The following is a 72,089-nucleotide window of genomic DNA, read 5'->3' as shown; positions in this document are numbered from 1 at the left end:
ATCGCAAAATGGATTCTTGATACATACAGTACCAGCTGAACTTCCTATCTGAGCCTCAGGACCATAATAAGCTTTCCACAGCTCCTTGACCTATCTTTAATGAGTTCTTGACCACCAAGAGGCATCTCTCAGGTTTTATAGCCTTGGAGTGGTTCCCAAGCTCTCTAATTCAGGCTATTGTGCTCTTCATGACCACTAACATGCCTGTTGGCACTGGAACAGTGCTGCCTACTCAAAGAATCAGAGTGTGCCACCACAGGTTCATCTCTTTATCCAGCAAGCATCCTCTGTGAGAATAGATCACCACTGCAAGGCTCCAGCCCACTCATCTGTGATGATGGGCCTCTTCTTTGTGCCCCCCATTGTCACCAGTGATACTCTCCTTGTTCCCAGCTAACTTTTCCCCTGTGAATAGGACTATTGGCACAAAACTTGAGATGGCAACCTTCAGCTCGATTAGTCTAGGACTGTATCCAATCTGACTCAAGCCACCTCAATCATATAGCCGCGGTTGGTGCTTCATGCTTTTAGGTAGTGTACTACAGTTTATTCTCTAAAAATTCTCTTGTTCTCTAGATTGGATTTTTGTTGTTTTGGTGGCATTTCAAAGATAAAAATATTTTCTATTTGTATAAAATAGTTTGGGATTTTTATTGTGTTCTGTATTTTACTTATTGTACTTACGTACTTATTTACTGTGTTGGTGTCATTTGCGGTTTTACACATTCCTGTCTCCTGAGCTAAGCAGTACAGCTCTTTTTGATGAACCTATGAAGGGTTGAGCAAGGATTATTTTTTTCAACTTGGCTGGACCTAATAGAGATTGTTGTATTATTACTAGCTGAAAGTGAACCCACATATCTACTAATAATCCACTTAACTACACTGGGTGACATGACTGGGCATGGGTGACAGTTGGGCTTTGTGTATTACTCCTAGACAGCCACACACAATAATGAGCATAGGTGAACCTGGATGGGCCATCACTGGCAGAATGGGAGGGAATAGCTGGACCCAGCCCCATTTACCATTGAATAGGAATGCCCAGCCTCCACACAAAGGGCTGCACAGCCCCTGTAATTAGTCTGGAGCCAAGGGTTGCAGGGCAAGGCACCTGTTTACTTCAAAGGAATGCCTCTAGAAGCTTCTCTCCATTTCAAAAGCACGATTGGGTATAAATACTTGACTTCAGACACTAACTTTTCAGTACATTTCTGGACCTATGGATACTCTGTCAGGAAAAAGGACTGTTGTCCTGCTGAAAGGAGTGCCATTCTGCCGGACTGCTGCTCTGGAGGACCGATGCCCAGTTGTGCTGACCTTCTTCCTGCTGCCCTCTTGCCTCAGTGAGAAAGTCTGGACCTGCTCGTCTTGACCCCACAGCTCAGAGTGAGTCCAAGGGCTAGTGCTGGCCTCCTGATCAGAAGCCTCAGGGACAAAACAGGCTTCGAACAACCTTGCACCTGCACCTAGACTCTGCCATCATTTAGTTTACCCTGCCAAGTGTTGTCATCCCAGTCCTGGGCCCTTAGAAGTGGAATTAAGGTGCTCTGTGGATGCAGCACAACAGATGTTTCTCCTCTATTGTGTGGCGCAAACTCAAGCAGAACCGCCGTATCACCACTGCTGTGTGGATTGGAACCATTACAAAGACCGATATCACAGCCTATCAGAACCGCCACTGGGAGATACATTCTCAAGTGCAAGCCCTTGCACACCTCCTTGACACCAACCTTGACAATGATTCCGCACTCCGCAATCCAACCTCTTGGAACTGATGCTTTCCTTTAGATGTGCAGCTCATCTTCTTTGGAAACTTTCATAAAGCAAACAAACAAACAAACAAACAAGGATTTAAGGTACTTTTGTTCAGCTGGTCTAACTTGCCTCTGTAGCTGGCCCATGCTCCACTGCAGTCGACCTGAATTTGTGACTGTGTCTCAGTCGAGTGTGACCAGACAGCCACAGTTGGCACTTTGAGCATTTTAGTCTCATTTCAATAAAATCTTTAAAATTGCATATCTCCAGTTCTACTGATTAGATTTTGTCATTTTGATCTTGATTTATTTATTAAAGAAGGTTCAATTTTTCTAACTTGGTGTGTGGTCCTTTATGTGTGGTGTTGCTTGTCGAATCTGCGTATTGCACATAGAGACATGATTTAGTGAATCTCTATCTGCGTAACGCAAATTCTGACCTAGATTTGCGATTTGCATAATGCGAATAGCATATTCATGTCACTATTTGCGATACACAGATTGTGACACGCAAATTACGTCTTGCAATGCTATGCAACAAAAATTCACAAATAGTGAATATTCACAGAATGGCCTTTTGCACATGCAATTTACCATGAATTGAAATCAGGCGGTAACCAGGTGCAACCTATATAAAGAAGCCAGGATAGACTCAGCCCCTTTTTCACAATGGCCGCACTCTACATCATGGCGAGGAGGATGAGGATCCTGGCAGGTTTGAGGAGATAGAAGGCGGAGACAGGAGGGAATTTTCAGAGTGCGCATAACCCTTTTTGACCAGACGGAGGAGGAGATATATGAGAAGTACAGGTTAAGCTCAGCCATGATACTTGACCTGATAGCTGATCTACAACCCATATTGCAGTGCACCACACACAAGACCAACACTATACCCACCCATGTGCAGCTATTATACTCCCTACAACTATTAGCTTCAGGGAGCTATCAAGGGGTCATAGCAGCTGGAGGGGTCTCACAGAGTGCCCTCTCATGATTTTTCAAATTGCTTTCTCAATGCAATGCTGAGCAAAATTCAACAGCACAGACGATTCCCCAACACCCCACAAGACTTACTACAGAGAAAATTTGATTTCTACCAGATTGCCCGATTCCCACAAATAATAGGCGCCATCGATGGGACACATGTAGCTATCTGTCCACCATCGGCCGCAGAATATGTTTATTGGAACCATAAAAATTAACATTCCATGAACATACATGTAATTAGCAATGCCTCCAACATCATGACCGTTCTCGTGGCCAGATATCCAGGTAGCACACATGACTCCTACATCTTTCACCACAGTGGAATTTACACAAGAATATCTGGGGAGTTTGGGACGGATAACTACTAGGTAATGTAATAGTTGACAATGTTGCATTGATATAAATGAGACGTAACATATAACAAGTACTCATTTTACTCTCATGTCATTCCAGGAGACAGTGCCTACGCCGTGCGGTCTTTCATACTAACACCCTACCTGAGTCCTGCAATGCCAGCCGAAAGGAGGTATAATGCTGCTCACAGGACAACCCACAGTGTTGTGGAGAGGACATTTGGACTGCTGAAGAGCCACTTCAGATGCATCCACAAGAGTGGTGGTCCACCACAATACAGCCCTGAAACAACCTGCAAAATCATGGCTAAATGTGCTGTGTTCCACAACATTGCTACAACAAGGGGCATACCTGTGGAACCCTCTGAGCCGGACTCAGATGAGGATGGTGATCCCTTGCCACCCATTCACCCAGTACACAGGAGCAGTGCAGCAGATGCCAGACAAAGACGTTCTTACATCGCGCGAAACCATTTCTGAAGTAAGTAATGACAATACTATGTCTATTATATGTATTGCTGTAGGTAGCATTTTTATTGCCTTGACTTCAGGTAACATATGTGTGATTAGGACATAGCTATGCACTATACACAAACAGGTGCGAGTAACAGTGTCACACTATAAGCATCATAGTATAACTGTTTTCCTACATGTTAAGCTAGTCCTCTAAACCACTCATCGTCACTTCCTATGTCCACGCACTCCACTTTTGTGCTCAATGGCCTCGGTGGCACCTCTTGTAGTGGGCTCAAAGACAGTACTGTGTCTACTGCAATGCCTAGGATCCATCACGGGGCTGTGGGACTGCTGAGGCTAGAGAGCTCCTCACTATCCCCACCACCCAATTCGCTGTTTGTACCACTCTGTGCTGTCAGCATTGTATCCAATACATTGGTGATTTGCACCAATCCCTGTGCAACTTCCTGACTGCAATGTGCCATCTCCACTTGTATGCCCACCGCACATCATGATATCAAGGCAGTTGAGGTAGACAGCCGATTGACAGATCTGCAAAACCCATCCAACCACTCAATTAGTGATGGCGCCTACGCTGGCTGACACGCTCCTGCTGAATCACAGTGCAGAGTTCCTTAATGGCATTTGTCATCTCCTTTGTGTTTTCTTCTGCTGTTTGCTGTCCCTCATGCAGCTTATACATGTTTTCATTAAGAGACTCCAACTGCTTGTGCAGTACTCCCATGTTGTCTTTGTGAGAAACAAACTGCCTGTGCATTGACCTTATGTGTTTATATTGCAGGCGCTGCACTTTCAGGATGGAAGCTTCAAGGCTGCCAAAGAGTGATGGGCCCTCTCCTTAATCAGTGCACTGTCTGCCTGCATCGTGACACCTCCTGAGGGGAGTGGACTGATGCTGGGGCAGGGATTGCTGTCTTACTGTGATTCTAGCCTCTGGGGGTGGTGTGGGTAATTCATCCATCATTTCATCTGAGTCCAGGTTATACTCAGGAAGAGGTAGCCCTCTTGCCCTGCATCTAGTTGATGCAATAATGAAGGACTCACTGGTGTTTGAGTCTGACTGTGGCTGTGTTTCGCTACCCCCCATATTTCCTCCTTCTGCTGTGTCAGGGCCCGGGACATCCACAACGACAATGTGCAGCATGTCATTTTTTAATATTTCACAAATAGTTGCATAATAGTATTAAATGTATACAAACATCGAATCACTTAGGGTCTTTTGTGTTGTTTCTCAATTTGACTGAACACTATCTTGCAGTGTATGTGGTAGTTGAATGATAGGGGTGTGGACTACCTCTCCCATAAGGCATTGTTGCATTGTATGTAAAATGAATCATGAACTACTGATCACACTGCATCTAGCTAATAGCTACTATTTAGGGGGCATTTGTACATGCACATATGGGGATACACATCATTACTGCCCTTACATTTGCTGGATCCTGGTGTCCCTAAGGTGTCAATGTCAGTAACACCACTGACAGCTCCAGGAAGCAGTGTGGACTCCACCATGTCTTCCATTGGTGTGGACGATGTCTGGGTGGGTGGTCCTCCTCTGGTGCTCCTTGCCTCCTTTAGCCTGCTGGCTACCCTCTCTTTGGCATGGGAACGCAAGTCGTACCATCGCTTGCATATCTCCTCTTTGGAGCGCTGCACAACACCCACTGCGCATAGTTTGGTCTGGATGTCTGACCACAGTTTCCCCTTCTCACTTTCCGGTACCTGGAGTGAGTTCTTCCCAAAAAGTTTGTTGTGGTTTCTGACCACCTCCTCAATGAGCACCTCCAATTCCTGCTCACTAAATTTGAGCTTGCGCTTCCTGTCACATTTCTCCTTCACATTCCCATCAGTGGCCATGTTCCTGTTTGGTCTTGGTTGGCTCACAAGGCTGCCTCCCTGGTGCTGGGCTGTGTCTCTCTGCTTGCTCCTGTGGGTGTGGCTCCTGGAAACAGCATGGGTTGACTCACTTCCTGGTTGTGATGTCATCAGCCTGTTCCGGTTTGCCGTTTTCACAATTTCAATTACTGACTCGCAATTTTTATGCATCCCATTTTGCATTTCTTAAATAGTGATTTCTTAAAATTCACTACTTAAGAAATGCAAACCGGGAGCTTGATACATCTGGCCCAATAAGTTTAATTATGTAAAAGAGCTGCTCTGTGTGGTATCACATTCAAATGAATCCCATTTTGTTTTGGATTTCATATTTACCCCAGTTTGATGGAGTTAAAGTGTTATCATTTTGTCCATATTTAACATTTTGCAGGCATGTTTTTACTTTTCCAAGCTTGTTCTGTAAAAGTTAATAAATATGCATGCACTGTAGCAAGGTTAACTATATTTGTCTATGTGAGTAATTACACTACCAATCATAATGTAGCACGTACTGATAAGTGATCATTATCCATCAAAGAAAACTTTGTTAGTGACCTCAGAATAAGGATAAAGATTGGCTGAGAAACAAAAACAGTAACATTCCTTGCATCTGGTTCATAACTCATTAAACTACATTACAATGATTGTAACATTTGAACTGGAAATAAAGCAACAGCCCCTTGACATTTCTGCGGAAAGTGCAAATCTGTGAACGGCATGCTACATGCAGCCTTTGCAGTAGGCACATGAACCCTTTATGCTTTGTGAGTCAAACTTTTAACTGGACTGCATGCTGCACACAAATAATTTGTGCATTACCAACCAGATTTATCTAACCCCTATTACACGTTTGGAACTTTCTGGGCACACAAATATCTCTGCAGCAGATACCTTGATCCTTTAAAACACAATGGCCCAGATTTATGGAGGCCTAGCGCCATTTCAATGCCAAATTAGCATCATTTTTTGACACTAATGTGGTGTTGGATGGGCAAAAACGCTGTGTCATATGCTGGCATTGCACCACTTTGTAACCCGTTGTGCCACTTTGTAAGTCCTTGCACCACATTATGCCTGTGCCAGGCATAATGTATGCAAGGAGGGCATTCTGGCACTGGGGGGACACAAAAAATTACAAACATCTATGAGATTCCTTTGCACCATTTATATCTGCATTTTTTAACGCCTGCTAAGTGCAGATGTTAAAAAGAGGCCTCTGGATGCTTTGCAGGACTAGCGTCAACATTTTGGATGCTAGTCCTGCAAAGCGCCAGACTAGCATCAAGAATTAGAACGCTGGTCCTGCTGACTACAGCCATGGTGGCCGTATTTTCAATACGGTGCACATATGGTGGCATTAGGTGGGTGCTAAGGGGCGCAAGAAAAGTGGCACTGCATTAGGTGCAGCACCACTTTTCATAAATCTGGGCTAATATGTTTGTAAACAATTATAGAACAGATTTGCTGTTAAAATTGTGCTTTCTGTCAATGCCTTTTGGTGCACAATTTTTTCATAAAAGGAAATGTATAACTTGAGAGTCTGCCCCTTGTGATTTCTCTCTTTCCAGCACTGCTTACAGGAGAGTATGCCCTGCAGGGCATTTAAATATTATTCATATAAACATTTTCCACACTTGTGATGATTTTGCACCTGAATGTGAAGTCAAATAATTGGGATGCCAAACTGATTCTCTTCCTATATATTAAATGTGACATATTGCTACCTTTCTGTATCTTACATGATTGTGCACCTAAATATGCTGTCATACATCGGCTGGATCAGCACAAAACATGATTTCACACATGAGAATGATTCAACACCAGCATCTGTTTTTGCATCTGAATGCCTTTTTGCAACTAACTGCCTTTCCACAGTCCTGCAGATATTGTACCAAGAGTGGTTTTGCATTTAAATTTGAATTTGCACCTAATTTGTTTTCCTCCTGAATATAACCTGTACATCTGAACCAGTGCTTAATTTGTAAAAACATTAAGTGCCATGGCCCAACATATTTCAAAGGAGTCCACTCCAGCTGGCACCAACCACAGCTCCCACCACTGCTGACAAATGCCAATGCCCGCATTACCTGCTAACAATCATACTCAAGCAAGTGTAATAATGCTGGACTATTCCAGTCCACCTCAAACTGTAAAGCTGTCCAGGAAGTGCTAGTTTTCCCATTTTATTTTGAAAGTGTATTAAATATTTAATAGGCTGCACTAAAAAAACCTGCTAGAAAATAGCCCCTCTGCACTACTGTGTGGTGGACTTTCCTTAATATAGTGTTTAGAAATAAGTCCTGGTGTTGAGCACCGACAAACACCAGCCCAAATTATGCTATGATCTGAATATTCTTACAGGTGCCATCTAATGGTGAAACAAAAATGATTTTGAACCTTAATATCATTTTGTGCATAAATGTAAATTTTCGAACTTCACACATCTCTCAATGTGATTTGGCACATGAATGATATTTTTCTTCCTAATTATTTGCCACATTTATGTTCATGTTGCACCAATGTTTTGTCAACCGAGTGTGATGTAACACAGATTCACACCTTTTGCACCTGATGTGACCTATTACTACCACATATTCGCTATGGGCTGACTGGTGTTGCGTTTAAATATGATCTGCCAATTTAGCACCAAGTATAATTTTGTTCTTAAATGTGATATTGCACCTAAATGTTATTTCAGATCATGTCTTCAACACCCAAAACATGGGACAATGGGTCAGCCTCATTCTTCAACTGCTTAAAGAAAGTGTGATTAGTTGAGATTAGACCACAATCTTCCAATGAAAAAACGATAAGCACACCAACATATTCCTCCTAAAATGCATTACATTGGACGGGATCCTACTTAAGTCTGGCAACTTCTCAGTCTACAATAACCCTTGACTCGATTTAAAAAAAAAAAAAACTATATTTAACGACCTTCTTAAATTGGATGTCAAATCACTTCTTCGTTCAGTTTAAAATCCTGACCTCAGTGCACTATCACCACGCTAAACTGAAGATACATCCCTAAAATATAGATCCCTCAATTTGACAAATTGGGAAAACAAACTGGCCCTGCCTGAGTGGTAAAACATGCAAAACCAAGTATGCCTAAACGTGCACAGATATTTCTCCTGTCGATACGCAACATGTTTCATAATGTTCCTTCTATGTCTGCACCGTGTTTCTTTCCCCTCAGGCTTACAATACTGCCTGTTTACTGCTGTTTTCTATTCTGTGAATTTGTTTTACTGCTGTCATGTAACGCAGCACATTAAATCAGACATACAGACTTTGGAAAATGAACACACGTATATGCCTTTCTAAGATGAAAGTAATGATACTAAACATAATTTTGCAAAATCAGTAATGACAATAAAAATTAACAGAACACGAATCCGATGAACAAGAAGACAAAATTACTGATGTGAAAGAATACAAAGCTAAGAAAGTAACATTAAAAGATGTTTAGTTTTGACAAAATCTTGAAAGAGCTTTCAAGGAAGGAATTAAGAATTCTGGACCTTTAGTAATTTTATTCATGGGACACACAATGACATATACAAAGAATTTTAAATACTTTTGTGTCGTAATGTATTATATGCATGTTGTATAGCGCAAGTATGTACATACGTATGTGGGTATTTAAGTACCCATCACACCTACAGAGTGGTAACAGAGGTCTGTCTGTGGCTAACAGGCAGATAGTACCAGTCATCATTTGCACGGTGGACGGAAGTTAATCTGCTGATTGTTTGGCGGAAGTGGACCTTTTAAGGTGATTTCCTCGAAGAGGTGTGTTTCAGCTCCTTCAACTCCTTCATGAATTGTAAGAGGGCAGGTAGCCCCATCTCAATGTAAATCTTTTTCTAGCTTTGCAACACATGACTCCTCTCATGAGCATGCGGCCGTCAAGATTTCCTCAGGTTTAATATGTGAAATATAGTACTGAATAGTGATCCATTATGAGTGTCATCTTTATTGGACTTGTAGCAGGTATGCTTGTGTTATTCCAGCATTCATCAATAATATAATCACAATATAAGAATTAGGCTTAAGGGAGAGGTGACCATGGTCTGCCAATGTGTAATGTGCACATGGCTTTTCCGTCTTGAAACATTGAAGACACCGCTCTCATCCGACTAAAATGATGTTGGCAGAAAAAGCAACATATTTTATCAGAAGAAAAAAAAAATGCTGTATTGAAGATTTATATGAGAAATTATTAGACAATTAAAGTTGATTTGTCAGCTACAAGTGACCCAATAATGATTATTTAGACTAATAATGTATGTGCAATACACAGATTGATTTATTTTTGGTGCGCAAGGATATGCACTTTACACTTCTGCGATTGGTTGTCAAAATGTTTATTTTACCCTGTTAAAATTTGGGTTGTTGGTTGACTAGGCTGTGAGCTCTGGTCAAGCAACAGCTACAATCCGTTGTAGGGAGAGCCATAAAAAGTAATTAAATTATTTGTGCTCAACCCTGGGTAGTTTGGCATAAAAAGTAGTAAGGCTTGCCTTAAATCCAAAGTGTAAAGTATTTAAGCAGCACACGAACAGTATTATAGCGATAACAGAACACAAGAAAAATCAAAAACCAGTTTAGGAAAATACAAAATATTTTAATCATTTAAATGGCATATGTTGGAAAGCGTGTTATTTGTAAGGGAAGGTAGCTACCTACAGTTAAAAATAGACCACAATCCCCGACTAGGACTAGTCGAGGTCTCACAAAATGAATCATTGCTCAACCCTTAGTACTTTGGCCCACGAGCAGTTAGGCTTACCTTAGGAGGCAGGTGTGTAAAGCATGTGTTGGACTTTTTTGCTTATGCAGGGTCATCCCCAATCTTTTTGCCTCCTGCCTCCGATTTGTTCTGAGCTGTTGCTGTTGGCTTTTGAACTCTGACCACTTTACCACTGCTAACCAGTGTTAAAGTGCATATGATCTCTGTGTAAATTGTATGGTTGATTGGTTAAGCCATGATTGGCATATTTGATTCACTAAGTAAGTCCCTGGTACAGTGCAGTAGAGGTGCCCAGAGCCTGTAAATCAAATGCTACTAGTGGGCCTGCAGCACTGGTTGTGCCACCCACATTATTAGCTCTGTAAACATTGCTCAGACCTGGCACTCCATTGTCTGTGTGTGCAGTTTTAAACTGTAAATTCGACTTGGCAAGTGTACCCACTTGCCAGGGCTACCCCTTCCCTTTTCTTACATGTCAGGCACCCTTAAGGTAGGCCTTACGTAGAAACAATGGCAGGGTGCAGTGTATGGTTAAGGTACGACATATAGTAATGGGTTTTAAATGTCCTAACAGTGAAATACTGCAAAATTAGTTTTTCACTGTTGCAAGGCCTGTCCCTCTCATAGGTTAACATGGGGGCTACCTTTAAATATGATTAAAGTGTAGATTCCCTGTGGGAGCGAATAGATATGTGGAGTTTGGGGTCTCTGAGCTCACAATTTAAAAATACATCTTTTAGTAAAGTTGATTTTAAGATTGTGTGATTGAAAATGCCACTTTTAGAAAGTGAGAATTTTCATGCTTAAACCATTTCTGTGACTCTGCCTGTTTGTGGATTCCCTGTCTGGGTCAGTTTGTCAGTTGGGATGGTTGCACCTCTCACTAGACAGTGACACAAAGGAGGCTGGGGTGTAGTCTGCATTTCCTGATGAGCCATCTGTGCTAGGAGGGAGGGGGGAATGGTCACTCACACCTGAAAGGGCTGTGCCTGCCCTCACACAATGCAGTCTCCAACCCCCTGGTGTGTGTCTGGGGCCAGGTCTGGGCAAGGCAGAATTTCACAAACAAGAGAGACTTTGGTTTGAAGTAGGCCTACTTCAAAGGGCAAAATGGGTATAAGAAGGGCACCCAAAACCACAGACTTTAGAACACTTCTGGAAACCAAGAGGAACCTCTGCCTGGAGAAAAGCTGAAGAGCTGAGGAAGAAGAGCTGCCCTGCCTGTGACTGTGCTTTGTGGAGACCTCCTGCAGTTGCTGCTTCTGCCTGTGCTAGTGGACAAAGACTGGACTTTGTGTTGCCTTCCTGCTTGTGAAGAACTCTCCAAGGGCTTGATTTAGAACTTGCCTCCTGTTGTTTGAAGTCTCATGGACAACAACTACTTCTCTCTGCCAGCACCTGGAGCCTCTGCTGAGACTCCTACTCTGCCAAGTGGTGCCTATCCAGTTCCTGGGACCCTGAAAGGAGAAGCTGGCAGCCCAAGAGTGAGAAATCCACGCACCGACCGCCGTGCGGGAAAAAGACCGACGCAACTCCGATCTGTGGCTGAAAAATCGACACGCCGCTGGCTTTGTGGCTGAAAATCGACGCTCGCCTGCAACACGACCGGAAGATCGACGCCCAGAACTGGGGAAACGTCGCGCAGCATCGCTGACGGTGGCTAGTGAGATCACAACCCACGCTGCATGGTTTTCGGATCATCGTGCGGCAGTATTTCCGACACAAGCATCGCTTGTCCGGGCTTGCCCAAACCCGAGAGTGCGGTTCGAATCAACGCATCGCTCTCCTGCGGAGAGAAGAAATGACGCACGCTGACTCGACTGAAGGAGAAACGACAGGTCTCGCTTGTGAGTGATAACGACGCATCGCAAGCCATTTTTGATGCACCTTCACCCATACAGGGTTATTTTTGATGCGCCCCAAGGATCATTTTCACGCTAACAGCGTTGTGGTTAAAATTACATGAAGACTCTTTTTGCATTTTTAGTAATAACTTGACTTCTGTATTGTGGATTCGTTTTGGTCTTGTTTTGTTTAGATAAATATTTTCTATTTTTCTAAACCTGTGTTGTGTCATTTTGTAATCTTTTCATTGAGTTACTGTGTGTTTTGGTACAAATACTTTACAACTAGCACTCTGAAATTAAGCCTACTGCTTGTGCCAAGCTACCAAGAGGGTAAACATGGGTTAGCTGAGGGTGATTCTCTTTAACCCTGACTAGAGTGAGGGTCCTTGCTTGGGCAGGGGGTAAACTAACTGCCAACCAAAGACCCGATTTCTAACAGCATGTAATATCAACAAAAGAGTAAATAAGTAAAACACAACACACAAATAAACTCTAACATCACTAGGAAGTATTTTTATCTTTAAAATGATACCAAAACAACAAAAATCCTATGTAGGGAACCAGAAATATGATTTTTTAAAGATTAAAAGTAAACCTAGCGAATAGAAGCAAATAGCGCTCAAAGGGTTAAAAAAGGTCACACTGGACAGGGACAACGTTTCTTGATTCAGGAAAGGGGTCCACAGAACCAGCCAATGGTTCAAAGGCTCTGGCTTGCCTCTTGGGTGTCTAGAACTACAACTCTAACAATCCACCTCTTCAAATAATTGAGCTTTTTACAACAGTTGCTCCAAACTTTTTCAAACTTACGGATCTTAGTTCAGAAGACCGTTGTGGTTTCTTGAAGTGTCCACAATGATGATCTAAGGTTCCTGAAACATGAGTTCCTCCTTGGAAGTTGGGAGTACAGTTCCCAGAATGCATCAGGTCAGAATCCTCAAATGGCCACTGGACGCTGGTCAACTTGGCTCTTCTTGAAGGTCTTGATACAGGGAACTCTGGTCACCTGCTTTGTACCTGTAGCTCACAGGGAATCTACTCTTGGAGTTGCAGATGCAAGCCAAAGTCCTTTTATTGGTGAAGCCCAAAGTGTGCAGCTGGTGCATTCCTTCTGAGCGCAGTTCATCAGGTGCAGGCCAGGGGTCCAACAGGGCAGTCCTTCTACTCCACTATTTACTTCCAGAAGGGATCTGCTTTCTGGGGTTGCTCTGCCATACTTATCCTTGCTCCTGGTTTGGGAATCAGGAGGGTGCTTCTGTCCAATGGGGTGCAGGCCGACACCCTCTAGGATGACCACTTCATGTGAAGTGTTGCAAAAATCAATCCCAGAAAGCAAGATTCTTCACAAATCCAACATGGAGAAAATTCATTCTTGGAGGTTAGATCTGACTGAGTCCACCCATGGGTGTGGCTAATTTTCCCTTAAAACACCCCTTCTAGACCATTTCCTAATCTAATCATTGGGGTCCCAATCTGTCTGGGAAGCAGGAAATGGTGGAGGTGCAGTTTCTGCCCCAAGTGGCTTTCCCTCCTTTGAAGACCAGTTTGGCTACTCTTCCCCCATCCTGCTCTGCCATCTGATGCAGCAGTTCCTTGCCCACCAGATGCTTCCTTTGTCTCAGCCCAAGCCACTTAACACCTCATTAAGGTTGCCTGGCTCAGGCTGCCGGAGGCTGACCAATCAGGAAAGGGCACTGCAGAGCTGAATATGTTAACTTTCAGAAAGAGTTCTAAAAGTCTTTCTCTGTGCTAGTTATATTCAATTCAATATTGTAAGAAGTTGGATTTATTATAGCATTTAATTTGGTACCAAACCTGATATATTTAGCTCATCTTGATTGGAAATAAGTCTTTATCATTTTAAAATAAACTCTCCCAATGTTATTCTATGGAACCAATTGACTACAATTGGAAAAATGAATTTGGCTGTTTTTTCTTCACCAGGGTTAATAAAACATCTTTCACAAATTCCCTGCTTATATTTGCACTGCACCCAACCCTTGGGGCACCTAGGGCAGACATTCGGAGTGACATATGCAAAACTAAGGTAGTTTGAAACTTTGGAAGAACTTTTAATTTCAAAGTCAATTTCCGTGTTAATTTTAACTTAAAAACAGCCTGCCTTCCAAGGGTGACCTATCTACCCTAGGGCCCCTAACCCCACATGTCCTACAATCTACTAGGGACTTATAAGTAGGTTGTCAGAGCCAAGTAACATTATGCCCAATCAGCTTATAGCATTTTAAACAAAGCACTGGCTCTGAGACTGATTAGCAGTGCCCAAGGCACAGTCAGAGTCAGAAAACACCATTATCAGCTAAAAATGGGGGCAAAATTGAGGGAGATTCTGCAATCAACCCAGTTTTCCCACAACATCAAAATCACAAAAATCAAATAAATAGAACTGGAGTCGGGAATTTACAAATGTTAAAGTTAAAAAGTGGCATAAAGCATAACGTTCCAACCATGGCTATCGGGTCATGCTAAAATGTTTAAAAATAAAATGTTACGGCCAACTCGTCAGATATATGGATCAGGTTCATCCTTGTAGAAAGTTTCCTTTAAGAAATAGTTTTTTTATGGAGAAAAGTGGTCATTGATGGGTTGTTAGTGGAACAAGCTGCAGGCTTGATGACAGTGCATTATTAAAGATACATTTACAAAAATAGAGTACATTTTAATAAAGTATTTGACACCAAAATGACCATATTCTAATCAGTAGAACCAGAGTTTTTAAAGTTTTTTTAAAAGAAAAAATGTGTGCCTAAAAGTTCAAAGTTCAAACCAAGGACATCTAGTCATGTGAGGATGGGTCAAACTAAACAAAATATAGCTGACCACGATGGAGCACTGTTCAGGTACAAAAAGTGGTTTGAGCCCAGCCAGAGCTTTCCTTCTGACTTAGAAAGATTTCTGAGAAAAATGCTATGAAAAGGTAAAGTTAAGTAGGGCAAAGTTGCCCAAATGGAAGTCGAAAATCTTCAGCAGGACAAGGCAGAGAGCTGTAGCTGAACACAAATCCTCAAGGTCAAATACCGCTTTGGTGAAGGACTGCTGAAAATGTTTTGCCTATTGGGAGAAGCTACAAAGTAAATCCAACAGGTGATAAACCTCAGGTGGATATGCCAGCAGTTTGGTCCCAGTGTCTAGTTCTCAAGCATTTTTTTGGGAAAGATTTTTGAAATCTCCAATGTTAGATTTTAACTCTGGGCATCTTTCACACAACTTTAAAGGTCCATAACTAAAGGGGCACCACTTGGAGTGCCAGGACACACTCAGGCTAGGTCCAGGTGTGGGTTAAAAATGGAGGAAGACCTTGGTAACCCAGTGTCTCTGAATGGGAGGCTAGCAAATTAGTCCTTGTGATTCACTTTGGAGATCCTGGGACAGTTGAAGATCCAGTCCTTGAACCCAGGCAGAAGGTGGCAGAGCAGCAGGACAGCAGGGCATCAGTCCAGTAGGGCAGCAGTATTTCAGAGCAGCCATCCAGCAGAGTGGCAGTCCTTCCGGCAGCATTGCGCTCCTTCTTCCGGACAGAGTATCCACAGGTCCAGAAGTGTATCAAAGAGTTGGTATCTCAGGTCTTTCATTTATACCCTGCTGTCCTGGTTCAGGAAGGTGTGGGAAGCTTATAGGCAGTGGCTTTGAGGTGCATGTAATTTCTTGTCTCCCCTGCCCTGGTTCGAAGCTGGCTGCATCCGTTAGTGTAAAGGCAAAGCTCAGGCTATTCAGTCGTCAGAGGAGATGTGCAGAGCTCTGCCACCACTGCATCCTGCTAGCACACGGCCCTTTCAGGCACAACTGATTGTGTGACTGTGAGAATTCACAGTCTGTCAGTTACACCTAGTTATGTGACTCAAGGCAGGCTACAGGCACATAAGGGCTAAGGGCTGATAAAGGCCAACTTTCTAAACTTGACATTTTACAAATAGTAATAAAAATGTTTGACTTTACCATTAAAGACAGTTTATCATTACAATTTCATAAAAACTGAACATGACTTAGCTACCTGCTTCCAATAGGAAACTACAAATTAGTATATTACAATGGAATCCCCAATGTCATCATATGGGAGTGGTGGGCCTCCAAGATTATATCCAATTTGCATATTTAATTGTGTTTTTCACTACCAGGACATATAAAACATAAAAGGAAATGCCTAACCTTTTAATTACACAGTGCCTGCCCTATGAGATACCTAGAGCCTACTATAGGGGTAACTTAATATAATAAAAGTGGAGTTTAAGGTTTGGCAAGGTGATTTTAATTCCAAATTGACATGACAGTTTAAAAGTGCATTCAGGCTGCAGTGGTGGACCTGGGACATATTTTGAAGAACACAAGAAGTGCTGCATGCCCACTAGTAGTATTTCATTTACAGGATGTGGTTAAATGGTATACCACTCTAAAGAGGACTTACAAGTAAATTAACTATGCAAATTGGATATCAGCCAATGGGCCATGTTTGAGGGGAGTGACCACAAATGCTTTAGCACTGGTTAGCAGTGGAAAATTGCATAGAGTTTTAAGATCAACAAAAATAAGCTCAGCAAAACATGGAGGTAGTGAGGCAAAAGATTTGGGGGACGACCACCCTTAGGCCAACAGGCCTAACATACCCTCTAATCACTTGTTGTGCATTTTGGTGCAAAAAGCACCTTAAGCAGCTTTTTATGAAATCAAATATTGAATAGCTCAAATAACAATCTATGTAGGTAAATTAATGCTTTGCTATTTAACATTTTCCAAGAATTATCTTGTTTGAAAATAGAAGTATCAATAACATGTAGTTGTCTTTCTGCACCTGTTACATTTGTGGACTGATGGATGTTTCCTCCTAAAATACACTATCAATCAATCACAATATTTATAGAGCACACTACGTACCTGTTAGGGTTTCAAGGCGCTGAGGGGGAGGGGGGGAGTGCTGAACTGGTCGAAGAGCCAGGTCTTGAGGAGTCTCCTGAAGGTGAGAAGGTCCTGGGTCTGCCGCAGGGGGGTCGGGAGGGTGTTCCAGGTCTTGGCGGCGAGGTAGAAGAAGGATCTGCTGCCGGAGCACTTGCGTTGGAAGCGGGGAACGATGGTGAGGGCGAGGTTGGCGGAGCGGAGCTGGCGGGAGGGGACGTAGAAGTTGAGTCTGTTGTTCAGGTAGGCTGGTCCGGCGTTGTAGAGTGCCTTGTGAGCGTGGGTGAGGAGCTTGAAGGTGATCCTCTTGTCCACGGGGAGCCAGTGGAGGTCTTTCAGGTGGTGGGAGATGTGGCATCGGCGGGGTACGTCGAGGACCAGTCGGGACGAGGCGTTTTGGATGCGTTGGAGGCGTTGGATGTCTTTTGCTGGGTTGCCTGTGTAGAGTGCGTTGCCGTAGTCTAGTCTACTGCTGACGAGGGCCTGGGTCACCGTTTTTCTGGTTTCCGTCAGGATCCATTTGTAGATTCTACGTAGCATCCGGAGGGTGTTGTAGCAGGAGGAGGAAACTGTGTTGACCTGTTTGGACATGGTGAGGGCGGAGTCGAGGACGAATCCCAGGTTGCGTGCGTGGTTGGCTGGCGTTGGAGGGGGTCCCAGCGTGGAGTGCCACCAGGAATCGTCCCAGGCTGAGGGGGGGCGTCCAAGGATGAGGACCTCCGTCTTGTCGGAGTTCAGCTTCAGGCGGCTATTTCTCATCCACTCGGCGATGGACTTCATTCCCTCGTGGAGGTTGGCTTTGGCAGTGAGTGGGTCTTTGGTGAGGGAGAGGATGAGCTGGGTGTCATCGGCGTAGGAGAGAATGTTGAGGTTGTGCTGACAGGCCAGTTGTGCGAGGGGGGCCATGTAGACGTTGAACAGCGTCGGGCTTAGAGAGGAGCCTTGGGGTATGCCACAGATGATGTTGGTGGCTTCGGAGCAGAAGGGTGGGAGTCGGACCCTCTGGGTTCTGCCGGAGAGAAAAGAGGAGATCCATTTGAGGGCTTTTTCTTGTATTCCGGCATCGTGGAGGTGTGTTAGTAGGGTGCGGTGGCAGACCGTGTCGAAGGCTGCGGAAAGGTCCAGGAGGATGAGGGCTGATGTTTCGCCGTTGTCCATTAGCTGTCTGATGTCATCTGTGGCGGCCAGGAGAGCGGTCTCGGTGCTGTGGTTGCGTCTGAAACTGGACTGGGAGGGGTCCAGGATAGAGTTGTCCTCGAGGTGGCCGGTGAGCTGAGCGTTGACGATCTTCTCGATGACCTTCGCCGGAAGGGGAGGAGGGAGATCGGGCGGAAGTTTTTGAGGTCGTTGGGGTCTGCCTTGGGTTTCTTGAGGAGGGCGTGGATTTTGGCGTGCTTCCAGCTGTCCGGGAAAGTCACGGTTTTGAAGGATGAGTTGATGATCTTTTGAAGTTGGGGGGCGATGGTAGAGTCGGCTTTGTTGTAGACGTGGTGGGGGCATGGGTTTGAAAGGGATCCTGAGTGGATGGAGTTCATCTTGCAAGTTTCAACGTCATCTACGTGGGTCCAGGCGGTGAGGCTGTTGGCGCAGGTGGAGTTGTCGGGGGTGGGGTCTGACGGTGGCGTGGTGTTGAGGCTGTCGTGGATGTCGGTGATCTTCTGATAGAAGAAGGTGGACAGGGCGTCGCAGGGTTCTTCGGATGGTGGGATGTCGTTGACGTTGGCGCTGGGGTTGGAGAGCTCTTTCACGATGCAGAAGAGTTCTTTGCTGTCGTGTGCGTTGTTGTTCAGGCGTTCTGTGAAGTGGGAACGTTTAGCGAGTAGGATTAGCTGGTGGTGCTTGCGGGTGGCCTCCTTGTGGGCTGCCAGGCTGTCGGGTGTGTGTTAGAGGAGCCATTTCTTCTTTAGTTTCTGACAGGTGCGTTTGGAGGTGAGGAGTTCCTCAGTGAGCCAGGCGGCTTTTTTCTTTTCTTGGTTGTCGGTGGACCTCTTGAGTGGTGCGAGGGTGTTGGCGCAGTCGTTGATCCACTGTCGTAGGTTGCGAGCGGCGGTGTCTGGGTCGGTGGAGTCGGTGGGCGGGTTCTGGGCGAGGGTGCTGGTCAGTTGGTCTTCGGTGACTTTGCTCCAGCGGCGGTGTGGTGGTAGTTGGGTGCAGTGGTGTTCGATGTGCTTCTTGAATGTGAAGTGGATGCAGTGGTGGTCGGTCCAGTGGAGTTCGGTGGTGTGGCTAAAGGTGACGTGGTTGCTTGCGGAGAAGATTGGATCAAGCGTGTGGCCGGCGATGTGGGTGGGTGTGTTGACCAGTTGTCTGAGGCCGAGGTTGGAGAGGTTGTCGATCAGAAATGTAGTGTTGGGGTTGTTGTTATTCTCCAAGTGGAAATTGAGGTCTCCAAGGAGGATGTAGTCCCATGAGGTGAGCGGGTGGGTGCTCGTGAGGTCGGCTATGGAGTCGCTGAAGGGTGCTTGCGGTCCTGGGGGTCGGTAGATGAGCGTGCCCCTGACAGTGGTGTTGGGGTCAATGTGGATCCGGAAGTGTAGGTGTTCGGCGGTCTTGAGGGTGTCGTCCGTCTGGGTGTGGATTTTGATGGTGGATTTGTGGGCGATGGCTATTCCTCCTCCGATTCCGTTGAGGCGATTTCTTCTGGTGATCTTGTAGCCGTCCAGGATGGCTATGGCGATGTCGGGTGCTGAGGAGTAGTTCCACCAGGTTTCGGTCAGGAAGGCTACGTCTGGGGCGGTGGTCTCAAGCAGGTCCCAGAGCTCGATGGCATGCTTGCGTGCGGAGCGTGTGTTGAGGAGTATGCAGTGGAGGTGGTTTGTTGAGGTTGTGGCAGGTTTCCTTGTTCTGTCGCAGGTGAAGTTGCAGGCGTGGCAGGAGAAAGGTCCCTTGGTGTTCTTTGGGGATGACTGGAAACAAGTTGTAGAGGGGCTGGGGTTGAGGGCGATGAGCTGGTTGGCCGAGTAGCGATGTCTGGTGGTGCGGGGGGCGTGCAGGCCAGGGGGGTGGCGCTGGGTGCGGTCCAGGCGCGGACGGGCGCAGACGGGCTTGCCTCTGGCGCACCTCCGGCGCGCAAGCGGTGCGGACGCGCAGCGCCAGCCATTAAGATTAAGAAGGGAGGGGGAGGGAGGAGCAGCTGGAAGGCGGGAGGGAGCGGCGAATGGGGGCGCGAGGGGGGCGGGGCCACAGGGAGGCAGCGGCAGGGAAAAGCGGAAAGGGGGAGCGCACAAGGGGCGAAAAGCGGAATGTAGCAAAAAAGGTGCAATTGGAAAAAAGCACAAAGGCACAAAAAAAGCAACGCACAGAATGCAGAATACAATCACAAATACGGCGGACATGGCACAATGCACAGGCGGATTACAACAGTCTAAAAAAGGCACAAAAGGGGGCAAAAGCGCAGAGAAGCAAGGCACAGAATACAATCACAAATAAGGCGGACACGGCACAATGCACACAAGTCTAGCGTCGCAAAAAAGGCAGAGTTGACCAGGGCACAGAATACAGTCACAAATACAGAAAATGGCACAAAGCTTACCAGAAGCCCTCTAGACGAGCCTCGAACACGCTAGCAGCAGCGTGGGTGGGGGTCAGGGACACGGGCACAGCGAGGTGGTGCTGCGGACGTGGGGGAGCGAGCTCTTGGCCAAAATCAGGTCAGAGGTCGCTCACCCTCGACGCGCAGCGCCAGCCATTAAGAAGGGAGGGGGGAGGGAGGAGCAGCTAGGAGGCGGGAGGCAGGAGGGAGCGGCAAATGGGGGCACGAGGGGGAGGGGCCGCAGGGAGGCAGCGGCAGGGAAAAGCGGCAAGGGGGCCGCACAAGGGGCAAAAAGCGGAATGCAGCAAAAAAGGTGCAATTGGAAAAAAGCACAAAGGCACAAAAAAGAAAGGCACAGAATGCAGAATACAAGCACAAATACGGCGGACACAGCCCAATGCACAGGCGGATTACGACAGTCTAAAAAAGGCACAAAAGGGGGCAAAAGCGCAGAGAAGCAAGGCACAGAATACAGAATACAATCACAAATACGGCGGACACGGCACAATGCACACGAGTCTAGCGACGCAAAAAAGGTAGAGTTGACCAGGGCACAGAATACAGTCACAAATACAGAAAACGGCACAAAGCTTACCAGAAGGCCTCTAGACGGGCCTTGAACATGCTAGCAGCAGCGTGGGTGGGAGTCAGGGACACGGGCACAGCGAGGTGGTGCTGCGGACGTGGGGGAGCGAGCTCGTGGCCAATTTACACTGGGGCAGATTTATGAAGAATTCATGCAACACAGTGCAGCAAGACAAGTTGCTGTGGTGCGTTGTGTGAATGACAGAGAGCTGAACCATGCAGTATTTACAAAGGTACGACTCACTTCCGATCTTTCCCAGCACTGGCACACTTTTGGATCTTACAGGCAGGATTGCTTTTGTGCAGAAAGGGATACCTTCTTGCACAAAACAATCCATAGAGGCAATGTCCTCTTTCTATGTGTGATGCAGAATATAGCACATGTAGAAGGAGGAAGTAACAATGAGAAATAAACATATTCCTCCTCAATACACCACTCTGTGTTACCTAAACCTATTTCATACAATGTATGCTTTACAAACCTTACTAAATTGGGAATAGCATAAAAGCCATGGGTGGATGCACTGGAATGCCCACGCTTCACCCATGGAATGGCTCCCACTGCAAAATATAACGTAATGCAGCACACGCCTGTACATTGTGTTACATTTCTTGACAAAGCCACGAAAGGCCATGCAAATCAAGGCATGTGTTGCTTTGTAAATCGCAATAGGCTTTTGAGTTGCCCTGACGTGCCTTGAGTGATGCAAGAGTTAAGCAAAAGCTTAATACACATGGGCCACATTGTTGGATACTGTGTAAATGTATGCCATTAAACACACTGCCCATCTTTTTTCTATCTTTTCCTAGGTTGCTCTTTAGATATTTACTCAAAAAGACTTTTGTTGAATAGGGATTTTGTGTAGATGTTGGAAATGGGCTTATTGGTAGTCGTAAGTATGAATCTACTGTTGGCAATGAGGCCACTAACCAAATAAAGGGTTCCGTAAAGGGCTCAGTAAATTAGCCCCATGCTCAACCCTTGTTAGCTGTAACTGAGCAGGCAGGCCTAGCTTAGAAGAAAAGAGTGTAAAGCATTAAAAAACACCAGTACAGTAAATAAGTGAGACACAACACACAATAAAAATCTGACACCAAATTATAAGAATGGATTATATTTTTATGAGTAAATAGAAACAAAAATGACAAAAATTTGATGTAGGGAACCAGAGACACAAAGCACCAACTTTTCCAAACTTTAGGAGGTGTTTCGAGAATTCCTTCTTGATGCTACAAAGGGTCAAAAACACAAATCCAAGGGTCTGGAATCTCTAAAATGGTCCTTGCAAAGTTGGACCACAAGTCCCACAATGCACTTGGTCAAATCCTTAAAAGTCCACTGGATGCACTTCAGGCTGCGGACTCTTGCTGCAGATGATGCAGGTGAAGCTCTGTTAGCCTGTAGCTGCAGGGAGTCCACACCTGAGTCCTTCTTGAAAGAAGGCACCATCCCTAGGGCTGTAGTATCAGATTGTGCAGCAGGTGCAGTTCACTTAGAAGTGCAGGCCAAGGGTGCAGATCCAGATTCCAGCAGGGCTGTCCTTCTTCCTCTTGTAGTTTCAGGCAGCAGATCTGAGAGGTTATGCACCTCTCACTTATTTATTCCCAGCTCCAGGGCATCAGGAAGGGGGGCACTCCTGACCAATGAAATGCAAGGTGACACCTAGATGCATGACCACTTCCTCCAAAGTGTAGCATATTCCTGTCCCAGATAACACCTTTTTCCCAAAATCCATAATGGCTGAAATTGTAGCAGAGCAGTCAAAGCTGACTATACCAACACTCGGTGTGGCTCATTAACATAGTTTTCCTCCTCCTAACAGTTGCAGATTCCTTCCTTAACTCTAGTATCAGACTGAGACGTCCTGAAGGTGATCTGGCATTCTCTGCCTGTCCTGCTTTCCTTTGAGGCTTGATGTTTTACTATTCCCCCCTCTGCTCTGTCATTCATGTATAGCTGCACAGCTGCCCTTCACGAGATAGCCTCTACTTTGTAAACCATTTATCACCTAATCAAATCAGCTCTGCTAATCCTGTTAGCACTGACCAATCAGAGGGGATCTTCAGAATGCTGGATTTTGGCTTAAGGAAGGAAAAGCCTTATGATAGAAATTAGTTCTTTGATTGGAAGTCAGGTTACCCACTGTCCAAGAAAGCACCCTCATTCTAGTCAGGGCAAAGGAGAAACATACCTGGTTACCCCCAACTCATCCCCTTGATAGCTTGGCACAAGCAGGCAGGCTTCACTCAGAATCAATGTGTAAAGTATTTGTACCAACACACACAGTAATACAGTGAAAACACTACAAAATGGACACCACGCCAGTTAAGAAAAATAGGCAACATTTTTTTCAATCAAACAAGACAAAAACAACAAAACGTCGAACATACATAAGTCAAGTTGTGAATTTTCAGAATAATAAGAGTCTTACTACATAAAAAACAAAGGAAAAAGTTAATTTTACACAAAGTAACTGGTTTGCGACAAAAAAAGCTGCACGGACGAGCGCGCATATGAAAACTTAACAATGCGTTGATTCCTTATGTGCAAGTGAGGCCTTGCTTCATTCTTCTCTGGTTAGGTCAGCGATGCATCATTTTTCTCCCATGCAAGAGAGCAATGTGTCGATTTCCGTACGGGGCACCTCAGATCTGCGCAGGTTGATGATGACTTTGATGCCCAGGGACGATGCGTGAGAAATCCGGTCTGCGTGTGGTTTGCATTATTATGAGCAGCTGCAAGCGGGTGTTGCATCATTTCTCCAGCTGTGATGCATTGATTTCCCAGCCCTGATGCAGGCAAAGCATCGATTTTAACCACAAAGTGGGTGGCGTGTTGTTTTTCTGTCACGTTGCCAGTTTTCTCTGCACTGTGTTCTGTGGTTGGATTTCAGTCCTTGTTCTGCCAACTTCACCTCTCAAAGGCACAGGGACTGGATAGGGCACCACATGGCAGGGCAGGAGTCTCAGCAGAGAGTCCAGGTGCTGGGAGAGGAAGTCATTGCTGGGCCTGATACTTCAACACAGGAGGCAAGCTCAGTTCAAGCCCTTGGAGATTCTTCTCAAGCAGGAATGCACAACAAAGTCCAGTCTTTGTCCCTTTTCGCAGGCAGAAGCAGCAACTGCAGGATAGCCCAAAAAAGCACAGGCAGGGGCTGCACTTCTACTCAGCTCTTCCACTTGGCAGAAGTTCGTATTGGTCCCAGAAGTAATATAAAAGTCTGGGGCTTTGGGTCCACTACTTATACCCTTTTCTGCTTTTGAAGTAGGCAAACTTCAAAGGAAAGTATCTGTCGTTCACAAGATCCTGCCTTGCCCAGGCCAGGCCCCCGACACACACCAGAGGGTTGGACACTGCATTGTGTGAGGCCAGGCACAGCCCATTCAGGTGTAAGTGAACACTCCTGCCTCCACTCTAGCTCAGATGGCCCATCAGGATATGGAGGCTACTTCCCAGTTCCCTTTGTCTCACTGTCTAGAGGGAATTCACAAACAGCCCAACTGTGAGTCTGACCGAGACAGGGAATCCACTAACAGGCAGAGTTACAGAATTGTTTAAGCAGGAAAATGACCACTTTCTAAAAGTGGCATTTTCAAGATGATTCAAAAACGAACCTTACCAAAAGATGTATTTTTAAATTGTGAGTTCAGAGACACCAAACTCCAAATTTCTATCTGCTCCCAAAGGGAATCTAAACTTAAAAGTTATTTGAAGGCAGCCTCATGTTAACCTATGGGAGAGATAGGTCTCGCAAGAATGAAAAACGAGTTGGCAGTATTTCACTGTTAAGACATGTAAAACACATCAGTACATGTCCCACATTTAAAATACACTGCAACCTGCTCATGGGGCTACCTAGGGCCTACCTTAGGTGGGCCTTGCAAGTATAAAAAGGGAAGGTTTGGGTTGACAGGTCGAAATGGCAGTTTAAAACTGCACACACAGACACTGCCATGGCATGTTTACAGGGCTACTCAGGTCGGTGGAACAACCAGTGCTGCAGGCTCACTAGTAGTATTTGATTTACTTGCCCTTGGCACCTTTAATGCACTTTACTAGGGATTTACTAGTAAATCAAATATGCCGATCATGGATAAACCAATCATACATACATTCTACATAGGGAACAATTGCACTTTAACACTGGTCAGCAGTGGTAAAGTGCCTAGAGTACCAAAAACAGAGTCCAGCGCACAGTCAAAACCTGGGAAGCAGAGGAAAAAAGACAGAGGAGAGCCCTCCAAGGATACTAGGTCTAACACCTTATAACTTTTTTTCTGTAGACGTTATGATACATTTACCAATGTCAAATTGCTGGATTTATCAAAACAAATCTTTTAAGTCCCTGAATACCTTCTCAATGCTTTTCCTTACTATATTTACAATAGAATACAGTATTGCAATGATAGCCTAGGAAAGCCAGTATCTACAATAGGGGAAAATGAAATGATCACTTTTTTCCTCACCATGGTTTATAAACAATCTTTATAAGGCCCCTTCTTATAGTTACAGGACCCCTCCACCACCCCAGGAACACCCAGGGGAGACCCTGGGGGTGCCTAACATGTGGAAATAAGGTAGATCATCACATTTCAAGTGCCCATAGTACCAAAGTCAAATTATGACACCATTTACATATAAATGCAGTCCACAGAGTCAGGCTGCATTTAAAAATGACATAAATCCTCCATCAGTGCCCACATGCAAAGGGCAGCAGTTTTGCTGGGCCTCTACTTCCATGCCCTATTGTGTACTAGGGTTGTATAGGTAGTAGGTACCCCCTTGCCATATTATTTACTAGGGACTTATAGGGGCTGTCATGCAAATGGTATGAATTTAACTTTTAAAGACAGGCTGCAAGGTAGGTCTTCATTTAAGAGGACAGAAAGGGCACAGCAGTGCACACAGGCAAGTGCAGAAATTCTTCTCAGCAGCTAATCTCCTTGCCCTATTATATACTAGGGGTTTCTAGGCAGATTATTCCCCCTTGCCCCACTATATACTAGTGAAATGCAGGGTCTGGCAGGCCAATTTGAAGCGTATCCTAAATACCTAGGGGCATATTTCTACTCTGTGCCGAATTTGCGTCTAAATTTTGGACGCATATTCCGTGTAAACCTAACACCATAAATATACTTTGACGCCCGAGCCCGCGAATGCTAAAATGCCTCAGTGTGCATCATTTTCTGGATGCGTGAAACCGCCTTGCATTAATGACATGAAAGGTAGGCATTCCCGTCCCAAAAATGACTTAAACACCTGTGCGCCATATTTATCCTACAGTGCAAAAATCACGCACGGCTGGGAGTCAGAGTCAGAAAATGACGCTCAGCCCGATGTGCCTCATAAATTAATGCGTGGGTCAGGGAAGACGTTAAAATGGGGCAAACACACCAGTACTTAAGGAAAACACTCAGAAGCAACATCAGCGCTCCAAAAGGAAGACATGGAGGTGCTATTTATCCAGCATGCATGAAGACGCAGAACACAGGAGCAACACCAGCAGCTTCCACCACACCAGCAGGGACCCCAAAGGCAATGCAGAAGGCAGAAGAGGATATTCCGGACCAGGACAACCCTTCTGGGCCTCAGGGAACATGACATCATTCCGAGGTACAGACTAAACTGGCAAGCCATACAGCAGCTGCTGCGCCACATTGAGCCACAGTTGGCACCCAGCTTGCAGACACCCCACATCATTCCACCAGAGACAAGGCTGCTAGCTGTCCTCCACATGTTGGCAAGTGGCTCTTTTCAAACCACTGGTGCCCTGGTTTCCAGTATCTCACAGCTCTCATTCTGTGCCTTCCTACCCAAGGTACTAGATGCCATCATCTCCCTCACACCCAGCCACATCAGCTTCCCCAACACACAGAAAAAGCAGCAGGAGACCAAACAGGGCTTCTACCAAATCAATGGCTTCCCACACATGCTTGGTGCCACTGACTACACACATGTATGGATTGTGCCACCTGCTGCAACCGAGCATCTATACCACAACAGGAAGCACACACACTCCATCAATGTGCAGGCCATTGTGGATCACCAGGATTTGATCACCAACATTGTGGCAAAGTACCTTGTGAGTGTACATGATTCATTCATCTTCCACCACTGCATTCAATCAACACTTCCAGGATGGATGATATGGAAATGGCCTACTTGTTGGTGAGTACAGAAACCCAGTTATATACACACAGCACAGCAACCCTGTAGGACACACAACACATACACCACTACATTGACATGTGGCCAGGAAGACATTGAGGTTGTGACACTGCTAGTCATGTTTGATATCCTGACCCAATGGGATACACACCTATGGACAAATGACAGATGCAAATAACAAAAGATGCCACTCCAGAGACACAAGGGAACAATTTAAAACCACACAGTGACAATGACATGGCCTTAACTGGCAGTACAACTTGGAAGATGAACCTTCCAACATCACATCAATAACACTCAATCACACAGCCTTCCAACCAATACGTACTGTGTAAGGTGTGTGCAATGTGTTTTGCTGCAGGTAAAACACCATGAGACACATAGCATGATGATAGTGACTCTAATGAATGGGACATGGAATCATTGAGGCTGTACCAACATCTCACATCACTCCTGGGCTGACATTGCCCACTACCAATAAGCAAGTGGACTGTGAACACATATTGATGTGACAATATTGCAAAGTGCACATTGCTACACATACAGATTGAGACAATTACACATATACACAACAGATGTGCAAGGATATGGACCTTCTTACAATTAAACCTTCACCCCCATAACCACGTTAGCCACATTACGTGGACCAGGTTCAGTAGTGTAGATACACGTTTGAACATGAGCCAACTCGGTGAGGGCAGAAAAATAGGTTTGCATTCAACTTGCCACACATGGGATATTTGTGCATTGTCAATTGTCAGCAATTCAGTGCTGCCAACTTATGGAGATGTGTTGTACGTTGTCACCTAGCCAAATCAAAGGGCCTCACTGATATTTAACAAATTCTATTGCATATGTTAAATTGGATGGGATGTTCAGGCTTTATAGATGCAACCGTGTTATCAACACTGTGGAATTGATTCTGTGCATGGAAGTATCATGTCACCCCCAGTTAAGACACATAGACACCTCTTTCACATGACATAATGCATGGGGGTACACAATGTACTACAAGTGTACAAAAATACCACTGACATCCGGTCCAGCTGCCAAACACCAGTTCAGATAATGAAACTACCCAATGCTGATGGTACATCCTAGAAGCCTAGGATTCGACACAATAACACAAACACAGATGAGTCACATACAACACAAGATAACAACTGCCATGCAAAGTGATAATCATGGTGCAACTCCATCAAAATGTTTCACTCATTTTCTCTTTCTGCTGATCAGGGTTATGGGATCCAGCCATGGATCATGACCCCATTTGCAAACCCAAGCACTGCAGCAGAGCATGCCTATAATGAGGCACATCGGAGGACACGCACCATAGTAGAGATGACCTTTGGCATCCTGAAGTCAAGATTAAGGTGCCTCGACATCACTGGAGGCAGCCTCTTATATTCACCGAAAATGGTCTGCAAGGTCATTCTGACCTGTGCCATCCTGAACAATATATGTGTAAGGGGGAACATTCCCCTCTAGGAACCCATAAATGCCTGAAGAGGAGGAAGAGGAGGATGCTGTCCATCAACATAAGGGGGACCATCCAAACACTGCTGCAGGATTGCGTCGGACACAACACATTGTACAAAACTTCTTTTAACTATAGTCACCATCACCACTTTCTTACCTTAGCTCATTAAACACCGAATCTAATCACTATGTCATGGTCTGGGTAATTATTTATGCAACACATGATCCCTAAAAATCACAATCAGAGTTTAGCCTCATTGAGCAGTGCAGTTATACAGATAAGGACACTCAAGAAGCCATATCACATTTGTGGGGTATAAATGTCCATCCTACTTCACACACAGTGTAAATGACATATATGGTGTTCATTTCACATTTGAAGGGCAGTGTCAGAGTAGCACAACTATGGGACACATCCATGTTGGCAACATGGTTCATTGCAGCATATGGCACAAAACTAAGTAACATTAGTAACCGGAATGTGTGACCACACCCTTGCCAGCAGTAAGTGTCACATCAACTATCTCTGCAAGGAGCATGTGTGACAAGAAGTCCATGTAAGCTGTAAATGGATAGCACGAGTGCCCCAAGTATGACAAGTGTTTCCCTGTGCATGCCCTCTCAGGTTATAAGTTCTGTCACAGGCATTTATTCATCTCTCCCCACCCTTCTCTAGGTGGCCGTGTAACAGGACTATTTGTACCCTGATAATCCATCATCTACACACACCCAGACTCACATTCTGACTCCAGTGGGCTTCCCTCTTTTGTATGCCATAGTCCTAGTTCATCTGACTGCATGGACTGCAGGTCCCAAAATGCACTGCCTGGTAATCTGTAGGACCTGTAATCACCTGTCCATTGCTTCCCATGTGAAATGTACTGTTGGTCCTTTGAACTGGATTCATAAGACTTCTGAGAGACTGAAGCTGCACACACCTATGAGCACTTCCATGCAGACCAGCCATTTGAACCTGCACCACCATTGCTGCTGCCTGGAACTGCTTAGAAGCTGCCATTTTCTGAATATCCTTGTTGTGCATTGCTTTATAAACCACTTGTGTAACATAGCCCTTGGGTTATTGTGTAACGTTGCAGTCAACAGCACAAATCCAGATTACATTTTCCACAGTGTTGTTCAGCCTTTTCCCAGTCTGAGTCTGCTAACTGTGCATTTGCCTTGTTCATGTTAGTGCCTGACAGAGCATGCATTAATGGACAAAACATGTTTGTGCCCTCACGGTCCACACACAGATTCACACTGGCTGCAACCCAATGCTGGTGGTTGCGTGGTGACTAGCTGTGAGATTAATCAGCACAGAGGCACTGATGTTCCCTGTTGGAGTGGGAATTTTCAACACCACCCTGTGTACAAATGTTGTAATGAAAGCTGCTGTGTTCTATTTACTGATTCATTACGTTTGTGAGCACACCAAGGTTGCCCTGTTGTCAGCCTCATAAAACCTCTGCAGTGCCATAGCTCAAATATCCCCATGTATGTTGTCGAGTCCCCTTTGGCTTTCGGTCAATTCTGCTTTGAAGGATACTCTGTTAATGCAGGGAATGGATCCATAGACTCATGAGTAGACATACATGTAACAGTGACAAAATGGAGGACAATAATGACATAGGGTACACATGGCCACACACTTGAACTGGACACCTTTGTGCAATTAACCACTGAAAATATGTGAACATGTACAGCTTGGTCTGCTGGTCCTCCACTGCCACATGTGAAACATAGGTCACATGTAGGACTCAAACTGTGGAGTGACATTACATTTTTGGATTGTTTTCCGACTCTGTGCCACAAACACTGTACCTACATAGCATTTACAAATGACTGACTCATGGCTAATATACAAACAAGTTATCAGGATGTGGTATCCAACATTCCTGTACATGTGATGGCTTACTCATTGCCATTATCAACTGTCCTCTATCTACCCGATGCATAGTTTGTCATGGGAGATGTATTGTCCCAAAAGTCAGTGCAGTTCACACAGCATTAGATGCTACGTGTATGAGAAACACATATCCTGAGTCATATGTACACTGAATAGTTTGTGATGGTTATCCACATTTACAACACCTGAATACAAGCACATTAATGAAAACACATATTGAGACGTTCACACAGAGGCCCAACAAAAATTGAATAGCCAATTCACAGACATTGACATTGACACATAGGCAATGAGTTAATGTATTAAGTTGCATAGCCTTGCTATCCTCTATTGATGCACAACTTGCTCAAACTGGGTAATACTAATTTGTATTCAAAAAGTTTGGGTATCTATTGAGTCAGTGAAGAGAGCTCATCCGGTACAACAACATGAGTTTCATGGTCCACAGTAGTGTGATCTGCCACATGTGCCCAAACACTGGAATACACAATGTAGGTGCAAACAGCCTATCTCTGTACAGTTACAGCTGTCATGTACTTTAAAAATGAGAGAAATGACACAGTAAAAGACATATATTTTGATGCAAACGCGTTTCATAATTTGGAGAGGGACATTTTTATGATTTAGTCAGCAAGTCATACACTGAATCACACAGACTAGGGATGCCAAAGTATTACCCACAGACTTGAGCCTTCCTGTTCACTAATGAACATGTTAGACTGTATGTTTGACTTCCTAGCAGCATCTAGCACCACATGTTGTGCATCGTTTATGTAGCACTTGAGTACAATGTCATAGGTGTACATGCAGCTCATGCCCAGATGGGAGCTTGCATCAATGTACTTGTTGTAGGACAGGTATTGGTGGTAGCAAATGATGTTGACAATTGTCAGCAATTACAAACATAAATGTGGATGGGCTTGTCCAATGTTTGTGTCTATCCTAGTTGGACACTCTCCTTACCTGTGGTGGACTGACTAAACCCATGTACAGCTGTCCAAAGCTTCCTGGCTGTCCTTGATGTTTGAAAGTATGTGTTACTTGTCCATCCTCCCCGAGGCACAGGCTTAGGGTTATGAAATATGTGTACCTAGGTGTGAAGATCCAAGTTTAGTATACAGACATGTAATTCTGTAATTCATTTGTTCCAACCTAGGATGCCCACTCTTGATTAGCAACTGCACACCATCCTGGCAATTCCATTTACAAATCACAGATTTTGTGGCCCTTGATTGTCATCCAGAAGATAGTCATTAGTTGGCCTGTAACATGTGGAGGTCTTGCAGCATTTGTTATTTGACTAATGGCAGAAAACTGATACTTAGAGCAATTGAATATGTACATATCTTTTTGAGCATTGCTGTGCTGTTAGATAGGACATGTGTAGGCTGCGTTGGCATATACTTCCTCAGGGAGAATCTGTGATCTGTACGGTGATACGGCCTGTTTCAGCTACATTAGATGTATTTTTTGATTATCATCAGTAGCTGTATCACACAATGATGTAACTAATGTTTGGCTTTATTTTTTTTAACAGCAGCCAATATGGATGCTAACCAGGTCCGCGAATTTCAGAGGAGGGCGTTGCGTTACCGCCACATTCTGGATGTAGAGTCTGGGTTCCGCCACATGGCACAGTGTTATCGCCATGAGAGTGCCTCATGGGTGTGGAGGGCATTTGCCCAAGGGGACCCATCTGTGTCCACAACAGCTGCCACCACCAGCATCACCACTTCAACACAAGTGGCAGTAAGGATGACAGCCGCCACTGCAGGTCCATCAACATCCTCCGCTCCTGGACCACTGACAGTAGCCCATGCACCTCCCCCTCCAAGCATGGCACCAGCAACTGTACAACCCTCCACAACTGGCACACAGACCACCCCTGGTGCAGTCATTGACATTGTGGAATTTCGTTCAATGCAATGTGACATGCAACGGATGTTGCGCAAACTGGGCAGGTTGCAGCAGGAGGTGTCCCAGATCAACAAGAGAGTGTGTGGGATTAAGAAGATGCTGCGGAGGGCAAATTTGTGACTTGCAGACCCTCAGCCATGATTCCCTCCCCTCCCTCCTCTTTCCTAGTTCTTATATTTAGTGGGTTTAGGGGGCTTAGTGTTAGGTTAGAATAGGCTGTTAGTTTAGTTATTATTAGTGGGTTGGGGGTGGAGGGTATGATATTTTTACATGTGTTTTTTTTGTAGGTGGGTGGGTGGGGGATAATGTTGGAGTTTTTGTATTTAAAAAAAAAATATATATAGATATTAATATATATATTTGTTTAGTATAAGATAGTATGTGTTTAGGTTAGTATTTGTTGTCCTCCATGTGTCCCGTCATATAAGGGGGTGGGGGGTTGATGTTTAGATTGTTTAGTTAAATGTGATAAGTAAGTTTAGCTTAGGGTACTTAGGGCCAGTTGTGGGTAATGTGTAGTTAGGATAGGTTAGGTTAGTTAAGGTGTTTCCCCTAGTTTTAGCATCCTATTTTCAGAGTTAAATAAATACATAGGTACTCCTTTACAGTATGTGTCATATGGTTGGGGATCAGGGCCTTGGCATGGGTGAACAGTGTCAATTTAGTATTTGCATTTGTCTCCCATCCTGCATCCAAGTCCCAATTGAGCTGTCACATTGGCAGCTACACCACTTCGCTAAGAATCTGCCATCCATTGCACCCACCACTCAAGGTTACTATGGTTCCCAATGTGTATTTATGTTTGGATATCTGTTTTCAGTCGGTCATACTTTGAGACCAGATTTGAGATTGAGGACACTGTGGTATGTCTGCCTGCAGCCTGATGTTCATGTGAACCTTGACAAGGTGAGTGATGGTATAATCTTATGTAGTGTAGTATGCATAACTCATATATAATCACTAAAGGTGTGGGGTAGTGGGAACTGAGGGTGGGACTAGGTCAGTCTTCCTTCAGTAACCGGTATTGGTTAAGTCGCTTAAGATCCTGAAGCAGCGAAATCATTGTTCGGAAAATGTCGAAGCAAGGGGGTGCTGTGTTGTCCTACAGGGGGAGGGGGGATTTCCCTTACGGACTAGGTGGTCTCACACACATAATAGTGTCTTGCTTCATCATTTGACCACCTAGCCCCACCCAAGTAAGATGATACTACTTGGGCGGACTCAACCTCTTGGTTAAAAGAACCAGAGGGAGTGCTGAGATTAGACTGACTGGATAATTACAGAGATCCAGAATGGGTGAAAAATAAAATTACCAAACATGTCACCAGTGGCTACTGTTAGTTTTAATGGGGGTGCATGCTGGTAAGGCTAAGAACAAGGGGGGAGAGGCTCATTAGAGAATAATGTCTCTTGGAGTCTAAAAAGAAATACGTGTGACCAACATGTTTCTGCCCTCACAAAGTGCTGGTAGGTCAGGGGCATTCATCAGGGTCGGAGCACACGCAGTAAGTGAGGTGCTCAAAGTGAATAGTGTATGTCCTACCTGAACAAGTAGTTCACGGTGGGGAAGGTCTATAATAGCTAGTGAATAAACCACAAATTATTCAGAGTGAAAAAGTGGCAAACCACTGCACACAACACAGCAATAGGTGATGATGTAAAAAAGCACTCACACACGCATGCAAATGTGACTTACCCCGGGGTTGGGGGCGGTTTGCCTCTGGTCTGGCTAGTGCCGGGGGGGGGGGTTCCCTTGTAGTCACACTCTGAGGAGATTAGAGATTTAGCAAGGAGGAACGAATGAAAGAAAAAGAATGAAGGCGCATAGCACGCTAGGGATGGTGGGAGGCAAGAGGAGAAAAGTAAAGAAAGAAAAAAGAGGGGACCAAGTTTGAGAGAAAGGAGGAAAGAAAAGGGGGAAAAAAACTAAAAAGGGGGGGGAAGTGAGGGGGAGAAGAGGAGAGAGAGGAATCAAGAAGGTGAAAGCCAAGGGAGAGCTAGAAGCTACCAGAGAAAGGGATAAAAAGTGACAGAGGGAAAGTTATCCAGGGGGCCTGGAAGGCCCAGACTTACCATTCCAAAGGGAATACCATGGGGGGTACCTACATGCCGGAGCCAGGCCGCTCTGGTACTGACTGGAAGGCTGGCCTGGTATTTATGTAAAGCAACAGCCAATCGGTATGAGGCTGGGGGCTGAAGCCGAACCCCATCAGAGATGCATATCAGGTGTGCCTGGCGTCATTGTACGGAGGCGTCCTGATTCGTAAGAGGTTTGCCGCCATGCCCAAAACCCGGACGTGCCCTCTCGAGGGTTGCGCCGGATTGGTAGCCAAGCCGGGCCCTAATAGGCCCAGAAAAGCGCGATCGCCCACGGGACCAATGGGGAAGGGGGTCCCGCGGTGTTGGTCGCGTTAGGAAATAGAATAATTATGCAGGGCGCTTGCTCCCCGGCGCGGCTGGCGTGCACGGGGGAGCGTCCTGCAATGACGCATCGCGGCTAGCGCGCCGCGTCACTAATGACCGCAGGACTCTGGGAAATCGAGTCCTGTGGGAGACGCCTGGTCATCCGAGAGGGATGACCAGGGGGGGGGAAAAAACAAGTGGAGGGAGGCGGTGGATAGGGGGCAAGAGAGGGGTGGAGGGAAACAGAAAAGTAGAGGAGGGAAAAGACAAAAAAAAGAGAAAAAAGAGGCAAAAAAAAACAGAGAAAAAAAGAATTGACCAAAACAGAGACAAGCAGACCAGAGGAGAGAAAAGGGAAAGGGCGAGAAAAACACTTGAAGTGAGCAAGGGGGGGGGAGGGAAGAAAAAAGGGGGAATCCATTGTCTTGGATGAAGACGATGAAAGCATCTCACAAGTACTGGAGCATGAACATCAGATGCGGAAACCCATGAGTTCCTTTCAGGACCATAACCTTTCCATGAGATTCAGTACCATAGATTACGCCCTCTCAGTTTAGAATCCAACACTTTCTTGACTTCGTATTCTTCTTCCCCTTGTATTAGAACAGGAGCTGGATGAGGGTGGACCTTTTGGACTGCCTTTTTCAAGAGGGAAGTGTGGAACACTGGATGAATTCGTAAGGATCTGGGCAATTGTAGTTTATAGGTCACCGGATTGATTTGCTGAAGGACAGTATAAGGACCTATGAATTTAGGGTTAAACATGTGCTTCTTCTTGAAGTCTATATGTTTTGTGGAAAGCCACACTTTGTTACCTGGCTGATATTGCGGTCCCTCACAATGTTTCTTGTCATAATGCCTTTTATATTTTTGTTTGGCTTTTTCTAAATGCTGTTGAATCAGTTTCCGGGTTTGATGTAAATGCTGAATGGTTTCTGACACAGCTGGAGTAAGAGAACTTTCTTGAGGAATTGTGATGGGCAAGGTGTCAGGATGATAGCCAAATAAACCAAAAAAGGGCGTAACACTAATAGAAGTGTGGAATGAGTTATTGTAAGCTAACTCAGCTAACCAGAGCATAGATGTCCAAGAATGTAGTGCCTTTTCAGCATAGGCACGTAGGTATTGTTTCAAAGTCTTATTTAGTCTCTCCGTTTGACCATATGTTTGAGGATGGAGACGAGTAGATAGTGTAGATGTCACTTGGAGTGTTTTACACCATGTCTTCCAGAAATTGGAGGAAAATTGTGACCCCCGATCAGAGAGGATAACCTTTGGCAGTCCATGATAACGAACCACTCTGTTCAGTAAAATATTTGCCAATTCACTAGAAGTGGGCAATTTTTCCAGGCGATGAAATGTCCATATTTCGTGAGACTATCTACTACCACCAGAATTACTGAATGCTGTTGAACCACTTGCAGACCGGTAACAATGTCTAAAGAAATGTGCTCCCATGGACGACTTGGGGTTGGAAGTGGATGTAACAACCCTTTTGGTTTTGAATTACTTGTTTTAATGTGAGCACAAACTTCACAGTTGTTTACCATTGCTTTTACATCTTTTATTAGGGTAGGCCACCAAAAATAGCATTGGATCAGTTTAAGAGTTTTAGGAGTACCTGGGTGACCTGCCGTAGGTATAGCATGCAACCAATGAAACACTATCTTGCGAAGTTTTGTAGTGGGTACGAAAAAACGGGTGTCATGAAAGTGTAAACCTTGCTTGATCGACCTTTTGGGATCTGCTTGGGCCCATGTTTGCCATTTTTCAACAGTGAAAGAGTTGCAAATTTCTTCAAAGAAATCTTCAGTTTTTATGATACATAGAACCTTGTCAGGAGCAATGATAGCTCTGGAGGCTTGAAATGCAGGCAACATGGTAGACTCTTGAAGGGACAAGGCATCAGCCTTGCGATTATCTTTACCAGGCCGGAAGGTTACTACAAAATCAAATTTGGCAAAAAAAAGCATCCAGCGTAATTGCCGAGGGGTCAAAAGTCTGGCGGAACTCATGAATTGAAGATTACGATGATCAGTATATACTGTGACAGTGTATTTAGCACCCAACAAATGATGTCTCCATTCTTTAAAGGCGTCACAAATCACCAGAAGCTCTTTTTCAGCAATGACATAGTTCTGTTCGGTTCGGCTTCGTTCAACTTCCGAGACATATACGCTGCAGGATGAAGTTGACCAGTGTCTTTATTTCATTGTGATAAGACGCCTCCTATTGCTACATCTGAAGCATTAGCTTTCACTATGAAAGGTTGATTCGCATCAGGATGAGTCAAGACTGGGGCAGTGGAGAAAGATTCCTTCAAACTCGAGAAGGCTTGATTAGCTTCTGGGGACCATACACACTTTTCTTTCTTTCTTAGTAGCTTAGTGATTGGAACCACTGTCTGGGAGAAATGATTTATGAACCTCCGGTAAAAATTTGCAAACCCCAGGAAACATTGTACATCACAAACAGTCTTTGGGGTGGGCCAATCAGATACAGCTTTTACTTTCTTTTCTGCCATCACCATACCTTGAGGGGTAAGAATAACCCCTAAAAACTCAACTGTGGTAACATGAAACTCACACTTGGTTAGTTTGCAATATAAATGGTGTTTTCGAAGGGCTGCAAGAATTTTCTTGACATGTTGGACATGTTCGTTTTCATTGTCTGAGTAGATCAAAATCTCATTGATGTAGACTATGGCAAATATGTTGAGGTACTTTCTAAGAATGTCATTCAAGAAAAATTGAAATGTTGCTGGAGCATTACACAGACCAAAAGGCATTACGGTGTATTCAAAAAGGCCATATCTTGTCTTGAACGCTGTTTTCCATTCGTCACCCTCTCTCATTCTGACCAAATGTTAAGCACCTCGAAGGTCAAACTTTGTGTAGATTTTTGCTCTCTTTACTTGTTCCAATAAGACCGGAATTAGGGGCAAAGGATATTTATTCTTGATGGTGACTTTGTTCAAACCCCTATAGTCTATGCAAGGTCGAAGTTCTCCATTAGCTTAGGAACAAAAAACAAAGGCGAAGCTGCAGGAGACTTAGAGGGGCGAATGAAGCCATTCTCCAAAAATTGATTTAGGTATTTTCGTAAATGTTGATTTTCATGTTCTGACAGGGCATATACACGACAGTTGGGAAGTATCACACCTGGGGCTAGATCAATTTGACAGTCATAAGATGAGTCTCTCCTCCTTTCTCATCAAATACATCCTTGTAAGATGAATACTGTTTGGGCAGCTGAATTTCTTTCTCCGCGGAAGTAGCTATGTAAGAGTTGCAAACGTTTGGTACTTGAATCTTTTGGAGACATTGGGGGTGATTCTAACCCTGGCGGTCGGTGATAAAGCGGCGGCCAACCCGTCAACAGGCTGGCGGTCCAAAAAATGGAATTCTGACCCTGGCGGGAACCGCCAACACAGCCCGCCACATTAACACTCCGCCCGCCGCGGCGGTACAAACAAACAGCGCGGCGGTCACCGCCAACAGGCAGGCGTCAGACAATGTACCGCCCACAGTATCATAACTCACCAATCCGCCACCTTTTCCGGGGCGGGGGCCCCGCCGATAAAAACACGGCGGAAACAGACTACGAACGGGAAAACGCTCACCTCTACGCACTCCACGAGGAAGGAGGACAGCATGGAACCCGAATTAAACATACTACCTGCTCTCGTCTACCTGCTCATCTACCACGAGTACGAACGCCGGCGCAGACGACAACGGTGAGTACTGCACCTACGACACACGGGAGGGGGGAGGAGGAAAGCTTACGGCACACACATATGCGACCCCCACCACCCCAAACTATGTACACACCAATGCAGAGCAACAAGTCACAGTGACACCACCCAAACCCCGCTGATAAATGCAAAGACATAATTAAATTGTGAATACAAATTTATGTACAAAATAGGCTCTGAAAAGTTATGGTCAACTAGCCAAAAAATCAATATCAAAATAAGTCTATATACAGTGCAATGGATAACCGAGGCAATTAGTCCTGCACATCAAAAGAAAATCAAAGTGTCCGTGGGCCAAAGTGTAACAACACAAGGGCAAAGCCCACACAGGAGACCTGAGTCCTCTGGAGAGAACACTGCAGGGGCATCTGATGAAAAAACTACAGGCACCTCAGGGGGAAGGGAAGGGGGGGCACCACAGCCACATGAGTCCACGACGCCAGAACCACGAAGGGGCCACCATGCCTACTGTGCCATCCTGGGGAGTGCAAAGCCACAGTCTCTCAAGTCTCTACAGTAGGTGGGTTGCCCACTGTTCCATCCTGGGGAGTGCAAAGCCACAATCTCTCAAGTCTCACAAGTGGGTGGGTTGCCCACTGTGCCATCCTGGGGACTGCAAAGCCACAGTCTCTCAAGTCTCACAAGTGGGTGGTTTGCCCACTGTGCCATCCTGGGGAGTGCAAAGCCACAGTCCATCAGGTGGATTACAGTCTCCACTGGTCAAGGAGGAGGCATGGTGGGCACAGTGAACCGTTAACAGTGCATGCAGGAAGGGCCCAGCGGAGCGGTGCTTGAGACGGCGGGGCCCAGCGGAGCGGTGCTTGAGACGACGGGGCCCAGCGGAGCGGTGCTTGACAGGAAGGGCCCAGCGGAGCGGTGCTTGACAGGAAGGGCCCAGCGGAGCGGTGCTTGAGACGGCGGGGCCCAGCGGAGCGGTGCTTGACAGGAAGGGCCCAGCAGAGCGGTGCTTGAGACGGCGGGGCCCAGCGGAGCTGTGCTTGACAGGAAGGGCCCAGCGGAGCGGTGCTTGACAGGAAGGGCCCAGCGGAGCGGTGCTTGAGACGGCGGGGCCCAGCGGAGCGGTGCTTGAGACGGCGGGGTCCAGCGGAGCGGTGCTTGACAGGAAGGGCCCAGCGGAGCGGTGCTTGACAGGAAGGGCCCAGCGGAGCGGTGCTTGACAGGAAGGGCCCAGCGGAGCGGTGCTTGAGACGGCGGGGCCCAGCGGAGCGGTGCTTGAGACGGCGGGGCCCAGCGGAGCGGTGCTTGACAGGAAGGGCCCAGCGGAGCGGTGCTTGAGACGGCGGGGCCCAGCGGAGCGGTGCTTGACAGGAAGGGCCCAGCGGAGCGGTGCTTGACAGGAAGGGCCCAGCGGAGCAGTGCTTGACAGGAAGGGCCCAGCGGAGCGGTGCTTGACAGGAAGGGCCCAGCGGAGCGGTGCTTGAGACGGCGGGGCCCAGCGGAGCGGTGCTTGAGACGGCGGGGCCCTGTTCAGCGGTGCTCTTCTGCACGGCGGGGCCCTGTTCAGCGGTGCTCTTCTGCACGGCGGGGCCCTGTTCAGCAGTGCTCTTCTGCACGGCGGGGCCCTGTTCAGCGGTGCTCTTCTGCACGGCGGAGCCCTGTTCAGCGGTGCTCTTCTGCATGGCGGGGCCCTGTTCAGCGGTGCTCTTCTGCACGGCGGGGCCCTGTTCAGCGGTGCTCTTCTGCACGGCGGGGCCCTGTTCAGCGGTGCTCTTCTGCACGGCGGGGCCCTCTTCAGCGGTGCTCTTCTGCACGGCAGGGCCCTCTTCAGCGGTGCTCGTCCAGTAAGTCAAGGGAGCCAGACCTGGCCTGGACTCCCTGCTCAGTCGCCCTCCGACCGTGCTGTTGCTGGACCCTTCGGTGAAGGAGTCCTGGGCCCTTTGGTGTTCTCCCTAACACCCGGGATGGGGCTTGTGGGCCCCTCCTGCTCCGCGCTCCTGCTGGCTGACTTCTCCGCCCTGCTGCCCTTTCGCTCCTTAGATGGGGCTCTCGGGCCCTTGCCTCCCCTAGCTGTTGTGGCTGGTGAAGTGGGCAAACTTTGCTCCTTGGGGGCAGCCGTGTCAGTCCTCTCACGGCAGCCCTTTAGTTTCCGGGTCCTCTTGCCTGGGGGGGGCTGGCTGTCCCCTTGCTGCTGATTGAAGTGTCACTGCTGGAAAAGGGTGGACTCCAGAACCCATGCACCACAGTGACACTCGAAGCTGGGCTGGTGGTGGCTGAGGTGCTCTTGGGACTCTTTGCAGATGGAGGGGGTGGGTCAGTGGAGGGAAAGAGGTCAAGATTAGCGAGGAAAACTTTCTTAGGACCAAGGTAAAAGGTAGGAGAAGTGGTGATGGGAGTGGAGGAAGAGGATGTGGTTGTAGGAGAGTCAGGTGTGCTGTCTTTGGGTGCAGGTGCTTGTGCTGGAGGCTGTCGTGAGGTGGATGGCTGTTGGGTGGGTGTCTGCCTGCGTTTGTGTGTCTTGGAAGAGGGGGTGACAGACACAGTGGGAGAGGACACAGGGGACGTGTAAATGGTAGTGGGGGTGGTGACTGCACGTGTGCGGACTGGACTGGAGGGTGTGCTGGTGATGGAAGCACTGGCTGATGGTGGTGTGCATGCAGGTGTGAGTGTAGATGTCACAGGGAGGGAGGAGGGAGACGAGGAGGAGGGGGACACAGAGGTGGTAATGACTGTTGGAATGTCTGCATCTGGGTGTTGCTTGCGTGAATGCTTGTGGGTTCTGTGGTGCTTGTGTCTGGATGAGCTGCCCTTGGGTGTTGAGGTGTGTGCAGGCTGGTCTGATGGTGTGGATGGGATAGGCTGAGGAACAGGAGACAGAGACAGGCTGGAGGCAGTCAGAAGAGGGAGGCTGGAAACAGTGACAATGGCTGCCGTCAGTGCTGAGGCCAGAGCATTGAACGATCGTTGATGGGCAGCCTGACCCGAATGAATGCCCTCCAGGTAGGCATTGCTCCGATGCACCTCCCTTTCTACCCCCTGGATGGCATTCAAAAGGGTAGTCTGCCCAACAATGATGGTCCTCAGGAGGTCAATGACCTCCTCACTGAGGGCAGCAGGGGTAACAGGGGCAGGGGCTGAGGTGCCTGGGGCGAAGGAGACGCCCGCCTTCCTGGGTGAGCGGGCACGGAGCGTAGGCTGAGGGGCTGCTGGGAGGGCGGGGCTGGTGCGCTGGGTGGCGGCTGTACCTGTAGAGGCGGGGGGCCCGGATGTTGCCGCCACCGCTAGGGAGCTCCCATCCGAGGACGTGTCGCTGGTGTCACCACCGGTCCCCGTTGTGGTGCTCCCCTCGCCCTCCGGATCACTGGTGCCCTCGGTGTCTGTTCCTGGTCCCACCTTGGCCTTGAGACTTGCAGCTCCCTCGTGCTCCGATGCCAATTCTCCTCCGCCTGATGATGCTAATGCACACATGCACAAGAAGATGAAGAAGAAGGGTGGGGGGAGAAAAACGAAGACCAGGTTGAGTGCATGCAATGTCAACACCGTTGGCGGAGAGGACAGACACAGGAGCCTCATGCACTAAGCCGCGCATTCGGGGTACACTACTCAGTACTTCTGACTAGGACAACAGGTCTAGAGACGACAAAGGCGCACATGTGTGATGCTGGACCATCGATAGCTGTACTTGTCACCCTACAGAGGTGGGGGCCGGGAGCACAGGGCCATGCCTAAAGGAGAGGACTACACTACAGAAAGCGCCCTGGCCTAATGTCACCCACAACCCTCCTCCCCCACCCAGACGCCTCCACTGCGCAGAGAGATAGCAGAATGTGCTGATACTCACCCCCTTGTGTCTGCTGTGATGTCCTCAAGCGCCCATCCAAATCAGGGTAGGCCACCACCAGGATCCGGGACATCAGGGGGGTCAGGGTACGACTGGCACCCCTCCTAGGTTGGGAGGCCATCCCCAGCAGTGACTCGGCGGTCTTCCTGGTCCCGCGGCAGATGTCCTCCCACCTCTTGTGGCAGTGGGTGCCCCGTCTGACGTGGACCCCCAGGGCCCGGACTTCCTTGGCGATGGCACGACAAATGTCCACTTTCTGATGGGCGCTGACCTATTTGACATGTACAGGGTGGGACGGAAAAATCATCAATTTTCTGCATGTTAGATGCGATTGGCCCCCCCTCCCCAACCTTGCCATATGGCACATGCTCTCATCTGTCGTTCGCCCCCCACCCCACCAACTTACATCCACCCCACTCCACACAGGCATAGCCCATTCAATGTGCACCCAGTGTACTTACCTGTTGGTCTGGAGGACCGTAGAGTAACGCATACTGGGGGAGGACCCCATCCACAAGTTTCTCCAACTCCTCAGACGTGAAGGCAGGGGCCCTTTCCCCAGTCGCAGCAGCCATTGTCACTTCCAGACCGAGGTCACAGCAGCACTTGCAGTATAGGTCCTCTCCTGTGGATAATCAGGTCTCGAGTGATTAAGCAGATAGAAAATGGCGGTCACGCCCGCGGCAGTGCGTACCGCGGCGGTGCGTACCGCGACCGCCGGCGCACCTCGTCATTGGCTCCTGAAACCCATAGGCTTCAATGTTAGCCAATGTGGCTTCGTATAGCGCTCTTCGACCGCCTACCGCCACGGTGTGCCACGCCAGCGCATTGACCTCACATCCCATTGTCCCACTTCACAGGTCAGGCAGCCGCCATTTCAAGGGCCCACATGGCAAGTGGCTCATTCCAGACAACAGTGGCCATGTCATCTGGAATGTCTCAGCCTATGTTTTCAAAAATCTGGTCTAGAGTGTTGTCTGCCCTAACGAAACACATGCAGCGCTACATTGTATTCCCTGAGGAGGTTGATTTGGCCACTGTGAAGGGTGATTTTTATGCCCTTGGACATATCCCCAACATAATTTGTGCCATTGATGGGACCCATGTGGCTTTAGTACCCCCAAAAGACGATGAGCAGGTGTACAGAAACAGGAAAAGTTACCATTCTATGAACGTCCAGGTGGTCTGTTTGGCTGACCAGTACATCTCCCATGTGAATGCCAAGTTCCCTGGGTCAGTGCATGACGCGTATGTGATGCGAAATAGCAGCATCCCTTATGTGATGGAACAGCTACAGAGACAACGTGTGTGGCTAATTGGTGACTCTGGTTACCCCAACCTGCCTTGGCTATTGACCCCAGTGAGGAATCCCCGGACCAGGGCAGAGGAACGGTACAATGAGGCCCATGGGCGAACTAGGAGTATCATTGAAAGAACCTTTGGCCTCCTGAAGGCCAGGTTTAGGTGCCTGCATATGACAGGGGGATCCCTGATGTACTCACCAAAGAAGGTGTGCCAGATCATCGTGGCCTGCTGTATGCTTCACAATCTGGCATTGCGACGTCAGGTGCCTTTCCTGCAGGAGGATGGTCCAGATGGTGGTGTTGAAGCAGCTGTGTAGCCTGCGGAGAGTGAAGAGGAGGAAGACGAAGAGGACGACCCAGACAACAGGGACAGAGTTATCCAACAGTATTTTCAGTAGCACACAGGTAAGAATCACCCACGCCATTTAACATTTACTGAAAGCCCCCTGCATCTTTACTTTGTGTATTTCCCCCCAGTTCTTTTAAACTGATGTTTGATTTTCCCTTCCCTTTTCAGAGCTGTATGACCCACTGCGTGACGTCTGCTTGGTTAGCCCATGGACTAATGCTTATTGACATCGGTATGTTATCATCACAAAAATAACAGAACATTATTGATCAGTAATGTGTTATACATTTGTAAATAATACAGGCTGACTCCAGAATGATTTCAGTGCAATGAGTGATTTATTTTTAGTGCTAGATATTGGTACATGATATTAAAACGGTGATGGGTGAGGGTGGAGTTATGTCCATGGCAGAGTCCAGTTCTCGGTCGCACAGGTGCATTGTCCATATGCCTGTGGAAGGATGGAGCAGGGGCAGTTCAAGGTTGGACAGGGTGACACTGTGGGACAGTGGAATGACATCCGGGGGGATATTAGGCTGGCGGGGGTCTTGGCATCCTACTCTGTCTTCCTTTGAGATCTCAGGTTCCTCTTGCGGGGTGGTTGTTCTTCAGCAGGAGGTGGGGTTCTGGTGGGCCGTCGTTCTGTGGGGGCCTCCTGACCACTAGCGCCGGCGGAGGTGGTAGGCTGTTCCTGGCTAGTGACAGGGGCCCTTTGTGGTGCCACATGGTCCCGCAATGTGGTTTCTATCTGGTTGAGGGCCTGGACTATGGTCCCCATAGCGGTAGCGATGTTCCTGAGTTCATTGCTGAACCCCATGTACCGTTCCTCCTGCTGTGCCTGGATCTCGGTGAACCTGGCCAGTACCATCGCCATCGTCTCCTGGGAGTGATGGTATGCTCCCATGATGGTGGTGAGGGCCGCTTGGAGAGTCGGTTCCCTGGGCCTGTCCTCCCCCCCCTGTCGCACAGCAGCCCTCCCAGTTGCCCTGTTTCCCCGGGCCTCTGTCCCCTGGACGGTGTGCCCACTACCACTGCCCCCAGGTCCCTGTTGTTGTTGGGGTGTTGGGTCAGCCTGGGTGCCCTGTAGTGGTGGACACACCACTGATTGACGCGTCCGCGAGACAGAGGCATGGGCCCGCTGGGGGGGAGCTGTGCTTGTGTTCCCAGAGGGGGTTGGGTCTGCTGTGGCCTGTGTCTGTGTGTGGGGAACCGACTGTCCAGAGGTCCCCGATGGTCCGGGCTGGTCATCAGGTTCTAGGTCCACAGAGCTGCTGTCCTCGCTGGGGGCCTGTTCTGGGGGTGGGATGGACAAATCTGGACCCTCCGTGGCGGTGTGTTGGCGTTCGGGCCCTGCAGGGGTAAAGGAGTATGGTTATTGTTTCGGTGTGTGCCATGGAGTGCATTTTGAGTGCCCTTGGCCCCCAGTGCTGGCATTCCCTTGTGGGAGGTGTTGTGAGGGTGGTGGGGGGGGGGGTGTATGGGTATGTGCAATGGTCATGCTTTGGTGGTGGCTGTCTATGGTTTGTGTTGGCATTCAGGGGTTGGTGTTGTTTAGGGTGGGTTGTGCTGGTGAGACATTGGCAGGGAGGTTGTGTGCTGGGGGGTTGAGATTGGGGGTGAGGGGGGGTTGGCATGCTGGTGGTTAGGGGGGGTGAAGTAGTTGAGATTCGACTTACCAGAGTCCATTCCTCCGTGTACTCCAGCGAGGCCATCAGGATGCAGGATGTTTACCACCTCTTGCTCCCATGCTGTGAATTGGGGTGGAGTGGGTGGGGGTCCGCCGCCAGTCTTCTGCACAGCGATGTTGTGCCTTGAGATCATCGAGCGCACCTTCCCCCGTAGGTCGTTCCATCGCTTTCTGATATCTTCCCGATTTCTGGGATGCTGTCCCACAGCGTTGACCCTGTCTACGATCCTTTGCCATAGCTCAGCCTTCCTGGCTATAGTGGTGTTCTGCACCTGTGTGCCGAAGAGCTGGGGCTCAACCCTTATAATTTCCTCCACCATGACCCGGAGTTCTTGGTCCGAGAACCTGGGGTGTCTTTGGGGTGCCATGGGGTGGTGTGGATGAGGTGTGGGGTGGGGTGGTGTTTGTGGTGATGTGCGTGGTGATATGTGGTGATGTGTGCGTAGATGTGGTGTGGGTGATGAAGTTGGGTTCCTGTGTGTTTGGGGTTTTCTATTGCTGTGCTCGCTCTCTCTATCTCTATCTCTCTCGCCTTCTCTCCGATTTCCAACTAGTGGGGGTTTGTGGGTGATGTGGGTGTGTGTTTTATAGTTGATTGGATGTGTGGGAGTGTTGTTTGTATGTGTCTCAGGTGTGTGTATTTCAAATTGTCCAATGTGGCTGTGTTTTTGAGCTGTGTGTGTATTTTGAGCGCGGCGGTGTGTACCGCCAATGGAATACCGCGGTTGAAAGACCGCCGCGTGGATTCGTGGGTCAGAATGGCATGGGCGTGTTTGTGTTGGCGTGACAGTGGAGGTTTGGTCATCTCCAGTTTTCCGCGGCCCGCTGATGAGGCGGCCTTCCTTGGATGTCGGATTGTTGGCGGTTTCACAGTTGGTGGTCAGAATGACCGTGGCGGTTTACCGCGGCAGTAGAATGGCAGACTTCTGACCGGCGGTAAGGGCCTTTTACCGCTGAGGTCAGAATGACCCCCATTGTTTGTTACATAGCGCAGATGAGAACACGATTTTTCGTTCTGCCCAATTGATCGCCGGATTGTGATAAGTTAACCATGGCAAGCCGAGGATAATCCCATATTGGGGAGCATGGATCATGTCAAGGATGATTTTCTCTTTATGTTTCTTTCTTTGATTCTTATCGTCACAAATCATCGACAAGGGGATAGTCTGAAGAGTTACGGGACCTCCAGTCAAGAGTTTTCCATCGACTGCCTGGATGATTTCTGGGGTCTTCTTTTCAATACATGGGATACCCCCTGGCATGAACCAATTGGACATCGACAAAGTTCCCAGTAGACCCAGAATCGACTAGAGATTTTTTTAAATAGATCTTTTTCTTGACCTGAACTCTTATTTCCAGTTTAAGATGTCTAGATTGTGAAGGGTCCATGGTGACACCCAAGAGCAACCCTTCTCTACATCTTGGGTGTTTTAGTTTTCCAACTCGACTGGTGCATTGGCTGCGACCTTCTGAACTGGACCTTGCTTGTTCTTTGGTTTGATTGGACAATCTTTGGCAAAATTACCTTTTCGCCCACAATAAAGACATTGTCCATTTTTTCTGCGTAGGTCCTTTTCATCTTTGGTCAAAGGTCTTCTGAAGGTTCCAATTTCCATTGGTTCCGGCGTTCTTTCTTTCGGAGTTCTTGAGACTCTGTTATCATGAACGCGACCATGAATATTTTTCAATCTTTTTGCGCGTTCCTTTACGTTCTGCTAAACGATGATCAAGTCTCAAGACAAGATTTATTCATTCTTGACAGTCTGTAGGTTGTGGATCGATTTGCGCTAAGATATCTTTTAGTTCCTCTTTGAGTCCCTTGTAAAACAAGACCGCTTGTTTTTCTTCAGGCCAGGATGTCTCGGCAACCAGCCGGTTAAAGTTGGCTAAATACGACACTAGGTCTTGATTCCCTTGGCGTAAATCTAATAATTCACGATCTGCTGACTGTGTTACAGTTCTACGATCAAAAACTCTCTCAAATTCACAAACAAAATTTCTCCAGTTGTACAACAAGGGACTATTTTTACGCTCAAGAGGACTTTGATATCACAGCCGAATTTTGATGAAGTGAAAGCCACTATCGATAAGAAACTTATCAAATATGAGGAGGACATCACAGCTAAGAAACAGAGGAAATGTTTGAGGGATTTCAAAGACTACCAATCGGGTAGAATCCTGACCTTTCACCGCAAATATGACTATATGTATTCTGATGAATACAAGGAACCAACACTTGATATTGGAAAAGGCGCCACTGGTACAGAGGTTCACGAATCAGAGGAAAGTGATGTCTCTGATAGCAATTTATCAAATATATCAGCTGCCCTGCCTTCTAGGAAGACTGGTGGATCTGATAAAAATACTGATAGGGCCAATTTTTTTAAACAATTTCGGCTACTCAATCAAGAAAGGACAGATCAAAAGAAGGATTCTTTTCAACCACGTGGCAGAGGCCGTGGTTCGAGAGGCAGAGGAAGAGGAACCGCTCAGCGAAAATACGAAGAAGAAAGAGAAGGGTCTCTACCAGGAAGAATGAACACAAGGGCACGGACAGCCACATAAGAACTGTAGTCAACCTATCTAAGAGACCTTTTAACGACTGAAGAAACTAGTTTGTTGGGTTTGGGACTATCGTTTTGTCCAACTAAATGCTTAGATTATGTCCAGACTAGAATTGATCTTTTTCAGTTTGTAAGAAAACTCAAGCTGAAAAAATGGTTTCAAACAGAGGTAACAACATACCCTATGACAAGGGAAAAGGCTCCAACAAGCAGATTACTGATTTCTGACATTGATATGCTACACACTATATCCGTTTTGGATGACAATACGCAGGCACATGATGACCCCATTATGAATTTGGGGATTTTAGGTCTAAATACAGATGTTACATGTCCCAGCCCTTTCAAACAGAAATCCACCTTTCTACCAGCTATACAAAATGATTCCATTGATGTGTTTGAGAGGGATGTAATCAGACAACTAAAGAAAATTAGGTTTAGCACACCAGGCAGGAAACGGGATAATTTATCTGTTAGTCAACGTAACGCATTGGACATACTAGCAAAAGACCCAGATATCGTGATACGTGAATCGGACAAGGGTGGAAACGTAGTAGTCTGGGACAAGACATCTTATTTCAAGGAGGGGATGAGACAATTGAGGTAGGAGAGTGCTATGTTAGAGCTGAACAATCTGACATAAAGAGATCTACAGTTAAATACCATAACATGCTGTCTGAGTGGAGGGAAACAGGCTTACTTGAATGGGAGGAATATCACTTTTAGAAATGCGATCATCCCAAGATACCAGTCTTGTACTTATTACCCAAGCTCCACAAGGATAATGTCAATCCCCCAGATAGACCCATTGTATCTGCGATGTCCTCATTATTGGAAAACACATCAAGATACATTGACTATTTTTTATGACCTTTTGTCGAATGTCTTCCTTCATATGTTAAGGGCGCTACGCAATTTTTGAAATTGATGGATGGTTTACATTGGGAAGATGACGTCCTTTTAATAACCATGGATGTTACCAGCTTATACACCTGTATTCAACACGATCTAGGTCTCAAGGCTGTGAGACACTTTATGAGGGCCCGGTCCATTTCATACCTGGATCACACAGAAATGATCTGTGATATGATCTGGTACTGTCTCTCAAATAACTTTTTTCTGTTTGATAATTCAATATATAAACAACTACGAGGGACAGCGATGGGCACCTGCTTCGCCCCCAGCTATGCAAATTTATTCATGGGCTGGTGGGAGGAGCAGGTATCCCAGGACCTAAAAGAGTTTGAGGATAAAGTGGTTTTGTGGTGTCGTTACATTGATGATATTTTTGTAATATGGAGAGGTAATGAAAGAACAGCTAGGGATTTTGTAACGCAAATGAACTCGAACCAGTTTAATATACAGCTAACTGCACAATACAGCAAGACCATAATTAAATTTTTGGATGTGGAGGTGAGTATAGACAAAGATCGGGTAGCAACTAAACTATACAGAAAAATGACAGCTGGCAACAGCTTTTTGAATGCTAATAGTGCACACGCCGCTAATCTTATAAAGAGTATTCCATATGGGGAGCTGTTACGTGCTAAAAGAATATGCAGTACTAGTGAGAGTTATACACAGGAATGCAATGTGATGTGTCAAAGACTATCGGAAAGAGGCTATAGCGATACATTGATCAGGACAGCAGTTGAAAAGGTGGAACTTAAAATTAGATCGGATCTGTTGTATTCTGCAAACAATACCAAGGATGATGAACAAAAAATAAGGTTTATTACCACTTATTCTAGTCAAGCTTTTCAGCTGAGGCAGGTATTGAGGAAAAGCTGGCAAATTCTGCAAACGGACTCCCATTTAAGTAGTGTTTTGCAGGATCTGCCATCCATTACATTTCGTAAAAGCAGATCCATATGGGATAACCTAAGTCATAACATGGTAATGAGTGCCGAAAATATGACACTGACTAGGGCCCCTATTCAGGGATTCTACTGCTGCCAACGATGTTAGGCATGTAGATACAGCACTAATTGCTCAGATGTCATCTGGGGTAATGGACGTAACAAACACCGTATTACAGGACACTTCAATTGTAATACGGAATTTTGTGTGTACTGTTTGAAATGTCCATGCGAAAGAATATATGTTGGTAGCACCATTCATAGAGCCAAAAAAAGAGTTCTAGAGCATATGAGAGCTATTAGGAACAACGATGGTAACTACCCGGTAGCAAGACATTTTCAAGAGGTTCATCAAGGTAATGAGAAACTATTGAGTTATTTGGTGTGTGATCATGTCAAAAGCAACAGACGGGGTGGTGACAGAGAAAAAACCCTGCGTATTTTGGAGTCTAAATATATTATCAGATTTATGACATTGGCACCTGGGGGACTTAACTCTAGTGAGGAATTGAGTAGTCATCTGGGTTAGCTATTTCTTGGAAAATGAAAGTGTAATCTTGGTTTTAAATATATAGGTATGCACATCTATTGGGAATAGTATTATTATTTTTATGCACAGGGCTTTTTTTTTATTTACAACACAGGATTATGAGCACATATGGGTAGATATTTAATGAAATATAGAGAACAGCAACGTGACATACAGTAAGTATAAGGAATTATAAACTCAATATGGAAAGTTAGCCAGACAGGAATGATAACCAACTTAATTGAATGTATATATTCGTTATTTAGATTAAGTTATATTTAGGTACAGATAGGTATATCTTGTATACATGACTAGTCCAAAATGGCCACCACGTTTTCATTAGGATTTGATCTGTATGTTATGTTTGTCCGTTTTTTATTTTGTTGATTTCAGGTATTTGTATGTTAATGTGCCAAGCTCCCCCATCTGTGAACAAGGCTACGGCTGAAACGCGTTGGGAGGAACAATCTGTATGATAGTAAAATTATTTTGATTACACTGGAAGTGTCCTGACCTTTCTTGGGATCACAAGAAATTTGCTTCAATATATATATATATATATATATATATATATATATATATATATATATAGTAAACACCATAAAAGGATTGTGCACCATGAATAACACAATATGGATTCAGGAAACAAATCACATAACTTGTCAACTCAAATATTACATAATAAATATCTTAGAATAGTGGCATACAATAAACAACATGAAATAACAAGAAATGGTAACACGCAATGAATATCAAGGTCAAATTATCATTAATCTAATCGCGTGTCTTGACGATTCGTAAAACACGATGTAAATGTCAAGAAATAACAGCTCACAATAAATAGCAAGATCAAAGTACAATGAAACGAATCGCGCAATGGACAACAATGTTTAAACACCATAAAACGAATCGCGCTTCTTGCCAATTCTTAAGCCACCATGCCAATGTCAAGAAATGGTAGCACGCAATGAATAACAAAGTCAAACCTTTATGAAACCAATCGCGCGTCTTGCCTATTTGTAAACTACCATATAAATGTCAAGAAATGGTAGCGAGCAAGTAATCTGTTACTCATTTAAGAAGTAAACCAAGAATATGAAAATTCTCAATAACGGTGTCGGGACAGTCCAACCACCGTCTTACCGCCTGGAACAATGATCACCAATGAAGGATGAAGGGCAGAAGACTGGAAAATCCAAATAGGCCCCCGGAACAGGAGCTCAGGAAGAAGCTGCTGCTCTGCACCGGGACCTCTGAATAGTGAGCACTGGGAGTTGGGCTGGCTCTCTTTTATAGAGTCTCGGCCCAGCCGAGAACCACGCCCAGGCATGTTGCAGGGAAAGTCTCTGGAAGGCCCTGGAAAGGGGCCACACCCTAACACACTCTGAAAACCTGCAGCAATACATTGCAAAGGAACAGTATTTGTAAGCATATTAAAAATAAGTTTTCAGGATTGAACTCTCCAATGCAAAAGATTAAACCACAATATATCAGCACAATGAATAAATTACTTTGGGGGTCATTACGACCCTGGCGGAAGGCGAAGAAGCGGCGGTAAGACCGCCAACAGGCTGGCGGTCTTTTTTTTTAATTCTGACCATGGCGGTTACTGCCATGGTCATCCGCCGGTTCTCCGTTCTGCCGCCAGGGCGGAGATGACCGCCGGGCTGGAGAACTGGGTCTCCAGCCCGGCGGCCGTCACTATACTGCCGGCGGTATTTGGACCCGGCTGACCGCCATGGATTTCATGTGGTTTGAAACTGCCATGAAATCCATGGCGGTAAGCACTATCAGTGCCAGGGAATTCTTTCCCTGGCACTGATAGGGGTCTCCCCCACCCCCCACTCTGACTCCCTCCCCTACAGCCCCTCCCCACCCCGACCCCCTGCATCACATTACTCACTCACACACACACGACACGCACGCAGGCACCATCAACATACGCACGCACACACACCGACATACATGCCAACATCCACACACACAGTCAGACACGCCCACCCACATTCATACATACAGGCACACATTCATACAGACATTGCCACAGACATACATGCACTCATTCCCAAATACGCAACACCCCCGCAAGCATACATGCACTCACACACCCCCTCTACATACACACACGCACACCCCCATGCACGCACACAACACACAACCCCCCCCAACCCCCCTCCCCCAACGGACGATCGACTTACCTGGTCCGTCGATCCTCCGGGAGGGGAACGGGAGCCATGGGGGCTGCCCCACCGACACCACACCGCCAACAGAACACCGCCACGCCGAATCACAGGATGTGATTCAGTGGGCGGTGTTCTGTTGGTGTGGCGGTGGAGGTGGAGCAACCTCCACTTCCCCGCCACCCACCAGTATGGCTGTTGGCTGCTCTCCGTCCGAAAAAGGACTGATAGCCACCAACAGTCATAAAACGCCAAGCGGAAAACCGCCACCACTGGCGGTCTTCAGCACGGCGGTCCCTCAGCGGTCTTTTCAAAAGACCGCTGAGGTCATAATGTCCCCCTTTGTTTTGAGAGTGCTGGGTTTTTGCAGTTTTGTCACCAATAGAGCGCGTACTGTTCTGGTGTTGACATTTCCTTCACACTTTTTTGCAGTTCTTGCAAGATTGATGTTCGCCCTTGCATGGCTGCTGCCTGTTCTGCAGATGACATCATGCACAAATGCACCCCCTCTAGGCTGGCTGCCATATTTTGCATCCCCACCCGCACCTCCTTGGCCAGCTCCCGCTGTACTCCAACTACAGTCCTCCCAAATTTGGTGCCAATGTCGTCAGAGTCCTCAGCCGAGTTGGAGCAGGCAGGTCATACAATTGGGGTGGTGGGTGGTTCCTCTGTGATGGCTGCTACTTCTGTGCTCCTCCTTGTGACTGAAGGTGGGGTCTGGAGGGTTCCAAGGACATCTTGGAGGGTCTGCTGGCTGATGTTTGTCAGCTCATCATCCATGTCATCAGAGAAGTCCAGGACAAGCATATCCCCAGGAGAGCCATCATCCTCTGCAATAAGATATAGTACAATTAGTGTGTCTGTGTTGTGGCATTTGTAACATGACGTGCCTGACTTCCTATTAGTTGCACATTGGTTCCTGTTCATTTTTCCTGTCTTTAATATTAGCATTCTCCCAGGCCTATGCCCCACCTGCATGTCACATGTAGTGTGGGCAGTTTGGGGAATTGTCTGCGTCTCATCCTCTAGGTGTAGGTTCTGCCCAAATTGTATGTCGCCACCTTATTGTACAACTCAACCCTCCGTCTGCTTCCATTCTCATGTTGTGGCCTTGCACTGGCTGTGCGTGTTCTGATGGCGCTTGCACCACACTTTAAAATCTGGAACTGCCCCAGTCTCTGATATTTCACAACCAGCTACATGTTGCTGAGACCTAGCATATACTATGTATAGCATTGGCTTGGCACAATACAGATTTCAGCATTGGTAGTGTATTTAAAAAATATATATATTTTATTAACATTTTTATTAACATTAACATTTTGCTGTCATACACATACTGTTCATGGCTTGACGGACACCGGCCACCATTCTGTTCACCCTCAACCTTGTAGACATCTTATCACTTTCTTGTATATACTATTAATTGTTTCATTATACCTTCTAGCCATGCTTCATGTTTAGTTTTACTATGTACTCGGTCTATTCGGGTCTCCTGATCATATATACATTTCGTGAATGCACCATATTGTCCTTTCTACTGCGATGTCTACATGACAGACTTTAACTAACAAAAAATAGTAACTTTACTTGATGGCACCAGTGCTAGCGGGTGAGAGCATCTGCAAGAAAGGATTGTATGCTTCTCCACTGGTATGTGGGGTGTGTCTCCCATACCTTCCCGACTGGTTCCCTGGGGGGAGGGTATTCAACCCGTTCAGCTCCTGCCTATCCCTCGTGTCTGTTCCATATCCCACATTGTCTATTATTATTATTATTATTTATTTTTTTGTGGTTTGGGGTTCTCATCCTCGGCCTGTAGTCGCCCCTGTTTTACCCCGCATGAGTAGCCTCAGGTCTTCCCTATACACTATACCCCAGCTGATATGACTTTGTTGCCATCTCTCTTATCCTACTCCCGTTCCTGTCATTTCTACATCCTCCCTTCATGTTGGATCGTCTACCATCACTATACGGTTCCATTTCATCAGTACTTCCTCCCATGCTGGCGAGTTAGGAGTCTGTCGGAGGCCCCGCGCCTCCTCGCTAATCAGGACCTGCAGTTCTGCCCTCGCCCATTTCGTAACATCATGTCTCCGTACCTTCAGTAGAGGGCATCTGGGCAATTTCCAGCCCAATATGATCAACCTTCTATAAAGGGCTAGGGCTATGTCCAGGAATCGACTACCCACCTTCCCACGTGGGAGTCCTGTTCCAAGACCCAGGAGGCACACCGTCGGGGCCTGGGACAGATCCACTTCAAATCATTATTCAGGTCAGTCAGTCAGTCAGTTCTGGGCAACTCCACACCATATGGTCGAAGTCTGAATCTATGTCTTCGCATCTGGGGCATGACCTTGGGGGGCCACAACATATTAGTGACAAACAGTGTGGGGTAAGGTACGTTCTGTGAATATAATTGTATTGGATGTATCTTAGTTGTGTGTTCTGAGCCCACCGGTCCCTTAACGCCTGCCCTGACCCAGGCGCTAAAATCCGGCGCAAATGCAGGTTTTTTAGACCCGCCCACTCCCGGGCGTCATTTTTGCCCGGGAGTATAAATCCGACGCAATAGCATCGGAGTCATTTTTTAAGACGGGAACGCCTACCTTGCATATCATTAACGCAAGGAAGGTGTTCACGCAAAAAAATGACGTGAATTCCATGAACTTTGGCGCTAGACGCGTCTAACGCCAAAGTATAAATATGGAGTTAGTTTTGCGTCGAATTTGCGTCTGAAAAAACGACGCAAATTTGGCGCAAACGGAGTATAAATATGCCCCTAACTGTTTCCCAGTGTTCCCTCAGATTGTGGAGCAACCTCTGGTATAGAAGGAATTGCCCCTGTGGTACCCTATTACTCTCCACCAGGTCGGCAAAGGATCTCAGCACCCCATCCCTAAATAGGTCCCCCACTGTCTCCATGCCCGCTTTTTTCCATGCTCCCAACCCGGGGCCCGTCTGGCTTCTCTCCTCGACTCCCAGCATCAGGCCGATAGTGGTAGAGCGGGGGAGTAGGGTGGACCCACTCCCACACGTCTCGCGCATTTCTTCTAGCACAATGCAGCGACTCTCGTCATGAGGCTGTCAGTTTGGTGTGCCACCCGCCGGTTAATCCAGCCTGCAATAATCAGATCCATACCCTTCACTCCGCTGGTAGTGCATCTGTCCAGTTGACCCTCTCCGGTGAACCATCTGGAAACCCACTGCAGCTGGGATGCTAGGTAATAGGACTAAAAGTCTGGGGCTCCTAGGCCCCCCGACTGAGCCGGTCTACAAAGAATGGAAAGCGATGTGCGCCTACAGCCTCCGTCCCATATGAGCTCCCAAAGCAGGGTATTCAACTCACGGAACCATGCTGATGGGATCAACAGCGGCAAGTTAGCGAAATAACGAAGGAGACGGGATAACATGATCATTTTGGCTAATGATATTGTGGTCATTACAGACAGTTTCAGGGAGCACCAGAATCCGATAGATGCCCTCAAGGAGCGAAATACCCTCCCGATGTTACCGTCCCTGAGGTCCCCCATTTCATGATACACCTGAATGCCGAGGTACTTAAAGGTGCGGGGTGCCCACACCATGTCCTCTGGATACGTGGTGGGGCGCTCACACCTTGGCAGAATGGGGAAGACAAATGTCTTGCGCCTATTGAGGTGCAGTCCCGACAGAGTACCAAATTGTTCCAAGTTTCACAGGGCCCAAGGGAGACCATATTCTCCATCCCTTAAATAGATGAGAATGTCGTCAGCGTACAATGAGACAACATGCTCTGTTTGCCCCCACTCCACTCCTCTACCAACTCCGTCCATCCTCCACCTGGCGGCCAGAGGTGCAATGGCAAGGGTAAATAATAGTGGGGACAGAGGACAACCTTGCCTGGTTCCCCTATAAATGGGGTAAGTCTCAGATACCATCCTGCCCATCTTGACCCTTGCCAACGGGGCACCATACAATAGGTCCACCCATTTTACCCAACCCTCTCCCAGGCCCATCCGCAGCATCACCGCCCTGAGGTAGTCCCAGCAGACCGAGTCAAAGGCTTTCTCAAAGTCCACCGCTAGTAACACTCCTGAAGTAGGTCTCTTCTCTATGGGCATGTGTAGGATAATCAGGGAGGTACTGCGGTTCGGAACAAATCCGTTCTAATCTGTGTGTACTGAAGCCAGTATACATTGGAGTAAGCAGTTGGCCAGAATCTTACTAAGGATTTTGAAATCGCTATTCAGCATTGATAAGGGGCGAAAGTCAGTTACCAATGCTTCTTTAGCTTTCAGTTTGGGTAGGGGGACCACCAGTGCTTCCCTGAGCGAGTCTGGCAGCCTGCCGTGATGCTATGCCTCTGTGTACATCTCCACTAGTTGTGGGGTCAACAGCATCGTACATTTTTTGTAAAAGTTCATTGGAAGGCCATCCGTCCCCTGAGTCTTCCCTGAGGCTAGTTGCAAGATGGCCTCCTGCATTTCTTCCGCTGTCACCGGCCCTCCCAGTCTGTCACGTTCCTCATGCGTCAGGGTGGTCAGGGGGAGTTGGCGTAAGAAAACGTCAAGTTCTCTGTGTTGAGCTCACCTGGGTCCCTATACAGGTGGGTGTGGTATTCTTTAAAGGCGTCAATTATAGGGCCCGGTCTACATCTCCACTCCCCCTCACTGTCTCTTACACTTGTGATGGGTTCACTATCCCCTCCTGGTCGCACTAACCACGCCAGCATCCTACCCGATCTGCCCTCCTCGGATTGCAATGAGGCTAGGTATTTTTGCATATTATGGCAGCGTAGTTGTTCCTCAACCTGGGAGTAGGACCTCCTCACTCGTTCATATTCCTCTAGTTCTGGCCCCTCCCCGCCCCTTCTTTGTTCCCACTCGTGCAGATTCTTCTCAAGTCTGGTCAACTCCCGCTCCAATCTACGTCTCACACCACCGTTTGTCCCATACAGTGAACTCTGGTTGCTACTTTAAGCGTTTCCCACTCCGTGGACCTAGAGGAGGTGGACCACTTATTAATTTTAATATGGTCTGCCAGATATGAGCGGAGGTCATCCCTGTATGCATGATCTTCTAGTGAAGCTGGGGACAGTCTCCACGTCGGGATGGGGGGCCTGTCTTCGGTTACTCTCCATGTAATCAGTAAAGGGCTGTGGTCAGATAGGGTATGACCAAGATATTCAGAGTGGGTCATTCCCCGTACCACGTTTGCTGTGCACACCACTCTGTCTATCCTGGTGTGCACCCGGTGGAGACCTGAGTAATATGAGTAGTCTCCATCAGAGGGGTGTTGTTCTCGTCAAGCATCCACTAAGCCCCAGGAGTCCAACCACTTCCTCAGTCTCTTGGATACCTTGTGTGTTGCCGCCCCAGGCATTGGTGGGATGGAGCGGTCCATGTCCACATCTAGTATACTGTTAAAGTCCCTACCTATTATCAGTTCTTCTGCCTGCTGCCGGGTGCGTCATCTGATTCACCTCCTGATCCTTCAGGAGGGGACGCCTCTCCGTTCATGGATGCCGCCGTTTCCAGGGCCGCTTTCTTTCCCAACTCCCTCTGTGCCTTTGTTGGTGCCGTGCGGTTGCGGTTTGTGCTCCGCCGTCTCCTCGGGCACCTGCGGGGACAGCCCTCAGCTCGCTCCTCCCTCGTGCGCTCCCCAGGCCGGCATCCGCATGCTTCCAACCATTCCCACGCCTCATCGGGGGATTGGAAGAATGTAGTCTTGTCCTCAATGGCTACCCTCAGCCTCGCTAGGAAGATGAGTGAGTACTGTATTCCCTCATCTCTGAGGGCCCTCTTAACCGCCAGGAACGAGGCACGTTTGGACTGGACTTCGAGTGTGAAATCTGGGAACAGTGTCACTTCCCCATTCGCCACCTTAAAAGGGCCTGCTTTTCTGGCCCGCTGCAGCAAGGTATCCCTATCCCTGTAGTGTAGCAGTCTAGCAACCACCATTCGGGGCGGTCTACCCGGTGCCAGGTGCCTCGAGGGCACCCAGTGCGCCCGTTCCAATGCAAAGAAGGGGGACAGTCTGTCGGGTGCCACGACTGTGCGCAGCCACGCCTTGAGGAAATCCACCATATTCGAGCCCTCCGCTCCCTCCGGAAGTCCTACGACCCGTACATTGTTCCTGTGGTTTCTCCCCTCTGCGTCTTCTGCTCTTTGTTCTCGCCCTGTCACTCTGTCTGTGAGGTTCATCACTGTGGCTGTTAGGTCTTTTTGTGACGGTGCTATTACAGTCAGGGCGGATTCTGTTTCTTTGACTCTGTCAGCCAGCTTCTGGTGATCCGCCCTCAGGAGGCCAACTTCAACTGCCACTTGATTAATATTGTGCTGCAACGCTGTTTTTGTGTCCTCAATTGCACTCAGGATTTTGTCCAAGGTCCTGAGGCTCCCCACCACCGCATTCCACGGACGGGGTTCGATCCATGGTATTACCCTTGTGCCTGTTCTTGGAAGACATTGGGGATATTGTGGGTCACATCCACAGGCTTAGAGCAAGGGCCTGCCTGCTATTTCAACACCTCTCTGCTCCAGCGTTTTTGGTGACCACACCGCTCCACCTTCCCTTCCGCGTTTATGGGTTGTTCTCCCAAAGAGCGGCTATAGCGTGCTCACCAGACCCTGTCTCAAGTGGGCTGCGTGCCCAACAGGGCCATGAAACTCACCCGAGCCTTATCTCTCGCGTCCTCTAAGGCCCGTCAGATGGTCCGCGCCGCCGCTTCCCTGTCTCTGCAGGGCGAGAGGCTATGTTCAGCTGGGTCTACCTCTGGTGTTTCTGGAGCCGCTCTGTTCCCTCCCTCCGTCTCTGCTCCAGGCAGCTGCCTGATTTCTCCATTCTGTGTTCCCCTGGGGGTCACAGTGGCAGTCCGTGGTGGTTAGGGAGGGACTCGTTCTCCTTTGTATGGGAAGCGTTATTGCCTCCTTATATTCATTATTTACTTTTTGTTCACCTTTGTTTAATTTATTATTTTCCTTTCTTTTCCACATATTCTGCATCAGGCCATGAACAGGGGTATTCCGTCTGTTCCAGTGTGGAGCTACTTCGAGCCTATGTGCGCTGTCCGAGTCGCCGCTGTTTGCACCCTCGTCCGTGTTGCAGCACGATGCAGCGCCTTCAGTTTTCGCTTCTCACGGGCTCCAGGGCTCAACCTTCCTTTACCGGGCCTCGACAGAGCAGCACGCGTGGGTTCTTCTACCCGTGGTGGGCTGCACTTGAAGCGCTCCTATTGCGCTGGACCTCCAGCCTCACACCGGGTGCCCCGCTGTCTATATTAGCGGGACCGGAGCACCTTCCCCCCGCGGTTGGCACATCCGGTAGTCAGTCACACTGCGCCCGGTCACGCACAGCAGCTTTGGTACCCGGTCACGGGGTGGGGCGCTAGACCGCTGCTGCCTTGTTCCTGTTTCACCTCCAGTGAGCACTCCTCGTCAGGTCCGGTGCTCCACACTGGCCGTGGTGATGTCCGTGTTAAGGCACGGCACCGCGCCCTCAGTTTTTGCCTCTCCCGGTCTCCTGGGCTCAGCCTCTCTTTACCGAGCCTCGGCTGCGCCGCGTGCGGGAATTCTTCTTAATTTCCTCACCTCGTGGTGAGTTGCACTTGCAGTGTTCCGATCGCGCCGGACCTCCAACTACACTCCGGGATCCCCACTGTTTACCTTAGCGGGATGGAGCAACTTCCCCCCATGGTTGGCACGCCCGGCGGTCAGTCGCACCCCACCCGGGCGCGCACAGCAACTATGGTCCCCGGTCTCAGGGTTCGGCGCCAGGCCGCTGGCTCCTCGCTCCTGTTCCACTTCCAGCCAGCACCCTCGGACGCTCAAGGCAGCATGCTCGGCTCCTCGTCAGGTCCGCCGCTCCACACCGGCAGCGGCGACGTCCATGTTAAGGCGCGACACCGCCCCTTCAGTTTTCGCTTCTCCCGATCTCGTGGGCTCAGACTTTTTTTACCGGGCCTCGGCTGCGCTGCATGCGGGATTTCTTCTTAGTTTCCTCACCTCATGGTGAGTTGCACTTGCAGCGTTCAGATCGCGCCAGACCTCCGACTACACTCCGGGTTCCCCACTGTTTATCTTAGCGGGGATGGAGCAACTTCCCCCCGCGGTTGGCACGCCCAGCGGTCAGTCGCACCCTGCCCGGGCACGCACAGCAACTTTGGTCCCCGGTCTCAGGGTGGGGCACCAGGCCGCCGGCTCCTCGCTCCTGTTCTACTTCCAGCGAGCACCCTCGGACGCTCAAGGCAGCATGCCCGGCTCCTCGTCAGGTCCGCCGCTCCACTCCGGCAGCGGCGACGTCCGTGTTAAGGCGCCCCTTCAGTTTTCGCTTCTCCTGATCTCCTGGGCTCAGACTTTTTGTACTGGGCCTCGGCTGCGCTGCATGCGGGAATTCTTCTTAGTTTCCTCACCTCGTGGTGAGTTGCACTTGTAGTGTTCAGATTGGCCGGACCTCCGACTACACTCCGGGTTCCCCACTGTTTATCTTAGCGGGGATGGAGCAACTTCCCCCTGCAGTTGGCACGCCCGGCGGTCAGTCGTACCCCGCCCGGGCGCGTGCATCAACTTTGGTCCCCGGTCTCAGGGTGGGGCGCCAGGCTGCCGGCTCCTCGCACCTGTTCCACTTCCAGCGAGCACCCTCGGATGCTCAAGGCAGCACGTCCGGTTCCCCGACTGGTCAGCTGCTCCCCAACAGCAGCGTGGAGGGCCCCTAGGTCAGGGTTATTTTTAGCGGATAACTCTTGGGCCCTTCCACAGCAAAAGGTTTATTGGGCCGCCATCTTCGGCTGCTCGGCCACGCCCCAGCATTGGTAGTGTATAATGTTGATGTTGGGGAATGTGTGCTACATTAGATTGCACTGATGGTCCTAGCAATGTTCCATTTCCTCTTCTGACTGTGCGGGTGTGTTTCACTAGCCGAAAACAAATGTCCTCCACCGCAATGCTGTTGTCTGAGCAGTATGACAGTTGGGATGTTGCATGGTGTCATTGCAGCTATTGTGACCCAGGCACAGGGTGGACCCTGACATGTGCAGCATGGGTATGACATTACTGCTGTGTACCTCAACATTTTTATGACAATGGCTGATGTTTGTAGCGACTATGGACATTCACATTTGACAGGATTAGCACATTTATATTGATTACAGGGGATTTATAACGTCATCATCCTGAACCCTCTAATTTGGGTGTGTTTGATCCATGGGCACGTAGCTACTTGACCTGCACACACAGCAGAGGTGGTAGTGGCAACTGTTGTCAATGTTAAATTCCACTTGTGGATATGGCCTAAGACTGTTAATTGAGCCCTAGTTCATTTAGCGAGAATACCAGCTGTCGTGAGACAGCAGACCAGTTTTACGTTGTACCCTACCCTCCTTGACTGGCTTTACCTTTCCAACATCCTTGGCATGGCAGCATACCCCAATGCAACGGTTGTTGGTGTAGTGTTGTACTGTGCCCCAGGGTTGCCCTGCACAGCTCACGCCCCTGTGCCATGCCCCTTTGCCCTTTCCACTCCCTCATTATCATGACTTACATGCATTGTGTAGTAGGTATGTTCCCCCCGCGTGCAGTTAACATTTAGGCATTTTAGTTCCCCATGCCACTTACCTTGCATCTGTGTGGTCTCCTGGTAGTCTGCGCTGTCCTGTCCTTAAATCCCTGTGGCGATCTCCTCAGGGATGACAGCTGCCACCATCTCCTCCACGTGATCCATGGCCTCCTGCGGTGCTGGACTCCCACCTCCAGTCTGCAGTGCTGCCTTCATGTTCCTGGCCATCTTTTCCTTGGTCCTGCGCTTGCAGTCATGCCAGCGTTTCTTGCACTTGATGACTGTTCTCTGTACTTCTGACACACTGTTTATCTTGTCAACAATTTGTTGCCAAATTGCCTCTCTCCTACTAATTGGCAATTTAGAGGTGACAAAAAGTTGGTGCTGGTGTTCCGTCACCTCTTTCACCAGTATTTCCTGCTCCTCTGCACTGAACCAATACTTCCTTTTCTTTTTCTCCCTCTCCTGGGTCTTGTTTTGGTCCTCCTGCCTGGTTCCTGGTGGGTTGTCATCTTCCTGGGGACTCTCAAAGCTTCTGGGATCCATTTTGGCTCTCCTTTGCACATTTTGCTGTGTTTGCGCTGCTTTTTGACACAATTACGGCAAAAAAAGGCGCGTATCCGCTTTGCAACATCGGAAACCGGATCAAAGTCATTTTCGCTGCGTTAATGTCATTTTTCTTTCCGACGTGACATATTGGTTTGAGTTAAAAAAATTACTCACACCAGTGGTTTGCGCCGCCGAGCGTCAAAGCATAAATATGATGCCCAAGCTGCGCAAAGAATTAGCCGATGTTAACATTTTTGACGCAAACCTCCGTCGCGCAGTTTTGCATCAAAAAGTATAAATATGGGCCCTAGTGTCCTCTACTGCATGTAGATGTTTTAACATAGCACTTGCTTGGGTCCGACTAACAGAGCCCAGGGCACATTCAGAGTGAGCTACCATCAGCACCTGTCAGCAACAAAAAATGGGGGTGAACACGCAAAAAGATGAGTTTGCAACAGTAGTGAAATTAATAATTTGAGCTTTACTCACCTTAGCAGTTACTGTGTGTGTTGATTTATTTCCCTTCCTAGTTAGTAAAGATCACACAACATCTCTTATTCTGAGCTCAAAGTCTTAAATTGAATGTTATCACCCTTCCCTCGAGTTTCCTAGGGCCATATTTACGAACACATTTTCCCATTGACACAGAATGAGAAAAACCCTTTGCTACATCTGGCCCCTAGTTACTAGCACAGGTGTGCTTGAGTTTGCAATTCATCAGTTTGTGATTGGGTTTCTTCGCTATAATGACTGTCAATTAGTTTTTCTTGCCTGCTCTGAGCTCCCTTTCTCGGCTCACGAGTTTTCGAGTGTGGCCTGTCAGAGCTCTGAGCTAATTCAGAATCTTTTTGTTTCTCAAGTGAACTTTATTCAGTTAATATGTAGTCCATGGGTACGTGATGAGATTTCTTTCGCCTTCTAACTTTTTTCGTTTATTTTTAGTTTATTTTACTTTCTTCTTTCCACCATGTCAGTTAGTTTAATTGCAATACTGGATAGGCACCCTCCTGCAACATACAAAAACGTCAAAAAAATTTAAGAGGGAGGGACGATGTCATTCTGAAGTGTACATGACTCAATAGGAGTGACAAGGAACACGGTACTGCAACTAGAACACAAATGGACAAGTGGGTATATATGGACAGGTCGCTGTCTGCTCGTCTCTTAAAGTCACATTGATATAAGATCAAATAAAGAAAAAGAAGAAATGCGGAAGATGAGTAAAGGGTTTTAAAGGGGATAGTGGATCAAAATAGCCTAAGAAACGGTCTGTCCCTACTCTTTTTCTCTGCCCCAAAACTATTTCAATAGATGCTTCTGAATTACCCTTAGGATTCCTTCAATGGCCAGAGGCATATTGCCGATATTGTGCTAAATCAATCATCCTCTTCAGAATGCTGACTTGACGAGTTCTCTCAATTATCCCTTTTGCATTATTTTCAACTTTAAGATACCTCTTCTTTAACTGGAAAATGGGAGTTGCAACCCATAAGATTAGCGCGAATTCACAATAATTTTCTGTGAATAGGTGTGGTTTAGATGTGCAGGACTCCTGGGGTTCTACAAAATAGCAGTAAGATAGGAGTAATACAGGTACACTCCTGGCTTGCTCCTGGAATTCAGGAGTAAGTATGCAGTACTTTAAGCGTAAGTCATACCTATCCACAGAGAAATCTTGGTGACTGGGATTAGTTAAATAAACATAATTTGAAGATGAATTGTTTCAGGGATCTTGGGAGCCCCTTTGGCTTCTAAACCCACTACGTGGAATGCCAATATTATCTCAGGTGTCCACGTGGGATCCCCAGGACCAGCGTTCGGTGCTCTAGGTCCTGCTTGTCTTTTTTGGGGTCTGCTCAGGTAGTCAGCATGGCCAAGCCACACAGCTGAAGCAGTGCCCCTATCCCTGTCTGCGCACACAGTAGAAAGTCTTGCCCTTACTAAGTTGCAGCCTAACACATATCTTTGAAAACGTGTAAGACGCCATGGTACTCCACTGCTGGCCGTGACCTGTGAGATCCTGCGGTGCATTCAGAGAAATCCCAGCTGTTCAGGGGAGAAAACGCTGACAACTTGTTAAACTTCACTGAATGGTGCACATTGCCGCAACCTTTATAAAAACATGCAAATTGCAGTAGAGAAATGAAGTTAAAAATATCAAACAAAAAAAGAAACGTGTTAGCATTCTATATTTATGGTAGGTTTCACTCGTACAATAATTTATTATTCAAAGAAAAACAGAGAACGTGGAAAAGGTTAGCATTACTGGCACATGATCAAAAATCTACAGCTGAAACTGAAAACTTTTATTATTCAGGCTCTAATTCTGTAAAGTAAGTCAGACCCTTTTAAAATGTCTTTTTTGTGTGTGAAAGATAACAACTTGAAGATGTATGTGAAACATTTTGGAATAGAAGGGGGAATAAGAAGAAAAGGCAGCCAATGCATCGAATATATCTCCAGCATAAGTAAGTAATGGAAAAGTTACTGTGAAGATTCTGCAAAAGATGAGTGAGAACGAAGGAAACTATGACTCATTCGAAACTTGGAAATTACAGCTTTGACAGTTTTGTGCTTAAGGTACTGAGATCTGCACCTTAAGTTATATTCTGTGTCGTGCGGAACCATTTTCTGGTTTTGGATATCATGTTTCACTTAGTGCTGCCTCTACCTAGGGACGTGAACAGCTGCAATTGTTTTAATGAGACAACTCATTTTAAGTGGCAGATTCCTTGTCATTCCTGACAGGCCATATCCATATTATTCATTCAACCTTTATACTCGCACAACCAGCCATTCCATACCTTCTTGGAATATCTTAACATGGTCCTATTCTTAAATATTTAAGACAATGCACAGCCATTAACGTTACAGACGATAAGCCCTGCACCGTTGACTTATGTTTTCAATGAAATTGTAGTCTTTTTTTTTTTTTTTAATAAATAAAAAAGATCACTTAGAGATTAGAGTTTTACAGCTATGCCCAGAAAATCACCTTGGTGTCCTGTACAGAAACATAGCATCATTTGTTTCTATGCTGTTTATCCTGAAAGGAGAGCACTAAATACAATTGTTCCCATGTACATGGCCCATAGTGCAGACCACCCTGCACCACCAGGAAAGGGCTGAAATGTGCAGCATCTACAAGATACAGCGTATTTCTGGCCTCCTCCTATGCTGGCACACAAACTGCTGCCTAGTGCTAATGCAGGCACCCTTTCACCATGGTGCTAGGATGCCTGCATTGTGGTGAAGTTTGCTTTTGTGCAGGAAGAGACACCTTTCTGCACAAAAACAATCACAAGAAGTGTTTTCCTCTAGAGGAAAAACCAGGGAGAAATAAAGATATGTTTCCCTGTTTCGTCCTTCCTATGCCATCCCTGAGGAGGTGTAGTATTCTGACGCATTCCCAGACTTCTAAATCTGGGTATGTGTCAGATTCCTCACGGTTCATTGGGTGTTGCATGAGAACACCCCAAGCAACACCCATGGAACGCCCCATTCACGCAGTTTTATGTGTGAAAGGGGTGCATATTTACAAGGCCATGAAGAGGCCTTGCAAGGTGGTTTTGCGTGACCTCATAAATATGGGCTGGTACACTGCGCCACCGGGACATAAATAAAAATGACACTCCGGTGGCGCAGTGTACTGCTAGGACCTCGCAAATGATACCCAATATACCTTGAATACATGAAACAGCTCTGCTTGTGGAAGCCTTGTTGTCAATAATGGACACTACCCATACTTTTCCATGGGTGAGTCTTAGAAGAATAGGGTAGGATCAACAGTACACTGGAACGATTGAAATACTGATCATATTTGTCACTACAGTTCTAGCTCTGAATCGTTGAATAAATATTTTTTAGGTCTCGCGCTAGACAAGATCTTTGGTCCTTGTCCCCCCTAAAAGGCAAATATTTTAAAAATGACATTCATACATGAATGGGTTCTCAGTTGATACTGCTCATTCGATGGTCTTCTTTAGTGGCATAAACATTTAGATTACGCCCACCAAAGTATTCAGTAGAAGGCCACAGGAGTGCTTAATTTCTAAAAGAATGATAGCCAGTGCTCAAAGCTCTACTTCAAGCCTCTTTAATGCACTACCTGACAGTCCCTGCCTCTTTATCTCACACTTGCAGGTTCCTGTTTCTCCCTTTATGTCGGGTTTCCACTTTTCTGATTTTTTTTTTTTTTTGTCTCTATCCGTAAATGTGTAATCGAATAAAAAAAAGTGAGGGCTCCCAAAATTAAGGCCAGTGGCCCTCACCATAAACCACTGGCTCAAATTATGCACTGACAATGGGTCAGTCCATTTCAGCCACTGGTTCCCAACACTGTGACGGACGGCATTTACTCTGTGCATGATGTGCACGAGCTGTACCTTTCAGAACAGTGGGAGGAGCTGGTGCGTAATAAGATTATTTTTTTTGTTGCAAAAACAATCTTTTCTTCTCTCTTTGAACATTTTTGTATCTTTTACGACAGCATAACAGTGCTGCCTTGAGGTGTGGCAATTTTGAATAGTTGTTAGTTATCTTAAATCAATGCAAGCCAGTGCTGCTACATAGAAGATTAGCGGACAATGACCCAGAACAAGACTGTGTGCTATGTTGAGAGGCTGTGAGACACTGTGGGTGAGTTTCTCAATGACAGTTAAGCATAACGAAAATGGTTTTCACCGTGGTGATGATGCAAGTAGAGATAAACTTGTGCTGTATTACTTCTGGTCCATACTCATTACATAAATGGCAGGATCGAAAGTCAGGCATCACTTTTCCTGCATGTTGAGCTGCTGTGATAGAACAATGAAGCAGAAAGGTTTCTATGCTGAGGATGTTGGTAAAAGTCTTTCATCTGAATGGCATCAATTCACATTTTCTTCTATGTGGTTTCTCCATGCTGCTTTCCTCAGGCTGGTATCGGTCACTGTGTACCATACATAAATTTGTGCCTGTGTGCTATGGATTGTGTGTGTGTACTTCTATGCCTACCCAAGGGTTGGATTGTGAGCAGGTTTATTTCTAGTGTGCACCTCTTTGAGAACGCTACTAGTCTAAACCCCTATGTTATCACTGGTAGCACACACACGAGTAGTCCTACGTGTGTACAGTTCCTAAAAGAAAGTGTGTGTCAGTAATTCAAAGAAAAAACAAATCTTGAAAATGTAGATACAATTGCCCAGGTTTTGCATTGGGTTTGAGTTACTTTTTTAGCAAAGGCCTGACACAAAATAATCATTGCGGTTTACAAACCAATGGAAATTTATATTTGTGTTACTTTTGTGAAGAAAACTAACGCAAACCAGCGTGAAGCATTGCTATGCATTACTCCTCTTCAAGGGTTTTTTTCATTGGTGGTATATGGGCTTTCCTGTGAATGCATTCATGGTTTTTGACTCTAAACCCTATCTATTAACAAAGGAAGACAGCATTTTGTGAAAAAAGGAACGCCTCCTGCAGACAAGCATTAGAAAGGAGAGATGCTTTCATTTCTCCTACTTTTTGCATATTTGGATGTATGCTGCACTCCATAGCACACATCCACCCAGATGTACAATGCTTTTTGCATGGCGCAAACAGCAAAATTCGCTGTTTGCGCCATGAAAAAAGCACATTGTGATGCTCATTCCCATTTTGCGAGTCGGTAAGCTGGTTACCGACTCGCAAAATGGGAATGTGACTCGCAAATACCGACTCGCAAAATGGGAATGTGACTCGCAAATAGGAAGGGGTGTTCCCCTTCCTATTTGCGATTCGCATCGCAATGTAGTATTGCTTTGTGACCGCAAACGCGGTCGCAAAACAATTCATAGTTAGCACCCATTTCAAATGGGTGCTAACCCATTCGCAAAAGGGAAGGGGTCCCCATGGGACCCCTTCCCCTTTGTGAATGGCCCTGAAAAGTTTTTTTCAGAGTAGCCAGTGGTCCTATGGACCACTGCCTGCTCTGAAAAAATGAAACACAAACGTTTCATTTTTTTGTTTGTGTTGCAACTAGTTTTCCTTTAAGAAAAACGGGCTGCAATACAAAAAAAAAACTGCTTTATTAAAAAGCAGTCACATACATGGTGGTCTGCTGTCTCCAGCAGGCCACCATCCATGTAAGTGCTGTGAATCGGAAGGGGTCGCAAATTGTGACCCACCTATTAATGAGGTGGTGTAAGGAAATGCCTCCTTGGCATGGTTACCCCCTGACTTTTTGCCTTTGCTGATGCCAAGTTATGATTTGAAAGTGTGCTGAGGCCTGCTAACCAGGCCCCAGCACCAGTGTTCTTTCCCTAACCTGTACTTTTGTTTCCACAATTGGCACACCCTGGCATCCAGGTAAGTCCCTTGTAACTGTTACCCCTGGTACCAAGGGCCCTGATGCCAGGGAAGGTCTCTAAGGGCTGCAGCATGTCTTATGCCACCCTGGGGAACCCTCACTCAGCACAGACACACTGCTTGCCAGCTTGTGTGTGCTAGTGGGGATAAAAAGACTAAGTCGACATGGCACTCCCCTCAGGGTGCCATGCCAACCTCACACTGCCTATAGGTATAGGTAAGTCACCCCTCTTGCAGGCCTTACAGCCCTAAGGCAGGGTGCAGTATACCATAGGTGAGGGCATAAGCGCAGGAGCACTATGCCCCTACAGTGTCTAAGCAAAACCTTAGACATTGTAAGTGCAGGGTAGCCATAAGAGTATATGGTCTGGGAGTCTGTCATGCACGAACTCCACAGCACCATAATGGCTACACTGAAAACTGTGAAGTTTGGTATCAAACTTCTCAGCACAATTAATGCACACTGATGCCAGTGTACATTTTATTGTAACATACACCCCAGAGGGCACCTTAGAGGTGCCCCCTGAAGCCTTAACCGACTACCCGTGTAGGCTGACTGGTTTTAGCAGCCTGCCATACACCAGACATGTTGCTGGCCACATGGGGAGAGTGCCTTTGTCACTCTGTGGCTAGTAACAAAGCCTGTACTGGGTGGAGGTGCTTCTCACCTCCCCCTGCAGGAACTGTAACACCTGGCGGTGAGCCTCAAAGGCTCACCCCCTTTGTTACAGCACCCCAGGGCACTCCTCCGGCCACGGCCCCACTTTTGGCGGCAAGGCTGGGGGAGATAATGAGAAAAACAAGGAGAAGTCACTGGCCAGTCAGGACAGCCCCATAGGTGTCCTGAGCTGAGGTGACTCTGACTTTTAGAAATCCTCCATCTTGCAGTTGGAGGATTTCCCCAATAGGGATAGGGATGTGCCCCCCTCCCCTCAGGGAGGAGGCACAAAGAGGCTGTAGCCACCCTCAGGGCTAGTAGCCATTGGCTACTAACCCCCCAGACCTAAACACACCCCTAAATCGAGTATTTAGGGGATCCCAGAACACAGCAAGATAGATTCCTGCAACCTAAGAAGAAGAGGACTGCTGAACTGAAAAACCTGCAGAGAAGACCGAGACACCAACTGCTTTGGCCCCAGCTCTACCGGCCTGTCTCCTCCCTTCTAAAGACACTGCTCCAGCGACGCGTTCCCAGGGTCCAGCAACCTCTGAAGCCTCAGAGGACTACCCTGCATCTAGAAGGACCAAGAACTCCCGAGGACAGCAGCTCTGTTCCCCAAAGACTGCAACTTTGCAACAAAGAAGCAACTTTGAAACAACACACGTTTTCCCGCCGGAAGCGTGAGACTTTGCACTCTGCACCCGAGGTCCCCGGCTCGACTTGTGGAGAACAAACACCACAGGGAGGACTCCCTGGCGACTACGAGACAGTGAGTAGCCAGAGTTGACCCCCTGAGCCCCCACAGCGACGCCTGCAGAGGGAATCCCGAGGCTCCCCCCTGACCGCGACTGCCTGCTTCAAAGACCCGATGCCTGGTAAAGACTCTGCACCCGCAGCCCCCAGGACCTGAAGGATCCGACCTCCAGTGCAGAAGCGACCCCCAGGTGGCCCTCTCCCTTGCCCAGGTGGTGGCTACCCCGAGGAGCCCCCCCCTCCCTTGCCTGCCTGCATCACTGAAGAGACCCCTTGGTCTCCCATTGAATCCTATTGCGAACCCGACGCCTGTTTGCACACTGCACCCGGCCGCCCCGTGCAGCTGAGGGTGTACTTTTTGTGCTGACTTGTTTCCCCCCCAGGGCCCTACAAAACCCCCCTCGTCTGCCCTCCGAAGACACGGGTACTTACCTGCTGGCAGACTGGAACCAGGGCACCCCCTTCTCCATTGAAGCCTATGCATTTTGGGCACCACTTTGACCTCTGCACCTGACCGGCCCTAAGCTACTGGTGTGCTAACTTTGACCCAAACTTGAACCCTGTAGGTGGTTTACTTACCTGCAAAAACTAACAAACACTTACCTCCCCCAGGAACTGTTGAAAATTGCACTTTCTAGTTTTAAAATAGCTGTATGTCATTTATGTGAAAACTATATATGCTATTTTTCTAATTCAAAGTTCCTAAAGTTCCTACATGAAATACCTTTCATTTGAAGTATTACTTGTAATTCTTGAACCTGTGGTTCTTAAAATAAACTAAGAAAATATATTTTTCTATACAAAAACCTATTGGCCTGGAATTGTCTCTGAGTGTGTGTTCCTCATTTATTGCCTGTGTATGTACAACAAATGCCTAACATTACTCCTCTGATAAGCCTACTGCTCGACCACACTACCACAAAATAGAGCATTAGAATTATCTCTTTTTGCCACTATCTTACCTCTAAGGGGAACCCTTGGACTCTGTGCATGCTATTTCTTACTTTGAAATAGTGCATACAGAGCCAACTTCCTACAGGTGGGTCTTTGTGACCCCCTTCCAATTCGCAGATGGTGTCAGGGACACCATCCAGCATCCGGGTTTGCGATTCTCAAATTGCGAGTCGCTCAGACTCGCAATTTGAGAGTCGCAAATTCGGATTTTGCTGCATCTGGCCCCTTGTGTCTCCCGCCATTCCCCATACTGTGCTTGTTTCTGGCGATCTTGATGGAATAGTGTTTAAACTTTTTTGCCCAGACTGGAGGTGGGTTATTGAGAAGTTAGACATTTA

Source organism: Pleurodeles waltl, chromosome 2_1 (assembly GCF_031143425.1).
Source record: "Pleurodeles waltl isolate 20211129_DDA chromosome 2_1, aPleWal1.hap1.20221129, whole genome shotgun sequence".
NCBI lineage: Eukaryota > Metazoa > Chordata > Amphibia > Caudata > Salamandridae > Pleurodeles > Pleurodeles waltl.
This window is presented reverse-complemented; position numbering follows the sequence as displayed.